Genomic DNA, 72,089 nt, shown 5'->3' on the forward strand with positions numbered 1-72,089 from the left:
GAGGAATAGCTCTTATTCTTGTAAAATGAAATCAGTTCCTTATATATCTTGAAAATGAGACCTTTATCAAAGAGACTTGCTGCAAAATTTTTCCCCAGTTGTTTCCTTTTTAGTCTTAGATTTATTGGAGTTGTTTGCACAAAATCTCTTAAATTTTATACAATCAAAATTATCCATTTTGTCTCCTGTGATTTGCCTGTATGCCTTGTTTTATCAACTTCTCTTCTATCCATAGATCTGATATTTTTTCTCCATGTTCCTCTAATTTGTTTATGATGTAACCTTTTATAACTAGGTCATCTACCCACTTTTGAGCTTATCTTGGTATAAAGTGTGAGTTGTTGATCTAAATCTAATTTCTTCCATACTACTGTCCAATTTTCTCATCAGTTTTGTCAAATAATGAAACCCTATCCCAGTATTTTGGGCCTTGTCTATCAAATAGTAGATTACTAGATACATTCGCTTCTGTATATTGTATGCCTATTCTGTTCTACTGATTGACCTATTTTTTTTTTTTAATTAGTGCTAAACTGTTTGGAGAAATAGTGTTTTGTAGTATAAGGTCTGGTATTGCTTGGCCCTCTTCCTTCCCATTTCTTTTCATAATTTACCTTGAGTTTTTTTTTTTTTAACATTTTTTGCTTCAGTATGAATTTAGTTACTATTTTTCATTAGTTTCTAAAAAGGAATTCTTTGGTAGTTTAAGATGACACTGGAAAAAGTAAATTATTTTAGGTACCATTGTCATCTTTATTATATTGACTCATCCTACCCATGAGTAACTAATATTTTTTTTAGTTATTTAGTTCTGTCTTTTTCTATAAACAGTGGTTTGTAGTTTTATCTATGTGCTTGTTGTAAGTATCTTGGTAGGTAGACTTCCAAGTATTTTGTACATTTTATTATTATTTTAACTGGGATTTCTCTTTCTGTTTCTTTCTGATGGGATTAATTAACATTTTAGAGAAAAGCTAATGATTTATTTTATATTCTAGTTTATAGGCTGTAGATGTATTTTATGTTCTGCAAGTTTACTGAGGTTATTGTTTCCATTAATCTTTAGTTAAGTAAGGTTCTATAAGTGCATGATCATATCATTTGCAAAAGTTCTAACTTTGCTTCTTTTTACCTACATTTATTCCCTTAATTTTATTTTTTTCTTCCAGCATTGCTATATCCAGTATTTTTGGCACTATGTCAAGTAGAAATGGTGATGATGGACATATTTATTTCACCAGTGGTTTTTTTTTTTTTTGGTAAAAGCTTCTAGTTTATTTCTATTACATATAATGATAGTTCTTGGTTTGATACACACACAAACACACACACTATTTATCATTCAATGAAAGGTTCATTGATTCTTTTATCTTTTTTTTTAACAAAAATTAATTTTGTATTTTTAAAAAGTATATTGCTATAACATGATTTTTGTTCATTTAGCTTTTAATATGATTGTTTATAGTTTTCCTTATATGAAATTAACCATGTATCCCTCATATAAATTCAACCTAGTCACTGTATATAATCTTTGTGATATACTATTTTAGCCTCTTTATTAATATTTTATTTAAAATTTTTGCATAAATCTTCACTAGGGACCATACATACACATATATATACATATATATATATATATATGTATTTCTATTTTAAATATCTCTGTGTATCAAGAGATGGAATTTGGTAAAATTTCTTGTTTTGTTATTTTTGCACACTCTTTATGTAATATTAAAATTAATTGTTCTTTCAACATTTTATAGAACTGACTTGCAAATCCATCTGGTCCTGTGGTTTTTTAATTTGAAATTTATTGTTTGTTCCACTTTTTTCCTCTGAAATTTGATTGTTAAAATTCTCTATTTCTTATTCTGTTAATTTGAGTATTTTATGTTCCTGTAAATATTCATTTTTTAATTTAAGTTGTCAGTTTTATTGAAATATAGTTGGACAAAATGTTTCTAATGACATCTTTCATTAATTCTTCATTTGTTGTGAATTCTCCTTTTCATTTGTGATACTTACCAGTATTGTTTTTTTCTTTTTTATTGTAAATCAAATTAGCTAATGGTTTATCTATTTTTATTTTCCAGTTGCTTTAAAGTTAATTTATTAATAATTGTTTTAAAAAACCTTGTTAATCTCTTTTTTGATTATCAAGATATTTATTATAGTAATTTAAAAATAAATTTTAAATTTATTGGCCTTCTAGTATTTTAGGTGCATTTTCAATTTATTGAATTTTCTTTTCTGAGTAAAATAAAAATAAAAGTGTAAAGACTGGTTTATTTGCATCTCTAAATTTTGAATAGGTTATATCATTGTTTTCACAATTTTAATGAAATTATCTATTATTTCTATGGTTTATTCTCTGAACCACCAATTCTTTAGTATTTAGTTATTTAGTTTCAAGTTAATTTTTAAAAATATGTATTTTGTTGTATTTTAAAATATATTTTAATGCATTATGGTCAGCATAGTATGTGTATAATATTTCTGCTTTTCTACATTTCTGCATTTCTTTGTCGGTTTTTATGTCCTAATATGTACTAAACTTTTGTAAAGGTGCCATAACAGCTGAGAAATATGTATATTTCTTTCTATTTCTGTTCAATAATGCTAGAGGTCTATCATGTGTACTTTTTTCTAAAAGTCCATTTAGGATCTCAGCTTCTTTCTTGTTTATTACTTCATTAGGTTCATCTAGGGCAAATGGGGTAAATTGAGATCCATCTTATATTTATGTAGTTTTATTGTCTATATCTCCACATAGTTTCTTTAGTTTTTCTTTAAGTATTTAAAAACTATATCATTCAGTACATATTGTTAAGCATTAAAAATCAGTTCATTATCTGTTACTTTTCAGCAAAATGCAGTTTCCCTCTTTTCTTTTAATTATATTTATTTTTTTCTGTTGTCTGAAATCACAATTACTATCTCTGCTTTGTTGCTGTTGTTGTTTAGCTAAGGCATAATAGATACTATTCTAATCCCTTATTTTAACTCTGCTTGAGTCTTTATGTTTCAAGTATATCTCCTGTAAGCAACATATAGTGAGATTTTGTTTCTTAATCCATTCTGCTAAATTTGATCACTTAATTTTATATATGCAGAAAATGAAGTCTAGAGTCATGAACTGATCTCTCCATGGTCTCACAGATGTAATACTTGGGATTAGAATCAATGCATTGTGACTCTTAGTTTACTGCTCCTTTCTACCATGTTTACTTGTCTTGGTTTAAACAATATTTTGCATTTCCGCTGAAAATGATACCAAATAGGGACAGATGGTGCCTCTGGTATTCAGAATGTGCATACTTTCTCCCATTTCTGTTGTACTTCAGTGTGACACTGCATGGGGAGAGGGGTTGGGTTAAGGAGGGTAAGTTCATCCAACACCCTGAAATTAGATTTAGTAAACTCTTCTTGAGAGGTAAGAATATAGCTGATTTTTAAAAGACCTCTTAAAATGGAGATTTTGACATTTGACAGAAACTGATCATATGTTTAAAATTTACACTCATATGCATTAAGTTGCATGTCAAAATAGAAGTCATAATAAATTCATGATGATTCACCCAAAGAAAATTTTATTTCTCAGAGTCCATGCAATATTCACCTGAAGTCAAAACATAATACTATCATTCAGTAGATCATTTTATGCCTGCTACAAGTCTTTGCTAGAATCTTAGTACCTTCTGCCCCCTTGTCTATCACTTAACCACTGTTTTGCGGAAGAGAAGAGGTTCATGGCACATGGCATCATTTTGTATTTCTCCTAGTTTCATAGGTTATCGTTGCCAAAGATTTTCTCACCTAGTGGTCAGCTTCCAAAATCTCTCACTTGGAAATCTTACCATAAGATCCCAAATAAGGCATTTTGAATCATGAAACATAGCATTTGAAACATAAAATATTGTTATTTTACTTTAACAATTTTCCCACAGCGGATTATTGCCTTCAGATCTTTGGAAGGACCCCTTTCCTAAAACAGCTCTACAGGAGTGTTTTCAAAGTTGGCTAAATAAGAGTAAAAATCTTCTCTGCACGCATTGACCTTAAAACATAAAATAAAGATGATGTTATGCTCATTCTGTCAATTTACCCAGAAATAAAGTGCACTGTCTACATAGTTTGAGATGGAAAGCTACAAACAAATGACTAAAATGAATGTACTGACATGTGGTAGATTCCTTTAAAATGCTTGTCCATTGATTAGCTGGCCTTTCTGTGTTCAAATATAAAACCAATCAATGTGTAAGCATTTTTAAAAGTATCTACCAGATGCCAGACACTGTGTTAGGCAATGGGGTTCAGAGACAGAAGTGAAATGTCCTCTACCATTAAAGAGCTTACATCTAACCAGGGAAGACAACATGCACATAAATGAACACTTATATGATATATGAAAATACATATGAAAATGTGTGGGTGAAAAAGCCCTAACAGGTAGAAGAAATAGGAAAGGTTTTATGTTGAAATGGCTCTAGAATTGAGCTTTGAAAGAAACCAAAAATTCTAAGAGATAGGGTGAAGGAGGAGTGCATTCCATCCATGACCTGATTTATGTCACCAGTTGGACATAGGACTATATTTATTTTTTGACATTTTCAGTAAGGTTGTAGTTTTGGAATGCCATTGGCAATGTTAAAGTAAGTACCAAAGCTTTTTATAAGTAAGATATAATATTTTAATTTTATCTATCAATCTATCTATCTATCTATCAATCTATCTATGTACCTATGTATCTATCCATTCACTCATTCATTTTCTTTGTGATGAGAGGTGCTACAACATAATGTAGAGAAAGCTTACTTTTTAGCTAGGAAGACCTGGATTCAAGTGCTGCCTCGGACATATCCTGGAATATGGCCAGGTCATCTATCCTCTCAGTGCTCTAGGCAATTCTTTAAGACTATAAGTTGCAGAAAGAATGCTATCATGTATTGGTAGAGGGAATTTTCTTGCCAGGAATTCCTCACACAAATAAAATCCCTAGGACAGTCCCAATCTCACTTTTGTTGTACCACTTTGTGTCCATTCATTCATCCATGAATTCACTGATTAAATCAATATTTTCTGAGACCTTTGGCCAGGCACATGCCCAAATGTGCCAGGGACCATGTGAGGTACTGGAGAAAAAAAATTTTAAATGAAACCATTCCTGCTCTACCCTTTTGACTCTAGATAAATAATAAAAGTGAAACCATTCTTTCCTTCTAGGAACTTACCTTCTATTAGGGAGAAATGAGGTTTTGTTCAGTCATTTCAGACTCTTTGTGACCTCATTTTGGGTTTTCTTGGCAAAGATATTGGAGTGGTTGACCATTTCCTTCTCCAGCTCATTTTGTAGATGAGGAACTGAGGTAAACAGGATTAAGTGACTTGCTCAGGGTCACACAGCTAGTAAGTGTCTGAGGCCAGAAAAGAACTCAGGAAGATGAGTTTTCCTGACTTCAGACCTGGAACTCAATCCACCATACCACCTAGCTGCCCAGAAACAATAAGTAAGTTAATACAAAATAGGTTCAAAATAAAGATATTTTTCCTCAGGAATAACACCGGCAATAGGGAGGGAGGATGAAGAATAAGTCCCTTGTAAGAGGTGGTATGAGAGTTGAACCCTAAATTCTGTTAGGAGTTCCAACGGTTAGAAGAGAGTCTTGAAGCAGGGAGACCAATAAGGAAGTGTTGAAATAGTCTGGGTGAAGAGTGATTGGGGTCTAAAGTAGGCTGTGTGAGTGAGTTGAATGGGACAGACACATGAGGTGTTTTGAAGGTAGAATCAAGGGTTCAGCAACTTCCAGGACAGGAAGGTTGAGGAAGAGGGGAAAGTGTGAGCGTAGCTCTGACTGTGTGTACCTGATAAAGAGAAGGATAGTAGTAATCAGTAGAAACATGGAAGTTAGGAAAAGGGGATGGTTGAGTAGGTGGTTGGGAAGAAAATGAGTTCTGTTTCGAATTTGTTGAGTTTGAGATGCACATGAGATTTACATTCTGTAATGTCCCATAGGTAGTTAGTAATTTGGAACTGGTGTACAGGAGAGAGAGAATTGACTGAATATGTACCTCTAAGAATTTTCTGTGTAGAGATGATTACTATAGCTCTAATATACATGGAAATAGTTAATAATCATTTATTATTAGTAATTAGGAATATAAATTTTGCTTGTGAATTGAATTCTTCTTTTATTAGACAGATAGGAGGTGCAGTAAATAAAGGAACATTCCATTTAAAGTCAGGAAGACCTGAGTTCAAATCTGGTCTCAGGTATTTACTAGCTGAGTGACCTTGGGAAAGTCACTTAATCTCTTTTTGTCTTAGTTTCCCCAACTGTAAAATGGGATGATAATAGGATCGAATGAGATAATATTTGTAAACCACATAACATAGTACCTGGTATATAGTAAATGCTATATAAAAGTTAACTGTTAGCTATTATTAGATCCCAAGGAAACCCCTGGATTTGTATAATTAGGAAATATGTTCAAATACTTCCCATACTACTCATTACTTTATGTGACTCTTGTCAGGTCACTTTGCCTATATGGAGCTCAGTTTCCTCATTTGTATAATTTTGGGAGTTGAACTAGATGATTTCTGAAGTCCATCTTAGCTCAATCAATCAATAAATCAAAAAGCATTTATTAGTGCCTACTATGCAATGGGCTCTGTGCTAGGTTTTGGAACTACATGTACAGAAGTTAAATAGTCCCTGCTTTCAAGGAGTTTATATTCCCCCAGTTCCTATGATACTAGAATCTTAGAACTGGAATGTCTTAGAGATCAACTAATCCAATATCCTTATTTTGTGCTTGAGGAAACTAAAGCCCAGAGAGGTAGAATCACAAGGTCATGAAGTTGGAAGCAGAATTAGATCTAAATCCCTAGTCTTTTGATTCTCAGTTCAATTGTTTTTGCTCTTCTGATTTTGTATCATCTAAAAAGCCTTAATTTTACTTATTTGTTAGTTTAATGCATTCATTATAATCTTTTTTAGTGTATTTTCCTCAATTTGATATAATAAACATAATTTTCCATGATAATATTTTGCTTTATCTCATCACAAAGCAAGCAAACATTTTTTTAAAAATCCTTATACTTCTTTTCCTCTGCATTGAGTTTTAAACCTAAATTTAGGATCAAAGAAGCATATATTTTTCCTTTGTGCATTTTTCCTATAATAGTGAAAAGTGACTGTATCTGAAAGGATTTGCTATTTTAGTATAGAATCCTGATTATCTTACCAGAGTGGTAACATTTCTAAATGAACATGGTAAGATTACATAATATAAAGTCATGGGGTTCTTCAACTAGAATTGCCAATACTGTATTTACTATTGGAAAATCTTGATATTTTTGCTCTTCATTTAAATTATGGATCTTAACCAAAGGTCCTCTTGAGGTTAATATTTTTAATCAGCAATAGCATGTTTTTCCCAGTTCTATAAGAAGACGACATTGACATTTGGAACACACCTAACCACACAATTTCCTCCTAATAAGATTTGCAATGTTGACAGAAGCAAAACAAAACAAAACAAAACAAAAAAAAAAACCTAACCAACTTTTGTAATTAAAAGCCAACTTCAACTTTAATAGATTTTACTTATATCTTTTGCTTTTACATTGCCTAGATTTCTCCCTGTAATACCTTCTGCTTTCTTCTCTTGCAGAACCAATTGTTTTATAACAAAAAGCTTTTTTTTTTTAAAAGAAGAGGGGAAAAAATCAGCAAAACCAATCAGTACAAAAAGAAAAATAAAAACTGATGTTTTTATGTGATCCTCCATACCCATGGATCCCTACCTCTGCAGTGGCACAGCAGAAACTGACTCATACCCTTTCTTGGATCCAAATTCTGTCTTCAGTAACATTCATTTTCAATTGTTTTGCCAATTTAAATTTAAAACAGCATCTAGACTTACTATCAAGCCTCTGTATGACCAAAAATCTTTTGTGGAAAGGAGAAGACCAGGAGAAAAGTGGAGGAAGAAGGCAACTCAATACACTGTTTAAGAAATAACCTTCCTGAGTGCTCTCAGTTTGGTGGGAAGTTGATGGCTTAAAGGGGTCTAAATAATGGGCCAGACTGAGTTTCTTTGTCTCCAGGGGCCTGTCCTGTTTCGACATCTGTTCCTGTAATCCTTAGGCAAAATCAAGTCTTTTGGAGTTGGGTCTATCAAATGACTTTCCACATGCTGTATTTATATGCCAGCCATTATTTGTCCCTGCATGATTTATGTGATGGAATATGTCTGCTGCATTTCTATTTTCTCTTCAGTCTATGGCATGATTGGCATTTTCATCTTTATAGAAAAAAAAAGATTTTAGTATAACTCATTCGTGAAGGCTTCCTATGGACTTTTCTGTCAGTGTCTTTCAACTCAGTAAAATTCCGAGTGTATCCAAGTAAGATTTTTTTTTTCCAAGGGAGGAAAAAAAGCAACAACAACATGACATTCTGTAAAACTGTGTAAGGCAGTTTGGTTTTTTCGCTGCCACTCGTACTGGATTCAGCTGCTGCAAAACATTTGAATATAAGGCCTGCTTTAAACATTTGAGGGGTTTTCAGTGCATGTGACATCAGGGTTTATGCAATGCCTACAGTGATGTCAGATCATCAGAAGGCCCAGAGGAATCCAAGCAGGTTCAGATGAAGTTCAATTTTTTTTTAAAAAAATACACCCACATCTGCTTTTTGCAAGTTTTTCCTCTCTCCGGTCCTCACTTTTCTCTTATCATATCACCCCCTTTAACTTCTACATCATATTTAGAGAAAATAAATAACCCCTGACTTGCTCCTACCAATTTGGGGAATGTGAAATGGATCAAGAATTCAAAGTCAGTCTTTAAAGGTGGTTTTACATGAAGCTGACATACTTGCTTGTGTGAATTCCCTAGTTTGCATGGATTTCATGCTTTGAGTCCCACACATTGAGGGGTTGGTGTTTTAAGTCAAGGGGGTATTGGAATAACAATTAAAATATAACTGAGTATGCAAAATAGCAGGTTTAACCCACAGCAAACATGTCCTCCTAATTTTTGGCACCACAACAACTGCATTTACTTTATTGCCTCATCTTGAACTAGACCCGTGTGGCTCTTATAGATGAGTGCATCTGTTTAACATCATCTGAAAACAAACAGAAGTGTTGTCAACTCTTCCAGTTTCAAATAGATAAAGACAGTCAATCTGGAAATGGCAAGCAATGGAGTGCTTTCTTGTGGGGAGAAGTCCTGGAGGGGTCGATTTCTCAAGGGTAATGGAGATCTGACTTTGAAAAAGGAATGATGGTTTTCTTCCTTCCCTTCTCACCCTGTTTATTTTGGATCAGCTACAGTAAGTCAACTCAGAGACTTGCCCTGCGCATTTTTTAGCATGGAGCAAACACAGCTTCTGTTTGTTTGGTGATATTGTTTGTGGCCCTTGAACCCTGGATTTTCACCGACTTCACAAAAAGAAAGGCCGTGAGTGCTTTGTTTGTGTTTACCAGCATGCCGTCTGCTTGAAGAGATGTTTGTTTATGATCACATGCCCATTATGTTTAGAGAGAGGATTCTGATTGAATAAACAGGACCACAGGAAGAGAAGAGAAGTAGGTAGGTAAGGATGGACAGCTTCTGTGAACTTGGTGATGAATGAAGCCTTGATAGAGAACTACCTATTCTGGGACAATATGAGGAGCCTGTGATTGTTTCTATAGCTCCTCTGATTTACCTTGGCCATTTGGGAATGCCTGAAATTCAGAGGAAGATTGTCTTTATGTAAAATATTTCAGATATTAAGTAAGAAATGGACATGACATCCAGATACCAACGTCCATCTTGTAGATTATATAACCCAACCTCCTCATTCCATGGATGAGGCAAGCCCAAAGAGGATGAATGATCTACTTTAGGTCAAGGAGAGAATAGCAGTCAGAATTTAGAGTCATTTTCTCTGACTCCAAATCCTGTGCTAATGCATGAGAGTAGAAAAAGGGATTTTATGAGGGGAAGGAAGGGAAGGAAATGTTTAAGGATCTGATTCCTCTTCTAAGGAATACTTAGTTGGCTTCATGCTTTGGAGAGCTCAATAGAATTGTTCATACTCTACAAATAATTCTGTTCACAGTTTTTTTTACTCAAAGTAAATGAACTCTTTTCTGAGTACTGTGGGTACATCTAATAAATGGCACCTCTTTTCCCCTCCCACCCACATGCCCTGGCTTGCTTAAGAATCAACAGCCAACAACAATGCTATTTATAATTGCTCTACTTGCTAATTTATGCCTTTCAGCATAAATTTGTTTGGGAGTGGGATGATGGCCCTAAAGAAAATAGCAGTGGAGAGAAGAAATGGAAAAATTAGTTATTTCCCAGTTATACTAAAAAAAAGAAATAGAAAATTGCTGATTAAGTATTGAATGGATGCCAATTCTGGCTCCTAGGTTGTTGGCATGTAAAAGTTTAGCGCCTGAAAAATACACAGGGGAACTAGTTTTACAGTACTTAATCAGTCAAACCCATATTGTGTGGAAGGTGGGTTAACTCAGTGACCAGAAATCAGTTAAAGGAAACCCAAAAAGGAGAATGGAATGCAAACTTGAATTAAATCACAGTGGATATGGAGGCCCTTTTATTCACACCTCTACATTTATGTATTATATGCCAGAAAAACACACTATGGGGAATTTCATACATTTTTCACAATTGTTCAGCATTGTTGTTTCTTGAGCTCCACCTGAAGCCAAAGAGTGAAACGTTTTAATTCCACATTTTACAGGTCAAATTTGGTACTTAATCCCCAGAGTCCTGAGCAGGAAGATGGATCTATATTTAAAGTACACCTGTGCATTTCTTGCCAAACACACTGGCCTTCTGTTGACGTAAATGCTAGCTTTGTCTGATAACACAGAGATCAAAGACAAATAGTGGAAAAGCAACCCAAAAACGCGGAAGTATAGCTTCACAGTTTTCTACTATTTCATTATGGTATTAAGTTGTATTAATTGCTTCATTACTGTATGGGTGTAAGAGTTATATTCACTGAATTAAGTTGATAATTTCTTTTTTCTCTCTCTCCTTCTCTTTCCTTCTTCTAAAAGTGGTTAGGAAAAAAAGCACTTCAAGTGTACTTCTAATGATCTCATAAGTACTATTATTTTTTCCTTCTGATTGCTAGGTAGTTCCCTTTCTTTTCTCTTCTAATTTTCATCTTCCACTTCCTTTTCATATTTCCAAACTGCTGAAGTAAAGCTCTAAAGATTTATGTTATTCATCAGCATAGAATGTGATGGCTCACTCTGTCACTGGTGATAGATAGGATCACTGTTTTGTTTTGCTTATTTCTGGTCAATAAGCAAGGTTAGGCTTGGCTGAAAAAGAAAATGATCTGGATTTCAACTGAAAAGAAGAGACCATCTAATTAAGGTGCTGAGAAAAAAAAAACCTTCCTAATAATCACAATCAAGTGGTTGATGCCCAGTTCCTTGTAAGAAGACCAGAAGAACAAAATCTCTTAGACAAGCCTCAAGACTTTGACATCATGGGGTATCTTTTGTGAGTAAAAGGATGGCCACCAGAAGGAAAATGTAAAAGTTGGTTAGGGACTGGAGAAGATGATGCTAGAAGAAGACTACTGGGGTCTGTAGACTTGTTTTTAAAAAAAAAAAGCAAATATTTTGTCAACTGTACTTCAATATAGTAGGCTTTCTATTTAATTCTATGCATTATATTTCATACATTTAAAAATAATTGTTCTGAGGAGGGGTCCCTAGGCTTCTTCAAACTTGCAAAAGGTTCCATAATAGTATGCAATAGCTAGCATTTAAATAATGCTTTAAGGCTTGCAAAACACTTGACATTTGTAATCTCATTTGATTTGATCCTCTCAACAACCCTGTGGTAGATGCTATTATTATCTACATTTTACAGATGAGGAAACTGAAGCTTAGAAAGGTTAATGACTTGCCCAGGGTTACATAGCTAACAAGTATATGAGAGAAGACTGGAAGTCAGGTCATCTTTATTCCAAATCCAGTTCTCTATCCCTGAGTTAGGTCCATGCTGCAGAGAAGGCTTAGAATCCCTACTCTATAGGATAGAAAATGCTGGTAAATATGGCACTTCCATTGCCGTAACGGCCAAACAAGATTGACTATACAGATGATCTGATTGATTATGCAGAAAGTAGTTATTAGGATAGCCTTAAAAGAGGCTATCTCAAAAGGAAGTTGATTCTATGTCCTCTCTGGAACAAGGCCTAAGCACACTGCTGGACTCTTTATCATTCACTTGTCTACTAAAAGGTGTGAATACACAAAAGATGGCACACAGTATAACAGAGGCTCTTGTGTTTTGAATCATTCACGATCAGGAGAATATCTTCAATTCTCAGGGTGCCTGACAATTCCCTACCAGTACCTAGGGGAGAGCAAGCTAAAAACACTTGGCTAGGGTAAGATTTTTCATTTTAGATCCTCAGTGCTGACATAAAGTCACCCCAACAAGAGATGTGGATGCTAAACATAAAACCAGTGAAGAAAGGTAAAGCAACTATCCAAAAAAAATTGTGTTTGCTTGTATATTTTTAAAAGATTATCCCTCTAAAAATGTTCCCTTTTTGCCAGCTTTCTATGGTATTTACACAGAATCTACCGAGGTTCATGCGTTTTCAAAGAAGTTGCAATTTCCTGTCAGAGTTCTAGCAAATCCCTCTAAACAGCTGTAGACGGAAATCTAGCTACTTCTGTAATGAATGACCTCCAGTGTTTGGAACCCAAAGAGTAAACAAACATTTGCTCTCCTGAGAAACCCTGTCCTGGACATAACATTAACATTTCTGTATTTTACCTCCCCTTGACAGTTGGCTGGAACCAAATGTGGTGACTGCCCAACAATCAGTTCTTAGTGAAAATGAAAGTGAATTGAATATCCCAGAAGTTCTTCTCCACACTTAAGAGGTACAAATGCTAATGGTGTAATCTCAAACGCCCCTTCCAATTTAACAGTCTGTAACTCTCAGAGTCTGAGGGTGGTGGTAATATAGGGGACATCAAGTTAAAATTGAAAAGACATGCCCCACATTTTTCCCCCCTCTGTGTTTGTTTTACCTTTCAGGTCACTAGTTTCCATAAATTCTCTGTGTCTTAGCAGCATAGAGGATATTTTTAAACACAGCTCTTAAGCTAGAGTGTACATTAAATATTTGTTCAGCTGATTAAAACAGTTCTACATTTATTTAATGTTTGAACAGTAAACAGTTTATTGAAAACTGAAATGTCTTTTTATACACACACACACACACAGACACACACACACCTCATTAGATAGACCTCTGTTATTAGGTTTCTCAACCTGTATTATCAAGTATAAGCAGAACTCAGATAAACATACTTTTCATAGGTGCTTAACTCCCATAGAGGGATAGGGCTCTGGCTAGGCCTACTCTTGGTCTACAGGCAGGAATCCATGATAGGGCGCAGAAACCAGGACAATATACAGGAATCAATGAATAAATGACCAAGATGGTATGTGGTTTCAAATCAGAATCACAATTTTCCCTTAAATATTTATTTTAGCAGAAAATAAAAATAAAAACAAAACAAGCTAGTCTCAGTGTTAGTGATAGTGTAGACATGATCTCAGTAGTAGTAGTAGTAGTCATTGTTCTTGACTCTTTATTCATGAAAAAATCAATCAGTAAGCCTCTATTGATTTCTGCCAGGTACTGTTCTAAGTCCTAGGGGGTATGGTACAAAGGCAAATGTGGAACAATCTTTGACTTAAAAGAATCTAACTGGAGAGATAACACATAGAGGAAAATATACATATGTAGGTGTATGCAAAATATTTTTTGGGGAAAAGAAGTGAGCAATTGGTAGAATCAGAAAAGTCTTTATGTAGAAAGTTGTTGCTTGATGTCAATCTTAAAGGAAATGGATTCTAAGATCCCTCTTAAAGGAGGGTTCTAAGAGATGGAGGTGAGAAGAATGTGTTCTAGGCATGAGGGTCCAATGAACAATCATAGAGATGAGAGATGGAGGGCTTTGTATGAAAATAAGGCCAGTTCAGTTATAGAATATAACCTGAGATGGGGATGAGAAAGAGGGAGAGATTATTTTGAAGAATGACAAAGCATATGGAAGACAACACCTTTCAATAAACTTTTATTTTGTCATGCATGGAACCTTATAAAGCAGAAGAAAGAAGTGTCTCTTTACATGAAGGTTAATTTCTTAAATCTGTAATCTCAAAGAGTTTTGTACATATGACCTTAAGAATGTTCCCAACATCTCCTTCATACTATCTCAAGCAAGTTCATATATGGGTATCCAGCAAACTCTCTCATGTGACAAGTTTCAACAATCTTATTACTTTCAATATCACATTTGGACTGCTCATCACCTCATGCCTGGACTATTACAATAATGTGCTGATTGGCCTCCTTGCTCCAGATTTTTCCAAATCAAATGTTCAAATGAGATATTTGCAAAGTGTACAATGTCTGACACATAGTAGGTAATTTAAAATGTTTATTCACTGTCTTCTTCTTTTCCTCTTTCCACTCTAGTTCATCCTCCATGTGGCTATCTTCCTAAAATTCAATACTACCACTACTTCCATTTGATAAACTTCAGGAGCTTTCATATCCTCCAGGATCAAATATAAACTCTTCATAGATTTTATATTTTATTATGAATAAAATATTTTAAAATCCATTATTTATTTTAACACATTTTTAAGATTTTCAGTTCCAAATTCTCTGTCTCTCCCTTCTAGCCCTTTCCCATCTACTTAGAAGGCAAGCAAAACAGTGTCAATTATACATGTAAAATCATGCAAATCATTTCCGTATTAGCTATATTGCAAAAAAATGAAGTGAGAAATTAATATTTCAATTTGCACTCAGAGTTCATCTTTTCTCTCTCTGGAGGTGAATAGCATTTTTTTCAGCATGACTCCTTTGGAATTATCTTGGATCATTTTATTGATTGGAATAGTCATTTTTCTTTTTTCTTTTTCTTTTTTTAAAAATTTTTTTTTTGGCAACTGGGGTTAAGTGACTTGCCCAGGATCACACAGCTAGTAAGTGTCAAGTGTTTGGTCTGAGGCCGGATTTGAACTCAGGTCCTCCTGACTTCAGGGCCGGTGCTTTATCCACTGCCCCACCTAGCTGCCTCAGAATAATCATTTTTCACAGTTGATCATCATTATATTATTACTGCATACAGTCCTTCTCACTTCACTTTGCTTCAGTTCATATAGATCTTTCCATGTTTTCCTGAAACCATTACTCTGGTCATTTCTTCAGCACAATCATATACCACAATTGTTACATTCTCCTATTGACAAGCATCCCCTCAATTTCCAATTCTTTGCTACCTCAAAAAGAGCTGCTTAAATATTTTTGTACAAATATGCCCTTTTCCTTTTTGTTTGATCTTTTTGGACAAAAGGGTATGCACAGTTTTATAGCCCTTTGGCATAATTCCAAATTGTTCTCCAGAATGGTAGACCAGTTCACAACTTCACCAACATTACATTAGTGTCCCTATTTTCCCTCATTCCCTTCAGCATTTTTCTTTTCTGATAGATATGAGGTGGTACCTCAGAGTTGTTTTAATTCGTATTTCTCTAATTAATAGTGATGTAGAGCATTTTTTTCATATGCCTATAGATAGCTTTGATTTCTTCTTCTGAAAACTACCTGTTCATATCCTTTGGCCACTTATCAATTGGGGAATGGCTCTTGTTTTTATAAATTTTACTCAGTTCTCTCTATATTTGAGAAATGAAGCTTTTATTAGAAAAACTTGTGATAATTTTTTATATTGCTTCATTATCTATGCTATCTTTTAGCAAAATGTAGTTTCCCTGATTATCTCTTTTAATTGGGTTTATTTTTGGTTTTGCTTTGTCTGAGATGATGATTGTTATCTCTGCTTTTTTTTTTTACTTCAACTGAAGCATAATAGATTCTGCTCCAGGTGCAACTAGGTGGCACAGTAGATAGAGCACTGGGCCTGGAGTCAAGAAGACCTGAGTTCAAATCTGGCCTCAGATATTTACTAGCTGTGTGACCCTGGGCAAGTCCCTTAACCATGTTTGTCTCAATTTCTTAATCTATAAAATGATCTGGAGAAGGAAATAGCAAACCACTCCAGTATCTTTGACAAGAAAACCCTAAATGGAGTAATAAAAAGTTGGATAAGTCTCAGCAACAATATAATCTCTGCCTTTTTGCTATGGCTAGAGCATAATAGATTCTGCTCCAGCCCCTTATTTTAACTCTTTGTGTGCCTTTCTGTTTGAAGTATCTCTTGTAAACAACATATTTTTGGATTCTGGTTTCTAATCCATTCTGCTATTCACTTGTTTTATGTGTGAAGTCACCCCATTCACATGCATAGTTATGATGACTTAACTTTAAATTTCATTCCATCCCAATTTCTTTTGTTTATTCTTTTTTTTCTCTTTTTATCCTGTCACTCCTCAAAAATATGCTTTGTTTCTGACCACTACCTCCCTTATTCCACCTCCCCTTTAATCACCCTCCTCCCCTTCTTTTTTCCTTTTACCTCCTATTTCCCTTTTGGGTAATAGAGATTTGTATACCCAACTGAGTGTGTGTGTGTGTGTACATACGTACATATATATATATATTTACATATATATATTTACATATATATTTACATATATATATATATATTCTTACTTCCCTTTCTGATGAGAATGAGGTTCAGGTATTATCCTCCATTTTTTCCTCCCCTGTAAAAGCTCTTTTTTGTGTGACTCTTTTACATGAGAAAAATTTCCCCATTCTGCCTCTTGGTTACTACTTCTTCCAGTACTCAACTTTTCAAACTCTTTATTTTTTTTTAGTGTGTGCAAAGAATCCCAAAATAATGAAATCGTACCCATGCCCTCTATGTAGACTCCTTCTAAGTGCCCTAATAATGAGAAAGTTCTTAGGAGTTATAGGTATCATCTTTCCATATAGGAATGTAAGTAGTTTAACTTTATTGAGTCCCTTATGATTACTCTTTCATGTTTACATTTTTATGCTTCTCTTGAGTCTTGTGTTTGGAGGTCAAATTTTCTATTTAGTTCTGGTCTTTTCATAAAAAATGCTCGAAAATCTTCAGTTTCAGTAAATTTCCATTTTCCCCCTGAAGGATTCAGTTTTGCTGGGTAGGTTATTCTTGGTTGTAATCCTAGCCCCTTTGCCTTCTAGAATATCATATTCTAAGCCCTGCATTCCTTTAATGTGGAAGCTGCTAAATCGTGTGTGATCCTGACTATGGCTCTGTGATATTTGAATTATTTCTTTCTGGAAGCTAGCAATATATTCTCCTTGAACTGGGAGCTCTGAAATTTGGCAATAATATTCCTGGGAGTTTTCGTTTTGGTATCTCTTTCAGGAGGTCATCAGTAGATTCTTTCATTTTTTATTTTACCCTTGTGATCTAAGTATCAGGACAATTTTCCTATACAATTTCTTAAAATATGATGACTAGGCTCTTTTTATCATAGTTTTTGGGGAGTGCAATAATTCTAAAATTATCTCTTCTTGATCTATTTTCCAGGTCACTTGTTTTGCCATTGAGATCTTTCACATTTTATTATATATTTTTTTTCATTCTTTGACTTGGTTTTATTGCTTCTTGATGCCTTGTGGACATTACCTCCCACCGACCCAATTTTAATTTTTGAGGAATTATTTTCTTTAGTGAACTTTTATACCTTTTCTCCCCACCCCCAGTCCCTATTTTGGCCTATTCTGCTTTTTAAAGAGTTCTTTTTTTTTAGTGAATTTTTCTGCCTCTTTTTCCATTAGGCCAATTCTGTTTTTTAAAGTATTTTCTTTAGTATTTTTGGGCCTCTTTTACCAAGCTGTCATTTCTTTTTTTCACATTTTGTTTGCATTGCTCATATTTCTTTCCTCCAATTTTTCCTCTACCACTCAATCTCTTTCTTTAACTCTTCCTGGAATTCTCGTTGGGCTTGGGTCCTATCAGCATTTTTCTTTCAGGTTTTTCTTGTAGTTGCTTTCATGTTATTGTCTTCTTCTGAGATTGCGTTAACCTTCTTTGCCATTGCTTTTTGTGGTTAAATTTTGTTTGTGTACTCATTTTTCTAGCTTATTTCTTGACTTTGAACTTTATGTAAAAGTTGTGTTCTGCTCACTTGGTGGTGGAGAAGCCCTATCTCATGCTTCAGAATATTTTGTGCTGATGTTTCCAAAGCTAGTTCTGGGAGTCTGCAAGTTTTCAGTGCTTCCAAGGTGGTGGGAACCAGGGCGAGGTGTGGTCATTTTTCTCCTGGACTACACTCTGGTCTTTACCCAGGAAAGGCCCCTACTCCCCTGCAGCACCAAGAGCTAGTTCTTCTCTTTGCCTTGGAACTGTGGCTAGGGCCCTTGTTCCCTTGTGACCAACCATTACTGTTCCTCTTTGCTCTAGAACTGTGACTCAGAAGACATATGGACAATAGAGTTGCCAATCAGTGTCAACTTACCCAGTGCCAGCAAAACATCTCTCCTGCAATCTCTTCTTGGCCAGTGTTCTACCCCCCCTTACTGTTTCCGGGCTGAGAGCTGCTGAAGTTGCTGCTGCTACTGTTGTGACATTCACCAAGGCCTGCTACTGGTGCTAAGCAGCATGAGCTCTGGATTGGCTTCCACCTGTGTCACAGACCTTTCCTGCTAATCTAAATTTTCTTAGGCTGGAAAAATGTTTCACTCTGACCTTTTAATGGCTCTGCCACTCCAAAATTTGAGTTGAGGGACAATTTAAAAGTTGCTTGGTGGGGAATATTGAGGGAGTTTAGCTAAATTACTGCCTCTAACCTGTCATTTTGGCTCTGCTGATCCACATATAAGATCTTCTGTTTGGCTTTTAAAGCCCTTCAAAACTGAATTCCTCCTACTTTTCTAGTCTTCCTATACTTTACTTCCTTCGCTCTGCTATCCAGTGAACCTGACCTCATTTTGATTCTTCAAATAGGACACCCCATTTCTCAGCTCTGTGCTGGCTCTTCTCAATGCCTAGAATTTTCTTCCTCCTGGCTCCCTTGACTTTTTCAAATCTCAGCTAAAATCTCCCCAAATTCCTCAGTGCTTTCTTTCTGAGATTAGCTCCAGTTTATATCATATAAATCTTGTTCCTATATAATTTTTTGTTTGTTGTCAGTCCTCATTAGAAGGTGGGCTCCTTGATTGCCTTCTTGTAGTCCCAGCACTTAGCTAGGTGGCTAACAAATGCTTCTTGACTTGCTATTTTTTTTTCAATGGTTCTGGGATTCCTGAGTTCATTAATGTGGGTCTTCCTGCTCATATTTCAGATCTCAACCCCTTTAGAACCTTGTAACACATGGTTCATTCTTATAGCCTATTTGCCATTACATATGCTAACAAATGCAATAGAAACACTCATTAGGCTTTTCTCAATGCATGCAATCAAACTTTATTAGCAAAAACATGCAAACAATATCCTCCTCAAAGAATAAACTTCCAGTCTGAGTCTTAGAGTTCCCAATAAGCTTATTCCATTCAAGATTTGCAATCACGTTTCCTCTTAGTATAGTGAGAGACCATGTTTCTTCTTCAAGGTGATCACTTGACAAGTCTCCTATTCAGTCAATCAGCATTGCTCTAAAGCTAGAGTCTTACATATGGGGAAAGCAGGAGTCAGTCCCAGTCAGCACCTAGGAGCAGAGTGATGACTAGGGCCTTTGGTATGAGTATTCCTAAGTTTTTTTTTAACCACATATTTTGATTAATACTTCACTACATCAATTACTGATAAAGTTGTTTATATTATTTTTTCATTGGTGGTCTGCCTTATCAGAAGGTCCACATACTTTTTTTTTTTATCAGTTCTTTGAGAAGACATGTTGTTTACCACCCAAGTGCTCATCTTATTATTGAAAAAAACAACTCATAGAAAAACAATTGCCCAAATTAAAAATCAAATACAAAATGGACACAAAATAAAACAAAGTTAGTTATACTGACTTGACAAATTTATTCCCATTTTCTTATCAAAGTAATAAAACTTGTTCTCACTACAAATCTTAAAGACAATAGTCTTTAAGAATGGTCCTGTCCAAAAAAATAAATCATATCAGCCATGAGCTAACCTAATGGTGAGCCTCTCTGAACTAAGCTAAGTTGGTTCTGGGCTAACATATTCATAATCTGTCACTGAGCCCACACCCAAAGTCCTTCTCAGCTTGGTAAATTCTACCATAACTTACAATCTTTCCACACAACCTTTGGCAGCAAAAGGAAAGTTCCATATCTTGATGAGATATTGGAAGAAGAATTGGTTGGGAGAATTTTTAGAGAATTCAGATATAATATAGAATGTGGCTTTGTAGCTATGTTGAGTATGATTTAATCATTCTCTGATGATCCAGTACCTCACAGTTGGCCTTACAAACAGTAATGATTAGCTACACTGAAGTTCTAGCTATAGAGTTCTGGGACACCCTACAATCCTTCCCTCACCCCAACTTTTATAGCCCCAAGTACTGACTTCCCTTGTAGTCCTGTGAAGATGACACTCCATACCTCCACTCTGGGCTTTTTCTCTGGCTGTCTCCCATGCTTGGAATGCTTTCCCTCTTCATCTCTGCCTCTTGGCTTCTTCATGTTCCTTCAAGTCCCAGTTAAAATCCCATCTTTTATAGGAAACCTTTCCTTAATTTAGAGCTCACTATTATTTCCTATTTACTCTGTACAAGATTTGTTTGTACATATTGTTTATATTTTGTCTCCCACTTTAGAGTGTGAGACCCTTGAGAGCAGGGATTATCTTTTGCCTCTTTTTGTATTCCCAGAGCTCAGCACAGTGCCCAAGCATAGCAGATACTTACTGACTCACTGACTATGAAGATACAATGGGTACAGTGTTAGTCTTGGAGTCAAAAGGACCTGCAGTTAATTCTGACTTATATACTTAGTTAGCTGTGTTACCCTGGGCAAATCACTTAACCTTTCTTACCTTCAGAATCTGTACCTATAAAATGGACATAATAATAGCATCTACTTCACAGGTGCTGTGAAGATCAAATGAGCCTATATATATGTGTGTATACATATATATATATCATATGAATGCTAGCTATTATTATTATTATTATCATTATCACCACCCCCACCCCCACCACCGAAAATTCATTCTGTGTGTGTAATTGTGATTCTGGAATTGGAGAAGTATGAGTTAACCCCTCATGTCCTTCCAACACCAGCCTACATTCTTGGGAGCAAGGAAGCTGTGGTGTAGAACTGGGGCATCTTGGGTTAATTTTGGATTAATCTGGGATTCACCTGTGGGCCCTGGTGAGCAAGGATATAAAATGAGTTCTTAAACTCTTGCCAGGAGAGTCTGAGACCTAAGAATCACCCTGTCTGTGGCTTTTAACCTGCTTGTAGGTGACTTACTTTTATCTTCCTGAACTTCCTGGGGAATTGTTTTAACCTAGGGCATTTGAATGTATATTTTCTTAAAGGAACTATCTGTTTTAGCCCTTGGGCTCTGAGTGATGCATTCCAATCCAAGAGGAATTGTGACCAGGTAAGTGTGTTTATTTATACAACTATTTACTGATTGCATAATTTTACAAACCACTGAACTGGTCCACAGAAGTCAGGGCAAGAGATGGATTCAGTAAACATTTATTAAGTACACAATATGTGCAAAGGCACTGTGCTAGATTCTTAGGATATAAAGGAAAAACAAACAAACAATTCCTGTCCTCTAGGAGTGACCATCACGTGCACAGAAGATGCCTACAGAGCAATGTCAAGAGATAGAGAGGACTAGGAGAATTAGGAAAGGCCTTGTGTAGGAATTGTAGCTTGAATTATGCTTTGAAGGTAGTTAGGGATTCTGTGAGTTAGAAGTTAGGAAACTGTGCATTTGAGATATGGGGCACCACCTGTGTAAATGCACACAGGTGGGAGATAGGACTGTCATGTGGGGAACCACCTGCAGACCTGTTTGATTGGAATAAAGAATACAGAAGGGGAGTTGTAAGAAACAAGACTGGAAAAATAGGTGGGAGCTGTATTATAGAGGGTGTTAAATGTCAGGTTTTGCTTTTTATTTTATTTTATTTTTTTAAGCCCAGAGGCAGTAGGGAGCCACTGAAGTTTTATGAGTCAGGAATCGAAATGGGCAGATCTATGTTTTAGAAATAACAATTTGTCAGCTATGTGGAGGATGGCTTAGGAAGAGAAAAGACTAGAATCAGGAAGATCAAAGAGTAGTTTAGGCAAGAGGGAGTGAAAGCCTCTGTTAGGGCAGAAGCTCTCCAAATGGAGAGAAAGGAACGCATGCAGGGGATGCTTTGGAGATAGGCCAATAGCTTCATACTGATGATGCAGGATGGAGTACTAAAGGATTAGGAAAGGGAAGAGTCAAAGATGACTCCCAGGTGGTGAACTTGAGTGAAATAACAGAATGATGGTACCTTCACAGCAATAAGGAGCTTTGGAGGACCAGTGGAATTGGGGTAAAATGAGTTCTGTTTTGGATATGTTGAGTTTGTGATACCTATGAGATATTCAGATGGAGATGTTTAATAAGCAGTTAAATTTAGACTGTTCTGTTTTTCTGGAGAAATTAGGATATGCTCTCTGGACTTGAAAAAAAGTGTTTTTATGTGTGATATGTTTAGAAATGTGTATATGGCTTCCTATAGCTGACATTTCCAGAGTTTATTACATATGTTATTATATTTGATTCTCACAAAAGCCCTGTTAGGTACTAAAGGAATTATTATCCCTATTTTAAAGATGAGGGCATTGAGGCTCAAGTAAATTATGTGACTTGCCCATGGTCATACATCTAGTAAGTGTTGGAGATGGGTTTTGAACTCATCTTACTGACACCGAGTGCATTTTGTAACATATCCTACTGACTCTAGTTGAAGACAGGTACTATAAACCATGAACTGATTTCAAAATGACACAAAACAATATATCTTTAACATAGAATAAAAAAATTGAGTTTGTAGGAGCTCGACTAATTAGTTCTGGTGAAGTTAATTCTGGAAAGGCTTCTTAGAGAAGATGATTTTTGACTTGGATTTTGAGGAAGGCAAGAGGGCTTTGGAGGCAGGGAAGAGGAAATATATAAAAGGCAGGTTAGCTTGGCTCTGAGTAGAAACAACAGCTTGGGAAATAATCAGGTATGATTGTAGGGATAGGGTCACCCAGACAGTCAGGGAGGCAGTCTGGAGCAGAGAGCAAGATACTGAGTTTGGAATTGGGAAGACCTCGGAGACTTGCTAGCGATGTAAGCAAAGAAAGAATCCATGACTTGGAATCTGAGAGACCTGAATTTAAATTCTGCCTCACACATTTACTACCTATACCACCCTGGACAAGTCAATTAACCTCTGCCTCTATTTCTCCATAGATAAGATAGGGATAATAATAGCAACTTCCTCCCAGGTTTTTTTGGTGAAGGTAAAATAAGATAATATTTATAAAGTGATTTGCAAATCCTAAAACACAACATAAATGCAAGTTGTTGTGATTACTTAAAAGTTTTCTAGATTCTTTATATACATTATATCTCATTTGATGCTGATGATGATCTTGTGTGGTAGGAGCTATTATTATCCTTGTTTTACATATGAGGAAACTGAGGCAAGAGAAGTTAAGTGACTAGCCCAGTGTGATATAGCTAGTAAGTATCTAAGACAGTATTTGGACTTGGATCTTCCTGCCTCCAGGTTGATGCTTTAGCCATTTTACCATCTATCTGCTAGTATATAAAACAAACTGGAAAACAACTGTGAAAGATGCTATATCCCACTCATTATATTTGAGTGAAAAAGAATATAGGCTGATCACATAGCAGTAGTAAAAGATAATTTCAGGAAGCTGTATTTGTTCCATTTGTTGACCCATTATGTCAAGAAAAAAATGAGGAAGGCCCCTAGAATTATGGATGGAGTCCTCTGGAAAGAACTTGGGAAAATATAGACCTGAGTCACACCGGGCAAGCAGGCATGGCTTGTTTGAGTCCTATATTAATTGACCTATAATTGACTAATCTGTATTGACCCCTATCAATCTCTGTTGGCTTCCTTTGATGAGAGTCATTTAAATTGAGTATTTGTGAGTGGAAATGACTGAGGAAATAGATACATGATGTCTCTGTTGCCATGCCTAGTTAATAATATACTGCATTTCATGTCTAGTTAAAAATACGGTGTATTTCATAGACAAAAATGATACCAACTTCTTAGCATTGGTGTGACATCCACCTTCTAGCACTTAGAATAGTGCCAGTCATATAGTAAGCCCTTAATAAACATTGATTGGTTAATCTTGAGTTGTTTCTGTAGAAGGAACAATTGATACTCATCCACCTATGAACTCATACCATGTTGCCTGTGCACTGGTAAAAGATCTGGTCAGACTTAGAGGTATATTCCATGACCACAAAACAGTTTGCTAAGTTACTGGCTTGTAGAAAGAATGAACCTTCAGCCTTGGCCTCATCAGTCTGGAACTCAAAGTACCTGAACTAACCAGCCACAAACAGCAACTAAGAACCACGACCCCTACCTGGTAAGGGTTCCTGCTGTGTGTAGCTCTGACTCTTAATCTCCCCTATTAAAACAGAGGCTGGTGGTTGAATTGGGAATTGAACCAGGACTCCCAACCTGCTGATTAGGCTCATTTCTCTTGAGCACAGTCCCTTACCAGAGGGAATCTCTGTAGTCAGCAAACTCTGTGATACTGTCTTTGAGAAAGGGTTTCCTTTGCTTCCTGGCTCCCTTGTCTTGTCTCTGAGATCAAGGACTCATTCCTGCTTTCTGAAACTTCTATCCCTAGACATGCTTAGAAGGTAGGGGTTGGCGGTAGCCTCAAGAAAGAAGGAGGCCTTTTCAGGCTATAACCAAAATGAGCTGCTTAAAGTATCAACACGGGGAAGCATTCAGTAACATGTGGATAAGAGTTTAAGAGAAACCTTGCAGCATCTCTCTGATAATGATGCTGGAAGCTGCAGGGGGCCACAAGCAACACCACAGGGAGCTAGCTGACACTTTCTAGCAGATGGTAATGTGTGCACTCCTTTCATCTGCTGCAATGCTTCTCTAAATTAAAGATTTTTTTTCTTTCCTCAAAACAATTCACCACTAAAAGTGGTGGAAAAAAAAACCCACCCTGTTGTAGAAAGCCTGAAATTGAGCTATGCCAGGAAAAGGTAAAAAGTCTGGGTGCTCAGGTGGTTTTCTTTGTAATTTTGTGACTTCTAAATGCCCAGAGAAATTCAAGCTATGAAAAACCAGCTCGGGAGAACTATGGCCTTCTTCTTATCTTATAATAGAGCTAAGAAAAAGCATGAACTGCCAGCTCTGCACACCATATGTGTTTACCATCATCATCATCATCATCATCATCATCGAAGTATTAATTTTTTAAAATTACAGTTCAAATCATACAACATAAATAAAATGAAACTATAAAATTGTAGTTCAAGTCAACAAACATGGACTAAGCACCTACTATGTGTCACTTACCCATATGGGTACCAGGGATAAAAAGACAAAAATGGAAAATCATCCCTGAACTCAAGTTAAATTTTGCTGGAAGAGAGAGTAGGGCGGATGGGGAAGGGGGCACACATATCATACAAAGGTGAATAAATACAAAGTATAAACACAATAGGATCCTGAATCTAGATTGGGATAGAATCTCATAGTTCCTCCTGTCTGACTCCCTCATTTTATAGATGAGGGAATGGAGGCCGAAGAAAGTTGAGTGATTTGCTGAGGGATCACAGAGGTAAGTGTCAGAAGTGGGATCTGAAACCAGGTCCTGATTCCAAAATAAATAAGAGCGTATTAAGGGAGAGAGTATTAACAATGGTAAGGATCTGGAAAAGCATCATGGAGGAGATGGTACCTGAGCTATGAATTTTTTTCATTTGTATTTATTTTATTTTTAATTTTATGGAATAAAACAAGCATTTCCATAATATGGAACATGGGTTAGGGAGAGGAGATACTATCTAGGTAAAAGCAAAGGTCTAAAGTTAGGCATTGTGCTCTAGAAAAAAAGGTCAGATTCAAAAGTTATTTCATTTTATTAGGTATTATAGGCAACAATAGGGCAGCTATGTGACCTGGTGCACTGGGCTTGGAACTAGGAAGACTCATCTTTCTGAGTTCAAATCTGAAAAAGCATCATGGAGGAGATAGTACCAGAGCTATGACTTTTGTTTTTCATTTTATTTTTAGTTTATGGAATAAAACAAGCATGTCCATAATGTAGTTTAATTAAAAAAAACCAAAAATGCCTTTTAAGAGAAGCTAAAGATTTCCATCAATCAATCAGTAAGGTACTACGCTAGGCATGGGGATTGCAAATATATAATTAAAACAGACCTGAGTTATTAGAAGCTTAAAAGAAGAGGTGATGAGAGTATATTCCAAGCATAGGGTCCCACTGGTTCAAAGGCATGGAGTTTGAAAGTTAAATGTAATGTAATGGGGAGTAGGGCACTGCTAGGACCCTAGGTTTCATTGAATTTGAACAGAGCGTATATGATAGAGGTTATTATTGAGCTCTGGAGTTAGAGGATCTGGATTCAAGTCCCAACTTTGATGCTTGTGTGACCTTGAACCTAAGATTCCTCATCTATAAAATGAGGAGGTTAGATTAGATGGTCTTTGAGGACCTTTCCAGATTTATATCCATTATCCTTTGAATAATGAATCAAGACTGGAAAAGCAGGTAGAAAGCATATTGCAGAGGGTTTAAAATTAAATGTTAGGTTAAGTATTGTCTATTTTATGCCAAGAGTCAGTAGACAGTCACTGAAGAGTTTTGGTACATGTCTGGGGGTAATGTATATGTGGGAGGCTTAGAAAGTGAAAATGGTCCTCTCTGTTTAAGGTTATCAGTTTAGTAATAGCAAAGCTTTGGTTTGAAACTCAGATAGAAATGGGACTACTAAACAATACATAAGGATCACTGCAGGCTACATATAAACTTAAAAAATCATATACTAATGTGTTCTTTGTTCTACTGTATTTTTATTTATTTTGTTAACTATTTCCCCAATTAACATTTTAATTGGTCCAGGCTGCACTTGGGAGTGTTGCAGGCCACAATGGATCTCTCCTGTTTGATACCTCCAGCATGGAACATGGATTAGAGAGGGAGAAAATGTATCTAGGTAAAAGCAGAGGTCTCAAATTGACCATAGTGGTCTAGAAAGAGGTCAAATTCAAAAGTTAGTTCACTTTACTAGGTAGTATAGGTGATAATGGGGCAGCTAGGTGGCACAATGGATAGAGCACTGGGCATGGAACCAGTAAAAGTCATCTTCCTAAGTTCAAATCAGGCCTCAAATACATACTAGCAAGTCACTTAACCCTGTTTGACTCAGTTTCTTCATCTGTAAAATGAACTGGAGAAGGAAATGACAAACCACTCCAGTATCTTTGCAAAGAAAAATACCCAAATGGGATCACAAAGAGTCAGACACAGATGAACAATAGCTCGACAATAATCAGTTGATCCTGATAAACAATTGGTTAGACTATTTCCCCACCCTCCTCAAGTTGACTGAATGAACAGACAGTTTTGGTATTGTGAAGCATTAGCCATAGACAATAGCATCAGGCTATAATGACCTTAGAGAACAACAAATAGAAGGGTTGTTATATAAGTTAAGATGGAGAAACATAAAACGATATGAAGAAATCAAAACCACATCAGCATAAATATTGACAATTATCATATGAAAGGCAATATTTGCACAAATAGAAGTTTCTATTAAAAAAAGACAATGGGAAGGAACACAAAGAAAATGACTGTTACTATACCTATTCATTGAAGGTTTTTTTTTTTTAAGTTGAATGGGTTGAAAATACATGTTAAATTGGTTTTGTTATTGTTTAAAGTCACATTCATATGAAATGAAGAAAGGTAGCATATCACAAGATTTGGAATTAGAGGAACTGAATTCAAGGAATATTCTGTCTAATAATGAATATGTGTTGTTGTTAGTGTTTGGGCCACTTGATTTGATTGTCCAGCATTATCTTGCCAGACATGCCTCCTACAAGATGAATTAGCAGAAATGAGAACCATTTCCTTTTCAATTTCTATTTTAAAAATGAAAACATCATGTTTAAGCTCTGCTACTTACTTCATGTGTGCCCTATGCCCTCTTTGGGCCTCAATTTCTTCATTCTGTATTTTATGGGAGAGAAGGTACCATTAGGAGATCCTGTTTTAAGTGGTCATAATTGATAAAAAGCTTGTTGCTGCTTTCCCTGGAATTTGCTTCTTTAGTTGTTATTGTTTGCAATCCCATCATTTTCCAAAGTGGGGTAGTCACTTAATATCTCTGCAATTAAGTTTCCCGTCTTCAAATTGGCACTTACTGCCTCTTTGTTAACTGCTTCAATATGATAATGAGAAGACATGAAATCATTTTTCATATGTATTTACAGATGAGTCAGTACACATGGTGGTATTTTAAAATTATAATAAAAAAGGAAATGGCTCTCACCTCTTCTAACTCATCTTGGAGCATGCTGGTGTGACAGGCTAATGACGGACGGGCACCTCAATCACTCAATTAACATTGATAACTGCATATATTTGTGTTTTCATAGATTATTATTCCTGTAAAGAAACCCAGAGATTGTTGTGAAGAATGTTGCTATCAGTGTTCCTTGTATACTTTGCTGTCATGGGAAGTTCATATGTAACCTACCTAAAATTGCCCAGAGAAACAACACATACAAGCCAAAAAAAAAAAAATGAGGAAAGAGTGGTGTTGAAGAAAAATGTAAAACCCAGAAAGCAAAGTTAGAATATTAGCTTCCCTTTGGAACTACTTGCGAATCAAATTTATGCTTTGCTTTGGTCTACCCTGGTATAATGTCTTTTACATCAGACTCACTCAAGACCTCATTTTCCTTAGCATCATTCACCATTAGTACTAGGGTATGCTATTTCATACTTGACTGTGAATGTAAAAAATGTTATTTCCATATTTATAAATGGTTTAGTGGATGCATGATTTGCAGCATGACCATCTGATATGTTTTCAAAATGCAACAAGTAATTCCATTAGGTTCTTGCCTTTCTTTAAAAAAAAAATTCAGTTAGACTTTGAAAGGACCTACTCCTGATGATAAACTGTCACTTATTACCCTTTGACTTCTTTGTGATCGTTGCTGTTTTCCAGGTTTTTGTATGTTGTGGAGGGAATTCTTTTTTGTTTGTTTTGTTTTTTTGGGGGGAGGCTGGAGGGAAGGAAGGACTGTGGGTTCAACTGTATGACCCCCTGAGATTCCTTCCAACTCTGAGATTCTGTGATTTGTGAACTGTGTTTCCATTTAGTGATCTCAGGTATATGAGGTAGCTCTTCAAGCATGCTCATAGTGAAGTGAAATGAAAATGAGCACTGGAATCAAAAGACCTGGGTTCAAATCCAGCTTCTGACACTTCCTTGTGACCTCCAGCAGGTATCTTAAAACCTCTGTTGGGTTCAATACTCTCATCAATAAAATGCAGAATTGTATTATATGACCTCCTTTACTGTCTGGATTTCATAATTTTATGAGTGTATGATCAAGTCACTGAGATGCATTTGAAACCCCTATATAGTGGTAACCTTAGGCAAGAAACCCTTTCAACAAAGGTTTAAAACTGAAAGCTAAAGTTTCTATTCGTGGCTCCCTAAGTGGTTTCTTGGCATTGCATGACTCCATTCTTTTCCTTATCTAAAGAAAATTCAATTTAAGAATTACTTCCCAGCAGGAATGCACAAATGCTACTGCCTTCCATGAATGGGATTGCCTCTACACTTTTTATTCTTGGTGTATGCAGGTGAGAAATTATTAGGGAGCTGTGGATAGAACTGGCACACTATGCCATCTGCTAAATTTGACAGAATTTGCTGTCCCCCCCCTTTCTTTAGGAGGAAATAAATTAGAAAAAACAAAAAAAACTGAGATGTAAGCAGGGGAGGTGAGTAGATCCATCACATGACTCACAATGCTGAAGTGTTCCATTTTGGATATCTAAGGGAACCATGAAGCCAGAGATAAGACCTCAGACAACCTTGATTTCTAATATAGAAGATTCTGAGAACCAGAACCTGTCGAAGGTATAAAGTACATTGAATCCTGCTGCAATATGAAAGTAACCAGTACTTACTACATGTACTGAAATACTTTTTGTGGTTACCCTCTGTCTGTTTGGGCCCTATTTTCTATTCATCTCTTAGAAGTGACCATACATATTGCTATTCCTTTCCAAGATCCCTAATGTAATTTAAAGTAACCATGTACTCATTAAAAGAAAGGGATACCTGTCTGCACTGTTGTGACTCCCATGGATTCTCTCAGTTGCACTGGCCATCCAAATATCCTCTCAAGAGTCTGAGGAAATTGATCATGGCACAGGCTAGGGACTAACATAGTTAAAGGGTCCCCCATAGGGGTTCATGGGAAGGTGGAAATGCTTCATGACTCTAGCTATAGTGGATGACTGTAAAGTCAAATATTGGTTGGCTATATTTATAGGCATATCTTTACTGGTAACCCATAGCTTACAAACATATAGTCATTTGGTCATTGGGTACTTTTTGATAAAGTACTATTTTCTATGCTATCCCTTAATGTGTCACAAATAAATCCTTGTATTGAGGTTTAAGGGTGCTAGGACCTGAAATAGCAAAAGCAAGAGACGAGGGTCCTGCCAAATGAATTAGACCCAAGTCTTCTTTCAGCCAAAGACAAGGTTTATTAGAACACTAGGATGAGCAAGATTCCTAGTGAATCTGTGCTGTTGTCTAGATTTTAAGCATCTGAGCCCCTAGGCAGCCAACATGGATCTTGTATACAGAAGACTGTGGGAGGGAGCTAGGAGTGGCCAAGTGGTCTGAGGTGACTGTGAGGAGGGGTCTAGGGAGGATCTGGGTAGGAGTAGCCAGTAAGCTGGGGTGACTGGGAGGGAAAATGCCAGGGACCTGGACCCCCTGGCCAAGGGAGATAGGATTTGGGAGTGGAGGTTTAGGTTGGGGCCAGGTGCAGACAATGAAAGGGCAATTAATTAACTGGGAAGGGCCCCATTGCCCCAGGTGAACACCAAGGACTTGGGCCATGTGGGAAGGTCCAGGACTTTTCCTTGGGTCCAGATCTCAAATACATGGTCTTTTTCCTTTTAGGAGTTCAGATCCCATCGCCATCACTTGACATTTCAAAGTATCTTTGTATTTTATTTTTTCCCATTCTTTTTTATTTTATTTTTACTTCAACATTTTTTATTTAAAGTTTTGATTCTCCAATTCCATCCCTCTCTCCTTCCCTCCCCCTGCCCTGAGACGGTAAGCAATCATATATTGGTTGATGGGGTCTGGATCTGGGCCCCAGAAAGGAAAAACCCTGGACTTTCCTACATGGCCAAATCTCTGGCTTTCCACTGAGGCTATAATCCTCCCCTCCATTGTCTTGCCTCCCTATCGCCCCAGGTTACTTCCCACCCTACCTCATGGACTACTTGGCCACTCCTGGATCTCTCTCACAGTCTTTCTGTATATAAAGTCCATCTTGTCTGCATTAAGATGCTCTGATTCTTATAATCTAGCCACTGCCTTCCTAATGTTCAGACTCCTTAAGAGTCTGCCCAATATGATGGATGTTCTAATAAACCTTGTCTTTGGCTGAAAGCAGGCTTGAGTTGAATTCTTTCAGGCAGGGCCTGTGTGTTGTGATTTTGGGGTCCCAGGACCCCTGAACCCCTAAACTGCATCATTGGTTATATAAGTGTAATTATATAAAACATTTCCATATTAGTAATTTTGTACAAGAAGACTAGAATAAAACAAAAAATGAAAGAAAGAGAAAAAAGCATGCTTCGATCTGTAATTCAAACAATATCAATTTTTCTCTGCAGGTGGATAGTATGTTTCATCATTAATCCTTCAGGATTGTCATGGATCATTGTATTGCTGAGGATAGCTAAGCCATTCACAATTCTTCATTGAACAATATCACTGTTACTGTGTACAATGCCTGGTTCTGTTCTCCTTACTATGCATCAGCTCATATATGTCTTTCCAAGTTTTCCTGAAATCATTCTGCTTGTCACTTTTTATAGCACAAAAATATTCCATTACAATCATATACCACAGCTTGTTTAGCCATCCCCCAATTGATGGGCATCTCTTTGAGTTCTAATTCTTAGCTAATTTTGGTATTTTCTACCCCAGACTCCTCTAGTCTGAATCTGTGACTTCAAACATGTAGAAAATTTTCAGTGTGAAAAAAGCCAACCTGATGCAGATCAACACTTTATTTGAAACTTATAGCCTTTGAAATTTGCCTTAGGGCACTAAGAAGTTAAATGATTTGCCTAGGATCACTAGCCAGTATGTCATAGGCAGGAATAAAGCACAGGTCTTCCTGACTCCAAGGCTGGCCTCCATTACACAATGCTTTATTCTTCTTTATTAATTTTTAATTTGGAGGATTGAAGTCATGGCAACCACAGTGGAAGGAGGAAAAATGAAGACTGTAGTTTATATTTACTTGTGTTTTGAAATTGTTCAAACAGACAAGTGCATGGCTAATCTTAGTTTAAGGGGAAAGCAATGGGGGAACTGGCACCATATTCAAGTTCTGTTCTCATACATAATGGCAAGTTCAGAGATATGCCTTACACTGAAAAAGAACAGGGAAATATTCCCATAGACTATGCTAGAATATCTTCAAGACCTGAAGAAAGTAAAGTAGTAGGAGTTCATCCAGACTTTCCATTCTCCTTCTTGGCTATTCTATGTATTACACCCTGATTTACTTACATAACCTTTTGCCTGAGGGGGAAGCACTTGACAGAGAATAGACAAAAATGTCACATTCAAAGACTGTCTGGCAGGAGTCTGATATACATAAAAAGTCCCTAAAAAGCAGAGCAGGTCTTTGAGATACTAGGCCAATATTGGAAATTGATTAACTCTTAAAAGAGTTGGTTTGTTGTTGCCTTTCTTTCTCCCAGGGGAAGGTAGAGGAAGGAGAGAAAACAAGTACTTGCTAATTGAGGAAAAAAAAAACCTTAAAAAGATCAAGAAAAGATTTGGATATGAAGCTTTAAAACTACAATCAGGCCTGATTTGGTGTGGAAGAGAATTGGTTGACAAGAAAGATTCCTGAGATTGGAGGTTTTCATCACTGAAAATCTCTTCCAAGTGGAACTTGAATTCCAAACCCCTTAATTTTCCTCTACCACAAGTTTTATATCACTTAGGAGATTGTTGGTCATTATTCTATTCTTTGTATATTATTGTCAGGATCATTTGAGGTTCCTGGTCTACAGAAGGATGATATGTTTGATGCTTTCCAAGTTTCCATTCTCACTTAATGTTTCACAAACTGAAAAATTTTAAAATACCCTTCAAGGATTTAAGCAAGTTTTACTCAGCTTTTAAATGTCCTAGAGGAGGGAGGAGGGAAAGGGCCCATAAACATACATGGGTTAAGGAATATTCTTCCAAAAGAAAACAAGATTATCACCAGAGAATAACAAAAAGTTTAGAAAGAACTCTTGGTACAAGCTAGCTCAAAAGATACACATCAGACTTAAGGCTACAGGGGGGTAAGTAGTGTGTTATAGAAGATAGTGCTGGACTGGGAGCCAGAAAGTCTTATTTTCAAATGCTGCTGATGGTGCTTAACTAGCTTTGTGCCCACAGACGAGTCATTTAATGGCTCTGAATCTCAGTTTTCTCATGAATAAAACAGTAAGAATATTACCTATTGTACTCACCTCAAATGGTTCTGGTGGGGCCCAAATGGGGAAAAGTAGGTAGAATGCAAACATTTCTAGTTATTAATCCCATTCTTATTTTTTGATGGAATTCAAATAGAATGGGCCTAGGAGATCTTACCATCCTGCTATTATTATTATTATTTTTAATATTCTGCAGCCTTACTGTTGTTGTTTAGTTGTTTTCAGTCAGTGTCTGACTCTTTGTGATCCCTTTAAGGATTTTCTTGGAAAAGATACTGGAGTAGTTTGTCATTTCCTTCTCCAGTTCATTTTACAGATGAAGAAACTGAGGCAAAAAAAGGTCTAATGACTTCTTCAGTGTTACACAGCTAGTAAGTATCTGAATCTGGATTTGAACTCAGGAAGAGAAGTCTTCCTAACTGCAGACCCAGCACTCTGTCTACTGCACCACTTAGCTGCCCTTACCAAAGTGGATAAAATAATGACTTTTTGTAATTTCATAAGAATATTTGGATGTAAGTATGCCTTCCTAAGTCCAATTGAAAGTCTTATCAGGACAATTCCAGTAGCAGACAGGATAGCATGGATGTGTGGCATGTACCTCATCTCATTGCAATGTGATTTCAATTTCTTTTACTAGATTTCTTTACTCTAAAAGTTTTTTTTTTTTTTTTTTTGCCATTTCATGTCATTTGGAAATTATGAGTATCTGGTATCACAACACCCATTAAAAATGCTGTTCTCAAATTTTTATAGATCAATATTATGTCAGGGCAATATGGGCAACATTTCTATCTCGAATAATGCTCCAGTTTCAGCACAGTTTGTTTGCTGAATCTTCAAGGATATTTTGTAGTTTGTATTTGTACTACCGGTATTTGTCATCTGTTAGTTTATAAAGGATAGTGAGTGAGCTTCAGGTGTATAATTCTCCCCTTTGATTATATCTTTCCAGATATCTAGTAGATGCTAAAAGTTTTTGTTTTTTCAGTCTTTATTTATTATCTATATTGAGAGGGGACGCTGGGCCTTCTCATTGCTGGAATCATCCTTTTAGCAGCTAGTATCCTGCAAACCAAGTTTTTTACTTTGAATTTATTTCCTCTATATTTAATTATGTACATGTTATCTTTCCCAGTAGAAAGCAGCCTCCTTGACAGCAGGGACCATTTCATTTTTGTCTTTGTATAGGCTTATAGCACCATGCCTGGCACATAGAAGTTGCTTGGTAAATGATTATTGACTGCTGAATTGGAAATAAATATGCAAGACTGTTAAGAAAAATTGAATCAGGCTTGTATCAGAGAGGAAGCTAGTGAAGTACTTAATTAGAAATTCAGGAACCACTGTGAAGCATTTTCTGATAAACTTTTGTTTTCCAGGTTCAATTCCTTAGGTTTCTTTTGTATTGCTTTTACTAAGGCAATTAGGTTCTCAAGTGTTGTACTTCATATTTGTTGTTGTTGTTCAGTTATTTCAGTCATGTCCGACTATTTGTGACCCCATTTTGGGTTTTCTTGGTAAAGATACTGTAGTGGTTTGCTGCTTCCTCCTTCAACTCATTTTACAGATTATTGAGGCAAACAGGGTTAAGTGACTTGCCCAAGATCACACAGCTAATAAATATCTGAGGACAAATTTGAACTTGCAAAGATGAGTCTTCCTAATTCTAAGCCTGGCACTTTATCCAATGTGCCACCTAACTGCATGTATTAGCTAGATATTGATATAATCAATCAGCATTTATTAAGCATCTATTAAATTGTTTTCCAATGTCTTATTGAAAGTCTTCAATATTTTTCTGTAGATGCTTCTACTATGATGGTTTTTCATGTCTATCCTTAGTAGTATTCCTAAATAATGCCACCTTTCTTCCTTCTAGTCATTACTGTGATGGCAACAACCACAGCATATGTTATGAAAGTTCTGACATGGTTTCATATTCTCTACCAGATATCATAGAAGAAAATATGTGTTCATTGTAGTTATGGCAAATACTAGTGTTTTTCTTTTTTTGTTACAAAAATTATTTTAATAAAATTCAAGCTTAACAAACACCAAAGAAAATGAGCATTTAATTTTTTCAAATTTATTATTCATTTTAAAGTTTTTTTAATTGAGTTCCAAATTCTCTTCCTCCCTACTTACTCTCCCCTACTCATTGAGAAGGCAAGAGATGTGATATCAATTATACATGTGAAATCATTCAAAGCATATTTCCATATTAGCCGTGTTGCAAAAACAAAAAAGAAAGAAAATGGAAAAAAAAACAAACTATGCTTCAATCTGCACTCAGATGCTGTCAGTTCTTTCTTTGGAAGTGGATAGCATTTTTTATCATAAGTCCTTTAGAATTGTCTTAAATCATTGTATTGATCAAAATAGCCAAGTCATTCATAGTTAAACATCATACAATATTGCTGTTGCTGCGTAAAATACTCTCCTGGTTCTGTTCCCTTTACTTTGTGTCAGTTCATATAAGTCTCTGAGTTTTTTTGAAACTATCCCACTTGTCATTTTGTATAGCACAATAGCATTCCATCACAATGATATAGTACAACTTGTTCAGTCATTCCACAATTGATGGGTGTCCCGCAAGTTTCCAAATCTTTGCCAGTCCAAAAGTTTTGCTGTAAGTATTTTTGTACACATAGGTCCTTGTCTTTTTTCTCTGATGTCTTTAGGATACAGACCTACTAGTGGTATTGCTGGATCTGGTATAAACAATTTTATAGCCCTTTGGGCATAGTTCCAAATTGCTCTTCAGAATGGTTGAATCAGTTCACAACTCCACCAACAGTGTATTAGTGTCCCGTTATTTCCCCTTCCAACATTTGTCATTTTCCTTTTCTGTCATGACAGACAGTATGATTGGAAAGCTGTGATACCTCAGAGTTGTTTTCATTTGAATTTTTCTAATCAATAGTGATTTAGAGCATTTTTCATAAAACTATAGATAGTTTTGATTTCTTCTAAAAACTGTTTGTTCATATCTTCTAACCATTTATTAATTGGGAAATGACTCATTTTTATACATTTGACCCAGTTCCCTAAATTGGGGAAATGAAGACTTTAGCAGAGAAACTTGCTGTAAAAACTTTATTCACAGGTTTGTTTTCTTTCTAATCTTGGCTGCATTGGTTTTGTTTGTGGCAAAAAAACACAACTTTTTAATTTAATGTACTCAAAATTGTTCATTTTACTGCCTAGGATCCTCTCTATCTCTTAGTTGGTTATACATTCTTTCTTTATCTACAGATTTGACAGGCACATTTTTTCAGGCTCCCCTGATTTTCTTATGACTCCATCCTTTATGTCTAAATCATGCACCCATTTTGACCTTATCTTGGTATACACTGTGAGATGTTTGTCTATACTTAGTTTCTGCCAAACTGCTTTCCAGTTTTCCCAGCAATTTTTGCCAAATAGTGAGTTCTTGTCCCAAAAGTTTGGACCTATCAAATACTAGATTACTATCTTCATTTACTACTGTGTAATGTGTACCTAATCTATTTCAGTGATCCATCAGTCTATTTCTTAGCCGGTACCAGATTGTTTTCATGATTGCCACTTTCTAGTATGGCTAGGCTACCTTCCTTCACATTTTTTTTTCATTCATTCACTTGACATTCTTGATCTTTTGCTCTTCTAGGAGAATTTGGTTCTAAATTTTTCCAACTTTCTGTGTCTGTGTCTCTCTCAGTATGGCACTGAATAAGTAAATTGATTTAGGTTGAACTCTCATTTTTATTATATTGGCTCAGCCTATCCATGGGCAATCGATATATTTTCCAGTTGTTTAGATCTGTCTGTATTCGTGTGAAAAATGTTTTATCATTGTGTTCATATGGTTCCAGAGTTTGTCTTGTTAAGTAGACTCCCAAGTATTTTATAATGTGTGGTTATTTTAAAGGGGATTTCTCTGTCTCTTCCTACTGCACTTTGTGGATAACATATAGAAATGTTGATGATTTGTGTAAGTTTATTTTATATCCTGCAATTTGACTATAAGTTGTTAATTGTTTCAAGTAGTTTTTTTAGTTGATTATCTAGGTTTCTTTAGGTATACCAGAACATTGTCTACAAAGAGTGGTAGTTTTGTTTTATTATAGCCTATTCTAATGCCTTCAATTTCTTTTTCTTGTCTTATTGCTCTAGCTAGCATTTCTAGTACAGCATTGAATAATAGTGTTGATAAAGGGCATCTTTGCTTTACTGTTGATCTCATTGGGAAGGCTTCTAGTTCCATTTATTCCTGTGCTTCTAGTGTTTTCAATAAGTATGAATGTTATATTTTGTTAAACACTCTTTTTGCATCTATTGAGATAATCATATGACTTTTGTTGGTTTTGTTATTGATATAGTCAATATGCCGACAGTTTTGCTAATATTGAACCAGCCCTGTGTTCCTGGTATAAATCCACCTAGTTATAGTATATGATATTTGTGATATATTACCAGATACTGTTTTTTTTTTAATTCTGCCTATTAGTTGGATTCATGATATCAATCTGAAAGAAGACTTTTGAAATTCCAATGTAAGCCTACCCATCTTCTTTTGAAAATCATTCCAGACAATGGCACTATTTTTTTTTTTTTTTTACTAAACAACAAATTTCATTGTTAGGTAGCAGTTCTGGAGTTTCTGTTGAGTCCAAATTTTCAAAGTCTTCATGTCTTTTAGCTTTTTTCTCTTCTGATTTAAATATCATCTTAATTTTTATCCTTATTTAATTTTATTTGGTTTTAGGAATAAAGTTATTCCTTCCAATTGCCCCACAACATTTTGTGTAACTTGGATCTGAGGATCTCATTGACCAAAGGCAGTTTGAAGTTCTTGCCTACAATTGGTAAGTTCTGTTTTCAATTTTATTATACTGTTGTCTTTGTGCATCTTAAAAATGTTACTATCTTTAGTGCATTTTGCCCATACTCATGGCTTGCTTGCTTTTATAAACAGTACTACTGGCACTGGAATAAATTTTACAGAAGGTATTTCTGATTTCTGGTGATGTAGCTAGCTTTCCTGTGGTATTCAGATACCAAGGAGTTGCTGTTCTCCTTATCAGACTGATCATCATGATGGCTACAAGTAAGGTCAACTTACAAACATAGGTCACCCCAATTATTTTTTAAGTTCATAGAATTTTTTATACCATTCTGCACAGAGTGATAATTCAATCAGAGGTATCAACAGAATGCAATGATTGGTTTTTCAGGATTCATTCCAGGCCTTCACAGCTACCAGAATAGTCTTAAGCCACACAGCATCCATTCATCCATCCTATTCACATTCCTGGCTGGAATTCTTTTACTTTGCTGTGGTGCACCTCCCCCTCCCCCAACTCCTGTCCCCACCATCTTGGTTGATGGTTGGATTTTGAGGGGATTACTTTTATTGTTGTTGTTGTTACCGTTATCATTAATTCTTATTATGGAGATGTTTTCTTTTTGTTAGATGTTATTTAGATAGATATGGTCCTGGAACAAGATGATATCCTGTTTTTATTCTTTTGTCTTTACTCTTTTGCAGGCTACTGAACATGTGGATAAAATACCTGCATTTTTAGTTAAACAGAAACAACAGGAAATAAATTCATGGTCCATAGACTCACTTAAAGAAGTCTAATAGGATGACGAGAATGATATTTATCTCATTCTATTGCCACAGGATTTTGATTTTCTCTTCTAGGTCTCTATATTTTAAAATGTTTATTTTTTGTTTCACCTAACTTGGAGATTGAATATTTGGAATGGTAAAATCTATAAAACAAGTTGTTCTTAAATTTTTATAGATCGATCTTATGTCTTTAGTGATTGTGGGCAACAGTTCAGTCTGTGAATATGTACGGTCCAGTTCAAGTACAGTTTACTGGTTGATTCCTTCAGAATATTTTGATGTCTGTATTTGTTAGTTGTCAGTCCATGTGACCTGGTGAGCTTCTGATATATAATTCTAGCTACCACATCACACCTCACTAGGTATTTGGTAGATGCTAATCTTTCCAACCAAAAGTGATGTGATGCATTGTTTTCTCTATTTCCTTGCATAATCTATGATGATGACTAAATGCAGTTTCCTTAAGGATAACCCTTCTGTAATTTCTTGTGGCAATGACCTGATCCAGAATTCCTACCATAAGGTATTCCATAAACACATATAAATGCTCGTCACTCTGCAACTTGTTAGAATTTTTTGTTGTTGTTGTTTCCACATCGTTAGTTGCATTCTTGTGGATATCACCTATGTAGCACCTTTGTCTTGGATCTTTGCTATTTTATAAGCTCCATCTGGTGGTAAACCACTTTGATTTACATTTGACAAATCTGGTGGCATGTGGCTGTTGTAGGCCTTTTTTATTTATTGCTTGGGGGCGTGATGTTAACTTGTTCTAAAAAGTACATGTGTAGTATTTTTTTTTACCTGCTTGTCATGTATTCTTTCAATGTTTATCAGTCTTCTTTCTCCTTTTTTGGTGATGAAGTATTCATCTATCTATTGCTTTCTCAGGATTATATTTATTATATCTATTTAACATTGTACCTGTTTTTGTTGGGGTACTTCACACATTTGTTATTATCCATTTTGAAATTCCAAAAGGGTACCTTGAGACAAATTGTGTAGGTATTAATCCCTTTAAATGTGTTCTCTTCATTCAGGATTCTTTGATGTTAGGATGCCAGTAAGTTGCTTAACATGCTGTATCTTGCCTGGAGGAGATAAAGGTATTCTTAGGTGTTGCTTTGTTCCATTTGTTTATTGTGACCTCCAGATTCAATTTCAAAGCTTTCAGTCTCTTTCTTTCCTTGGCATACAGTAGATTAAGAATTTTATACTTACTGAGTCCAATTTACTACCGAGATAATTTCTCATGAAGAAAGCTTCTACTTGATGAAGGAACTATTTAATTTTTTTGATAGAATTGTACAAAGTCACATCATTTATGATTATTATCTTATATATATATATTATTATTATCATTATGCACATGAAAGTACACAAGGAGTCAAAGATCACAGATTTAGGGTTTTATGGGTCTTCATATGCCATCAAGTTTAGCCCCCTCATTTTACAGACGAAGAAACTGAAGCATAGATAAGTGACTTGCCTAAGGTCATACAGCTACCAAGTGTCTGAGGTGGGATTTGAACCTGCGTCTTCCTGACTCCAAGTCCAGTGCCCTATCCATGTATAATTCTTGTGGGAAATAATTATCAATGCCATCAATTTCCCTACTATTCCCCAGCCCACAAAAGAAAAAGACCAGATTTTAATGAGTTATAACATCAGATTCTAAGTCCAGGCTGATTCAGGCAAAATCTGAGGCCCCAGTGAGGTTTCTGGTTTGCCATGTAGGATGAATCTGAGAAAACAGGAGCTCATAATGAAAACACTCACAGACTCTTAACTATAGCACCGCTAGCAAGCTTTGCTGTAATAGCAAGACAATTTAGCGATAATGGGTGAGTAGGAAGAAAATTAAGTATTTTGCCGAGATACAAAAAAACTATAAGCCTGAACATATTTGGCGTCATGTTCATCTTCAAATGCATAGTCAGTTCATTAGGGTAATTTAACCTTTCCATAAGCCATTGAGTGATAAATTCTATTAATACATTTGAAATGCTAGCTTTGAGAGTAACTGCCTGGCTGGTGAGGGGAATTGAAAAAGATGGGGTAAAGTGTTATCTCCCACTTCATCCTCTAGCTCAGCAAAATGAGTAGATGACAGGTTTTTACCTTGCCATTTGATGGTAAATGTTCTCATTCCTCTCCATTCAGCCTCAGCCTTAGGGCAAGCCAGTGTTTGCTGCAATTTACTACAATAATAGCAAGACAATTTAGCAGTAATGGATAAGTAGGGAGAAAATTAAGCAGTTTGCTGAGATACAGAAATGAAGCCAGAAAATATTTGGCCTCATGTTAGGCTTCAACTTCACAGTCAATTCATTAGTGTAATTTGGTCCTTTGCATAAGCCTTTGAGTGATAAATTCTCCTAATACATTTGAAATGCCAGCTGTAAGAATAACTCATTGAGTGTTGAGTAAAATTAAAAGATGGGCTAGCATAAATCCTTCATTTTCATCTCATATGGGAAGATTTATTGTGGCCTGTGAGAAGAAGCATCTGTCAGCCTGTAGAAAATTGATAGTATTAAAGGAAAAACATTGTCATGTTTTGGTGAGGTGACTTTAGTGGAAGAAGTGTTTTTACTCAGAAATCTTTACAAGGGTTGTCCCTCTGGGATACTCTTATCAACAGCATGTGAAGCTTTTAGAGTTTGCTAGGGTAGGGGCGGAGGAGGGGGAAGAAAGGACACAGTGTAAAGGCGATGAAGTGCTTGGAATGGTGAGTTCACTGGGTTTTTTCTAAAGAAAAAAAAACAGTATACATGGATGGTTGGCCCCACTTTCCTGCCTTTGGGGCAGCTGATTACATGACTTCTCAGGAAGCCTTCACACCCCAGTAAGATACTGTAGTAGCAATGACTGAAACATGCAAATGGAAAGTATAAGCTGTGGTTGCATTATGATAAAAAAGCTTGGCCCTGGAGGAGTAAGAAAGCCATTCCAATTTGGTGGAAACCATTAGGACCTGTACTCTGCCTTTAAGTATCTAGGCTTTTACTGCTGAATTTTGTGGGAGAAATTTGAGGGAGAAGGAGGAATAGACAAGAGAAGTACTTGACTAAGATAAGAGGTAGAAGGAAATTGTAAGGTGACTTGAAGAATTTGGATCTAATAAAGTAAGTTGGAAGATGATAGAAGGGGGAAGATTTGGCTGAATTTGGGAAAAATTGAGGGAATAATATCTAGGCCTAGATCCTATTTTAGATTGTATTTCTGGGTTAAAAGAGGAGAAGGATAAAGTACAATTAAGGAGTCTAAAAGATTTAAGGAGAGTTCTTTTTTTGATCATGTAACTCAAATAGTAAAAGAGGGGAATATTATAGGAATATCTGATAATGTACTTTATCATGCTGTATTTTGTGAAGATGGAGGAGCCATGTACTTGATAGTAATAGAATTCAATACTTGTAGAATTGTTTGGACAACTGAACTCAAAGAGTGGTTGTTAATGACTCAATGTCAACATGACGAGTGGTCTTTAGTAGAGTGCCCTAGGGTTCTTTACTCTGTAATAGTCAATGTTTTTATCAGTAACTTGGATAAAGGCATAGAGGGCTCATGGACCACTAGGTGGTGCAGTGTATAGGGTGCCAGGCCTAGAATCATGAAGACTTCTGTTCTGAATTCAAATGTAGCTTCAGATACTTTTTAGCTGTGTGACCGTGGGAAGTCACTTACGCATTTTTGCCTCACTTTCCTCATCTGTAAAATGTGCTGGAGAAGGAAGTGGCAAATCGCTCTGTTATCTTTGCCAAGAAAACCTCCGAGTGGGTGAAAAAGAGTCAGTAATGACTGAAAAACAACTAAACAACAACAGTAGAGGGCACGCTCACAGATTTGGAGACAATGCAGAGGATACAAAGTTAGGAGGGAGAGCAAACACACTGGATTAAAGAATCAGGTTCCAAAAATATTTTAGCAGGCTAGAGCACTTGAGCATAAAAAAATAATTTCACAAGTAAAAGGTTGAGGAGGCATGACTTGACAGGAGTTCTTGGGGGAAAAAAAGGTGTGGGGGTTTCAGTGGCTCTATATGTGTCTGCAGTGTTATGTGGTAGCCAAAAATGCTAAAGTAATTGTCAAAGTCTTTACCCTGGCCCCCAGTGCCTGAAAGTAAGGTGTGTTACATTTCACCCTCCCTTCTCTCCTTCCTCTCACTCAGTCATTTCGTAGCACCCATATTGTGGGTGAATAGGATCTTCATCCCCTAAGATACTGCAAAAATGAGAGAGGTGCTATCCTGGCCTGATAGTTTTTAAAATGGAGCCTATTTTAGCTACCCAGTCAATGGGACAGAGGCTGTTGTCACCCATATTTTAGGAAAACATAGGAGATTTCCTTTCAGAAGCAGGTACTTGATTTCTGCTAAGTAGCTGCCTCCATGTTAGATGATCTGGGCATACTCCAAAACTCTTTTATATAATCTTAGGCTGTGCTATAAGAAAGGCATAGTTTTTTTCAGGAAATACTGAGGTGATGGAGTCTTTGTCTCTTACCCTTATACAAGACTTCATAAAGAGTATGGTGTTTAATTCCAGGCATCACAGTCTAAGAAGGGCATTGAAAGCTTGAGAATGCTCAAGGATGGCACCCAGGATGGCAAAGGATCTTGCTGGAATCAATGCCATATGTTAATTAGTTGAAGAAACTTGGAATGTTTAACCTGGGGAAGACTTGGGGTTGACATGACATTTATTTTCAAGTATTTTAAGGGCCATTTTGTGGAAGAATGATTAAATTTGTTATATTTATCCTTAGAGGAGGAGTAAAACCAGGAGTGATTGGTAAAAGTTGCAAAGAAGTTGTGCTTCAGTCTGTTGTCAGGAATAATTACCTAACAATTAGAACTGTCCCAAAGTAGAATAAGATACCTCAAAAGGTAAGAAGATTGTCACTTCCTGGAGGTTTTCAAAGCAACATCTAGATGATCAGTATATTATAGTGGTGATTTCTTTTGTGTCTAGGTTAGATGAATACTGAGGTCTCTTCCAACTATCACCACTCTACCACAAGGGAGCATTGAAGCAGACTTTCAGTAGAGGAAGCAACCTCGACCTATTTGTTATTTGGGGACTGCCTGTATAGGCAGAATTTACTTGGGTAGGCTGTATGTCCATCATTGTGAGTGATAGCAATACCTATCTCCATGTGAAAGAATTAAGACTGGAAAAAAAATAATAGAGTTGCCTGTATCCTTTCTACCAGTCATTTATTATTCATTCACTCATCTTGCCCTTCTTTCAGTGGTTAAAAAAATGACCCAGCCGAATAGTTCCAAGGTATCAGAATTATGCTGTTGAATGTCTCTATTTGAGCATAACACTATATTCACGCTTAATTAGAGGAACTGAAAAACTAGCTAAAATTTGAGGTGGTACGTAGATAGACGGCTGGGCATGGAGTAATAAAGATTTTATTTCAATTTTGGCCTCAAACAATTCATAATTGTATGACCCTGACCAAGAAAAGTAACTTGGCCTCAAATATTAGAGGGGGATAATACCAGTACCTATTTTGCATGATTGTTGTGAGGATCAAATGGAATAATACGCATATAGACTTTACAATAGTTTCTGGCCACATAGTAGGTGCTCTATGAATTTAAATGTGTATTCCCTTCTCCTTTTCTTCCCCTAAAAATTTCCCCCTTCTACCATAGCTGAGCAAGCTACCTATGACTACATAAGTATAGTGGAAGAGGCGTATGTGTGCAAAGCTTTGTCTTGTTTTCCCTAGGCTGAGAAAAGGGGCTGCTAGTGATCACTTGAGTAGAACAGTAGACTGGGACAATATTTTTGGAATCTGACTCTATAAAATGACAATATAAGAAGGACAATGCCAGCATTAAAAAAAAATAGATGCTTTAAGCCTAGATTGAAATTTCTCCATAGCTACACAACACTGAAGGGACTATTAACCCCAAGAATTCACAGCGCTTATTCCTAACTCCATGTCTTTGCCCATGCTGTCCCTTCTCCCATTAACCTATCTAGAGCCTATCCATATTTCACTCAACTCAAACTTTCCCTGACTACTCAAGTTTTCATTGATTCCTTCCTTCATCATTCTCCTCTGGCCTCGTATAGTACAGGATTCTAAGAAGTAATTAGCCCCTAGCTATGTTCTGTCATATGGAATTTGTTGTTTCATGTGTATTATTCATAGCTCAAATGAGATAATTATATAAAGTGCTTTGCAAATCTTAGAGGGCTATATAAATGTCAAGGTATTTTTGTGGTTTCTCAATTCAGCCATGATCTCCCTGAGGGCAAGAATAATGCCATACAATTCTGCATATACTTAGTGTTTATGCACACCCATGAAAATACAGGAAATTCTCAGTAGGTAACTGACGGATCAATTTTCTGTGCCAGAGCAGAGTGATACAGAGAAACTGGCTTTTAAGTAAGAAAACCTTACTTCAAATTCCACATTTGATGCTGGCAACTTTGGGGAATCTTAAACAAATCACTTCAAGTTTCTAAGTCTTAATTTTTCGTATATATAAAACAAGATGTTTGATCTAGAGGATCTCAAAGTTTACTTCTAACTGCAGATGTATGATCTCATGATCTAATAAACCTGAACAAATCAATGCCAATGACTGTTAGGTATGATAATAATAATAGCTAGAATTTATATAATGCTTTAAGGTTTCCAAAGCATTTCACATGTATCATCTTATTTGATTCTCACAATCCTGTGAGGATGGTGCTATTATTAGGAAACTGAATCAGAGAGTCAATTGACTCGTCCAGGTTCACATAGTGAACAAATATCTAGGGCAGAATTTGAACTCATGTCTTCTTGAATCCAGGTCCGGTACTTTAGCTACTGCATCAACTAGCTTCCGTTTTCAAAAAACAAATCCTGGATATTATGACTGAAAATTATATGAAAAATGATAAGGTTTCCTCTTTTTTCTAAGGCCCTTTCTCACTGACATTCTATGATTCTCTGAGAAAGTTAATTCATTAGCCTCCCATTTCTGACATTTCTCAATTCAGAATAGCCAACACTAATTAAAAACAAACAAACAAAAACCCCACCAAATATTAGAGCCAGCCATAACTGATTTGTATTAGAATTTTTACCAGTACTGTTGATGTTTGCCTAGCTACTAATTACCTCATAATTATAACTTGTCCAGAGTAAATGGTTGCAAGGATATTACTGTACTTTCAAAATATTTCCATTTTGATCCTCCTTTTCCTTACTGCTTTATTTTCTTTTATTCCTTTCCTCTCAGTGATTGAAGATCTAATTGATGCCTTCTGTATTTTTCCTCCTTGCTCGGTTCTATAGAATCTCACAAAACTAAATGGACCCAGAAAGATGATTAGCAAATTTTAAAATATTTATAATGTAAAACTTTATAATGACTCAATCTCCTTAAAATGCCTTGATGATAGTTTTTAGCAGGGTTTCCTTAATATGTTTTAAAAATAATCTTTGGGAATATGATGCAGACATCCTTATATTCAAGCTGCTAAAGACAAAAAGAAATGATGGGAACAGTCACAGGTCCTGGCAACATTACCCTCTATGTTTTTAGGAAGTCAAATTTCATTGTAGAGTGAAAGGCAAAGATCTAACACTGTCCATGTTAACAAGGCACCCAACTGGGCAGAGAACAATATGAACTATTTAAACTTTCAGTGTATGGGGTCAGAGGAGAATGCAGAAGTTTTTGTTATTGTTGTTAGAAGAATATTTTTTCTGTACTGTCTGACCTCCAGGCTGGGCAAAATGAGACTGAAAATCTTACAGATAACAGATTTTCATCAATAATTCTTCCCATTTTTAATCATATCATTTCAGAATCTGAGAATTAGAAAGACCTTCAAAGGTCATCTAGAACAAGAATCTTCCCTATAACATCCCAACAAATAGGAATACAGCTTATGTTTGAAGCTAAACAATGAGGCAAAACCTACATTTCTAAGTTAGCTTTATTCCATTTTTGGTTAGCTGTAGTTGTTGGGAAATTTTTCCTTATGTTGAGTGTTTATCTGCTTACCTCTTCCTCTCCTTGTCCCTAGTTTTATCTCTTTGAACCAAACAGGAAAAATAGAGTACTTTCACATGACCTACCTTGAAGTACTTGAAGATGTTATCATGTCCCAAGTCCTCTTTTTCAAGAGAAATAATCCTACTTTTTTCCTCTACTGATTCTCATGATATAGTAGTCTTCAATTTCTTCACTGTCCTGACTACCTTCCTCTACACTAATTTGTTATTTCCTAAAATGTGAAACCTAGAACTGAACAGAATACTTCCCCAGTGGGCTGACCAAAATCAGTTAACTATCATCTGTGGCATTCATTTATTTTAATGCAATTTAAGATCACGTTACCTTTCTTGAGACTGCCTTGACACACTGCTATTACATATTGAGTTACCATTCAGTCAACCAATCAAGCAAGCATTTAAGTGTCTATATTGCTCTAAGCACTGTGCTAGGTACCAGGGATACAAAGAGAGAAGCTAATTACCCCTTTCTAATTTTCTAATTGGAGAGACAAAATGTACATTTCTATGAAGATATAGAACACTTACAGAGAAGGTTGAAGGTAACTTTGGAGGTGATGCCTCTAGTAACTGAAGGGATTCAGAAAGGCTTCATATAGAAGATAATACTCAAGCTAATTCTTGAAGGAAAGTGAGGATTCCAAGACACAGAGGTAAAGAGGGAGACCATTTAAGTCCACTAAAATCTATGAATATTTTTCATACGGCTACATAGCCATACCTATTCCAATTTGTGCTTCTAAAAGTCAATTTCTGAATCCAAGTGTAAGATGCTATACTTGAACAACTGGACCCAAAGTATATTGATTAATGAATTAGTGATAATTCAGAGAGATTTATATTGATATGGCATAGACCTTATCTAATTCATAATCTTCCCCCCCGCAATGATTTGGGTGAAAATATAAATGGCATAATTATCAAGTGGGAAGATGACACAAAGGCAGAAGGTATAGTTAATATAATAAGTGACAGAATCCAAAAACACTTGTAGGAACTGCAATGATGGGCTAACAAGTTGAAATTTAATAGGAATAAATATAAAGTTCTACACTTTAATTCACAATATTAAATTCGTAAGTAACAAAGATATTAGGAAAACCTAACTTAATACTACTTCATGCGAAATGATCTTGAGTTGTAGATGACTGCCTAAAACCTAAATCACTACTTTGATGTGTTTCCAAAAGTATGTATGCAATCAGCCTGCTTTTGTGAAGAGTAATTGATATCATATGTAAAGGGCAGACAAAGGGAACACCTCCAAGCTATTATCTCAGACAAGAGCTGTTTGAAGTAAGATTTCAACAGTTGTAGTTACCAATCATTATTATAATTCTGTTGGGCCAGCTCCTCCACCTCTATTTCCCAATTTCCTCTTAATTCCAACAGGCAGAAACAGATCACCCCATATTCTTCTAAGGAGTTTATCTGGCCCCAGAAATATACAGAAAGGCCCAGTTACTTGGACTCAGATTCAAATAGTTTCTAAGGAGAAAAATAAACTCAAAAAACTAAATAGGCTGATGCTTTAGTGACAACTTGAAGGGACACCTATAGAACAGTGCCCTAGGTATCTGTCCTTGACCCTATCAAAAAGAGACATAGATACGTTTATAAAACTAGTTATAATTTCTGATAAGCATATTATTAGCTAAGCCACATTTTTCCATGTTGGCTAAAAGGATATCATGAGCAACTCTATGTGTTGATAGATATTTCAGTATCATGCCCCTGTTCTACTAGTCAGTATTGATATAGCGAGGCATAGGAACTGGATCTGTACTTCAGTGATACAGAGAACTCTGGATGAAGAAATTCCCTCTACCAAAGTAGGTTGGAATTTTCTATATAATTTATAGACTTAGAAAGTTTGTCTAGAGCAGTGGTATCAAATTCAAATAGAAATGGAGGCGACTAAACCATACATAAGGATCCACAAGGGCTACATATTGACTTAGAAAACCACATATTAACATTATAGATGTTCTACTGTATTTTGTTCTACTGTATTTATATATTTTGTTAATTATTTACTGATTACATTTTAGTTTGTTTTCAGTCACACTTGGAAGGCTTCATGTAGGTGTTAGATACCTCTGATCTATATAATACTAAAGTATCATTACCCAAGGTTCCACAGCCATGTGTCAGAGGTAGGTCATAAACAAAGGTTTTCCATATATCCTTCTGCTCTCTGTAAATCTATATATAGAAAAGAAAGTAATAGATTAATATAACTTATTCTTAGTAAAAGCATGTTGACTGATGGTGATCACTGTTTACCTAAGTGCTCATTGACTATTCTTTCTAGAAAAACAACCTAACTTTTTTTGGAGGTTGAATACATTTTTATTTAATGAACAGTGTTTGTTTTAGCTTTTTTTTCCTGAAAAGAAAGCAATATTAATGCTTCATAAGTTTAACTATAGAATGGTTACAGAAATAAAATATAATAATGCTTATTTTTAAGACCACTGACACAAACCAGTATGGTTTTGTTTTTCTCATTTGCTTCTCAAACCTTTTCAAAAATGAAGATGTATTTTTCTCTCCAGTCCTCTAGCTCCTTGGTATAAAGTTCTAATTTAGCAAGGAAGGCCCGAAAAAATGAGTAAAGCAAAGAAAACAATGATGTTGAAGAAATATTATGGAGCTAGGTTTGTATAGATACAAACCCAACATCACAGATTTTCTACAAATTTTGTTAGAATTCCTGGAAGAATGAAGATTGAAAAATATAAATGGGGAAAAAAAGCTCTAGAGAAAAGAATGGAAAAAAGAAGGAAAATTCTAGTTAAAAGAATTAGGAGAATAAATAGCTTAATGGAAAGGAGGTAAAACCTTACTTAAGTAACAGAATCCTTAAGAATTGAATCAGGGGCAGCTAGGGGGTACAGAGGATAGAGCACCTGCCCTGAAGTCAGGAGGACCTGAGTTCAAATCTGGCCTCAGACCAGACACTTGACACTTACTAGCTGTGTGACCCTGGGCAAATCACTTAACACCAATTGCCTGAAAAAAGAAAAAAAAAGTTTCAAGAAAAGCAAAAAAAAAAAAAAAAATGAATCAGACCAAATAAGTAATTACTCCATGAGATAAGAAATACTAGAACAGAATTTTTTAAAAAAACCCACAAATAGAAATATTAGAAAATTCCTATTTAAAAAAAATTCACCTGGAAAACAGGTCAAGAGAGAATCTAAGAATTATCTGAATATTGGAAAATTATGATTATGTGAAAACCTAGATCTGTTGTTTCAAGATATCATGACTTAAAACTGCCCAGAACCAGAATGATAAAGTAAAAATAGAATCCATGAATCACTTCCTGGGAAAAAACAATCCTGAAAGGAAAACTCCAAATAATAGCATGCTCTAAATTCAAAGCTTCCAGGTCATAGGGAGAAATGTTATAAGGAGACAGAAAGGAAAAGGTGAAGTACCAATGGAGCAAGATTGAGTTCACACAAGACCTGATAGCTACCAGCATAAAGGAGAGAAAAGCTTTATTTTTTGTTTAAATTCTTAATCAATTGTTTTTAGTTTTCAACATTATCTTCCCTAAGCTTTTGAGTTTTCAATTTTCTCACCTTCCCTCCTCTCTCCCCTCCCCAAGACAGCATGCAATCTGATATAGGCTCTACATATGTGTTCATGTTAAACATTTTCACATTAATCATGTTGTAAAGAAGAATTAAAACCAATAGGAAGATCCACAAGAAAGAAGAAACAAAACAAAACAACAAAAGGAAAAAGATCAAATAGTATGCTTCAATCTGCATTCAGACGCTATAGTTCTTTCTCTGGATGTGGATAGCATTTTCCATCATGACTCTTTCGCATTGCTGAGATTCTTGCATTGCTGAGAAGAACCAAGCCTATGAATGTTAGTCATAGCTCAGTATAGCTGTTACTGTATACGACATTCTTTTTTTTTTTTTTTTTTTTTTTGCTTTTTGGTGAAGCAATCGGGGTTAACTGACTTGCCCAGGGTCACATAGCTTAGTAAGTGTCAAGTGTCTGGAGCCAGATTTGAACTTAGGTCCTCCTGACTCCAAGGCCAGAGCTCTATCCACTGTGCTACTTATCTGCCCCGTATACAACATTCTTCTGATTCTGCTCACTTCACTTAGCATCAGTTCATGCAAGTCTTTCCAGATTTTTCTGAAGTCTGCCTGCTCATCATTTCTTATAGCACAATAGTGTTCCATTACATTCATATACCACAACTTGTTCAGCCATTCCCCAATTAATGGGCATCCCCTTAATTTCCAATTCTTGGCCATCACAAAAAGAGTGGCTATAAACATTTTTGTACATGTGGGTTCTTTTCCCATTTTTATCATCTCTTTGGTAAACAGACCTAGAAGTGGTATTTCTGGGTTAAAGGTTATGTACATTTTTATAGCCCTTTAGGCATAGTTCCAGATTGTTCTCCAAAATGGTTGGATCAGTTCACAATTCCACCAACAATGCATTAGTGTTCCAATTTCCTCACATCTTCTCCAATATTTGTCATTTTCCTGTTTTTTCATGTTAACCAATCTGATAGGTGTGATGCAGCACCTCAGAGTCATTTTGATTTGCATTTCTCTAATATGATTTAGAGCATTTTTTTCATATGTCTATAGATGACTTTAATTTCTTCATCTGAAAACTGCCTGTTTGTACCCTTTGACCATTTATAAATTGGGGAATGACTCATATTCTCATAAATTTGACTCAGTTCTCTATATATTTTAGAAATGAGGTCTTTTTCAGAGATACTGGATGTAAAAATTGTTTCTCAGCTTTCTGCTTCCCATCTAATCTTGGTTGCATTGGCTTTGTTTGTGCAAAAACTTTTCAATTTAATGTAATCTAAATCATCCATTTTGCATTTCATAATGTTCTCTATCTCTTGTTTGGTCATAAATTCTTCCCTTCTCCATAAATCTGACACATAAATTATTCCTTGCTCTCCTAGTTTGCTCATAGTATCAGCCTTTATATCTAAATTGTGAACCCATTTTTACTTTATCTTGGTGTAGGGTGTAAGATGTTGGTCTATGCCTAGTTTCTGTCATACTATTTTCCAGTTTTCCCAGCAGTTTTTGTTAAATAGTGAGTTCTTATCCCAGAAACTGGAGTCTTTGGGTTTATCAAACAGTAGCTTACTATAGTTCAGTGACTATTGTGTCTTGCATGCCTAACCTATTCCACAGATCTACCACTCTATTTCTTGGTCAGTGCCAAGTAGTTTTGATGATTGCAGTTTTATAATACAATTTAAGGTCTGGTTCAGTTAGGCTACCTTCCCTTGCATTTATTTTCATCAATTCCCTTGATATTCTGGACCTTTCATTCTTCTAGATGAATTTTATTATTGTTTTATTCTAGCTCTACAAAATAATTGTTTGGTAGTTTGGTATGGGACTGAATAAGTAAATTAATTTAGGTAAAATTGTCATTTTTATTATATTAGCTCAGCCTACCCATGAGCAACTGATATTTTTCCAGTTATTTAGATCTGACTTTATTTGTGTGAAAAGTGTTCTGTAATTGTGTTCATTTAGTTCCTGGGTTTATTTTGGCAGGTACACTCCCAAATATTTTGTAATGTCTACAGTAACTTTAAATGGAATTTCTCTTTCTATCTCTTACTGTTGGGCTTTGTTAGTAATATATAGGCATGCTGTTGATTTATGTGAATTTATTTTATATCCTGTAACTTTGCTAAAGTTGTTTATTATTTCAAATAGTTTTTTACTTGATTGTCTGGGATTCTCTAAGTATATCATCATATCATCTGCAAAGAGTGATAGCTTTGTTTCTTCTTTCCCTATTCTAATTACTTCAATTTTTTTTCTTTTCTTATTGTTAAAGCTAACATTTCTAGTACAATATCGAATAGCAGTGGTGATAATGGACATCCTTGTTTCATTCCCAATCTTACTGGAAATGCTTCTAGCTTATCCCCATCACATACAATGCTTGCTGATGGTTTTAGATAGATGCTACTTATCATTTTAAGGAAGTCTTTATTCATATGCTCTCTAGTATTTTTTAAAAATTTTTTAAAATACTTATTTTTTTAACATTTGTTTTTAAAACTTTGGGTTCCAAATTTTCTCCCTTCCTCCCTCCCCACCCACCCTCATTGAGAAGGCAAGCAACTTAATAAAGGTTATACATGTGTAGTCATGCAAAACACTTCCATAGTAGTCATACTGTGAAAAATTAAGTATATTTCCCTTAATCCTATCCCACCCTTCCCCATTTATAATATTCTCTCTTTTGACCCTGTCCCTCCTTAGAAGTGTTTGCTTCTATTACCTCCTCCCCCAATCTACCCTCCCCTCTATCATCCTCGTGCTCTCTCATCCCCTTCCCCTCCCCCCATTTTCCTGTAAGGTAAGATAGATTTCCATACCCAATCTGATGAGAATAAGATTCACTCATTCCCTCTCACCTTCCCCCACTTCCCCTCCACTGTAAAAGCCTTTTCTTGTCTGTTTTATGTGAGATAATTTACCCCATTCTACCTATCCCTTTCTCCTTCTCCCTGTATAATCTTCTCTCACCCCTTAATTTTATTCTCCAGATATCACCCCTTAATCTGCAACTCACCCTGTGCCCTCTATTTATCTGTTTATCTATCTATATACATACATATATTTTTTCCCTCCAATTATTGTAATACTGACAAAGGCCTCATGATTTACAAATATCATCTTTCCATGCAGGAATGTAAACAGTTCAACCTTAATAAGTCTCTTATGGTTTTCTCTTTCCTGTTTACCTCTTCATGTTCCACTCGAGTCTTGTATCTGAAAGTCAAATTTTCTGTTCAGCTCTGGTCTTTTCATCAAGAAAGCTTGAAAGTCGTCTATTTCACTGAGTGTCCAATTTTTCCCTGAAGGATTATACTCAGTATTGCTGGGTAGGTGATTCTTGGTTGTAATCCTATCTCCTTTGCCCTTTGGAATGTTCTATTCTAAGCCCTCTGGTCTCTTAATGTAGAAGCTGCTAAATCTTGTGTTATCCTGATTGTGTTTCCACAATACTTGAATTGTTTCTTTATGGCTGCTTGCAATATTTTCTCCTTGACCTGGGAACTCTGGAATTTGGCTACAATATTCCTAGGAGTTTTCCTTTGGTGATCTATTTAAGGAGGTGATTGGTGGATTCTTTCAGTTTCTGTTTTGCCCTCTGGTTCTAAAATATCAGGGCAATTTTTTCTTGATAATTTCTTGAAAGATGATGTCTAGGCTCCTTTTTTGATCATGGCTTTCAGAGAGTCCAATAATTTTTAAATTATCTCTCCTGGATCTGTTTTTCAGGTCAGTTGTTTTTCCAGTGATATATTTCACATTGTTTTCTATTTTTTCATTCTTTTGGATTTGTTTTACAGGGTCTTGATTTCTCATAAAGTCACTAGCTTCTAATTGCTCTATTCTAATTTTTAAGGAAGTATTTTCTTCAGTAAGCTTTTGGACTTCCTCTTTCATCTGGTCAATTTTGCTTTTGAAGGCATTCTTCTCCTCATTGTCTTTTTGGACCTCTTTTGCCATTTGGGTTAGGCTATTCTTTAAGATGTTATTTTCTTCAGTGTTTTTTTGGGTCTCCTTTAGCAAGCTGTTGACTTGTTTTTCATGATTTTCTTGCATCACTCTCATTTCTCTTCCCAGTTTTTCCTCTACTTCTCTTACTTGCTTCTCAAAATCTTTTTTGAGTTCTTCCATGGCCTGGGACCAATTTGTATTTTTCTTGGAAGCTTTGGATGTAGGAGCTTTGACTTTGTTGTCTTCTTCTGGTTGTACGTTTTGATCTTCTTTGTCACCAAAGTAAGATTTTATGGTCTGACTCTTTTTGCACTGCTTGCTCATGATCTCAACCAATTACTTGAGTTATTAACTCTTTGTTAAGGTAGTGGTCTGCTTCCAGTGTGGAGAATGTACTGTCTCAAACTTTGGGGTTTTGTGCAGCTATTTTCAGAGATACTTCTAAGGACTTGTAAATTTTTAGTTCTTCCAAGGTGGTATGATCAAAGATGAGGTGTTTATTCCTTTCCTGGCCTGTGCTCTGGTCTATGAGTGACCACAAGCACTGTTTTCTGCCTTGGAACTGTGAGGAGGATTTCCTCTCCATCATCACTACAAGCTCCACCATACCAGTGCTCCTCCTTGCCCCAGGACCACCACCCAGAACTGTGACCCAGATCCAAGTGCGGGCAAAGCAAGAGAATCCTGCCTCAGCACCAGCCAAGAGATTCCTGCAATCCCCCTCTGATCAGTCACTTGATTACCCCTCAGTCTGTAGGCAGAAAGCTCAGGAAGCAGCTGCAGAGCCACCCTCGGGGACTGGGGCTGGGACCAATCTTAGAGCTTCTCTCTCTCACCATAGTCACAGACTTTTCCCACTGACCTTCTAATTTGTCTTTGGATTTTATGGGTTGAGAAGTCTTGAAACCACCACACCTGCCCATGATTTAGTCCTCTGAGGACTGCTCCAGGTTCTCTGAGGCCTGTTTTGCCTGCATGCCCATGCCAAACTACGCTCCTCTCCCTGCCTGATGTGATATACCTTTCTAATCAACCATCCAGGTTGTCTTGGTCTGGAAATTTGTTTCACTATGTCTTTTTTTGGGTTCTGCTGCTTTAAGATTTGTTTAGAGCCGTTTTTTACACGTATTTGGAGGAGTTTGGGGAAGAGTTCAAGCAAGTCTCTGCTTTTACTCCATCAACTTCTCTCTAGTGTTTTTAATAGGAATGGGTATTGTATCTTGTCAAAAACTTTTTCTGCATCTGTTGAGATAACCATATGATTTCTGTTAGTTTTGTTGTTGATATGGTCAATTACGCTGGTAGTATTCCTAATATTGAACCAGCCCTACATTCCTGGTATAAATCCTACCTCGTCATAGTTATTATCCTCAAGATAAGTTGCTGTAATCTCTTTGCTAATATTTCATTTAAAACTTTGCATCTATATTTATTAGGGAAATTGATCTATAATTTTCTTTCTCTGTTTTGACTCTTCCTGGTTTGGCTATCAGCATCATATTTGTATCATAAAAAGTGTTTGGTAGGTATACCTTGTTCATTTCTTTCCTCAAATAGTTTCTATAGCTTTGGAATTAATTGTTCTTTAAATATTTTATAGAATTCATTTGTAAATCCATCTGGCCCTGGAGATTTTTTCCTAGAGAGTTCATTGATGGCTTGTTCACTTTCTTTTTCTGAAATGGGGTTACTTAAGTAATTTACTTCCTCTTCTGTTAATCTGGAAAATTTATATTTTTGTAAATATTCATCCATTTTACTAAGATTGTCAAATTTATTGGCATACAGTTGGGCAAAACAGCTCTTAATTTTTGTTTAATTTCATCATCATTGGCAGTAATTTTACCCTTTTCATTGTTGATAGTAGTAATTTAGTTTTCTTCTTTCTTTTTTTCAAATCAGATTAACCAAGGGTTTATCTATTTTATTGTTTTTTTAATAAAATCAGCTCTTAGTTTTATTCATTAGTTCAATAGATTTCTTAATTTCAATTTTATTAATCTCTCCTTTGATTTTCAGAATTTCTAATATGGTAGTCAATTGGGGATTTTTAACTTGTTTTTCTTCTAGCATTTTGAGTTGCTTGCTCAATTCATTGATCTCCTCTTTCTCTATTTTGTTCATGTGAGCACTGAGAGACATAAAACTTTCCCTACAAACCTCTTTCACTGCATGCCATAAGTTTTGGTATGTTGTCTTGTTATTGTCATTCTCTTGAAGTTATTGATTGTTTCTGTGATTTGTTATTTGACCCACTCATTCTTTAGGATTAGATTATTTAGTTTCCATTCCATGGCCTTTTATTACATGTAATTTTCATTGTGTCATGATGTGAAAAGGATACATTTAATTTTTCTGCCTTTCTGCATTGGATTGTGAGGTTTCTATACTCTAACACATGGTCAGTTTTTGTGTAGGTACCATGTACCACCGAGAAAAAGGTATGCTCCTTTCTCTCTCCATTTAGTTTTCTCATGAGGTCTACCATATCTAACTTTTCTAAAATTCTATTCATCTCCTTTACTTCTTTCTTGTTTATTTTATAGTTAGATTTATCTAGTTCAGAGAGGGGGAGGTTGAAGTCCCCCACTAGTATAGTTTTGTTGTCTATTTCTCTCTGTAACTCCCTTAACTTGTATAAGAATTTGGATGCTATACCACTTGGTGCATAAATATTTAGTAATGATGTTACTTCATTGTACCTTTTTAGCAGGATGTGGTTGCCCTTCTTTGTCTCTTTTAATTACATCTATTTTTGCTTTTGCTTTGTCTGATATCAGGATTGCTTCCCCTGCTTTTTTTTTTATTTCAGCTGAAGCATAATATATTCTGCTCCACCTTTTTACCTTTAGTCTGTGTGTATCTCTCTTCTTCAGATGTGTTTCTTGTAAACAACATATTGTAGGATTATGCTTCTTAATCTACTCTGCTATCCACTTCTGTTTTATCAGAGAGTTCATCTTATTCATGTTCATAGTTTTGATTACTACCTGTGTCTTTCTCTCCATCCTATTTCTCCTCTGTTTATGTTTTTCTCTTTCTTTTCTTCCTTTCTAACCTCCATAGAGTTTTGCTTTCGACCACTGCCTCCCTCAATCTGCCCTTCCTTCTATAAGTCCCTTCCCTTTTCTTCCCCTTTTTCCTTACTACTTCTTCCCTCCCTTCTGTCTACCCCCTTCCTTTTCTTTCCCCTTTCCCCTCCTACTTCCTATAGGGTAAGTTAGATTTCTATGCCTGATTGATTATGTTATTCCCTTTTTGAGCCAAATCTGATGAAAGTATAGTTCAAACAGTGCTCATCTCCCTCCCTTCTTTCCCTCTACTGTAGTAGGTCATTGTGCCTCTTCATGTGATATAATTTACCCTTTTCTGCCTCCTCCTTTTCTCTTCTCCCAATACAATTCCTTTCCACCACTTAATTGGATTTTTTCTTATCTCATCAAAGTCAACTTACACCCATGCCCTCTATGTATAAACTTTTAAATGTTATAATAAAGATATAGTTCTTAAGCATTACAAGTATCATCTTCCCTTGTAGGGATGTAAACAGTTTGCCCTTATTGAATAACATGTTTTCTTTTTCTTTCTTGTTTACCTTTTTATGCCTCTCTTGAGTCTTTTATTTGAAGATTCAACTTTCTGTTGAGTTCTGGTCTTTTCATCAGGAAGGTTTGGAAGTCCCCTATTTCATTGAATGTTCACCTCCTCCCCTGAAAGTTTATGCTCAATTTCACTGGGTAGTTGATCCTTGGTTGTAGTCCAAGCTCCTTTGCCTTACAGAATATCATATTCCAAGTTCTCTGATCTTGTAATGTAGGAACTGCAAGGTCCAGTGTAATCCTGACTGTGGTTCCACGATATTTAATTTTTTTTCTGGCTACTTGCAGTATTTTCTCTATGACCTGGAAATTTTGGAATTTGGCTACAATATTCCTTGGCATTTTCAATTTGGGGTCCTTCTAGGAGGTGATAGGTAGATTCTTTCGATGATTATTTTACCCACTAATTTTAGGACCTCAGAGAAGTTTTCCTTGATTTTTTAGAAGATGCTGTCCAGCTTTTTTTCATCATGGCTTTCAGGTAGACCAATAATTTTTAAATTATCTCTCCTGGATCTATTTTCTAGGTCAGTTGTTTTACCAATAAGGTGTTTTACATTTTCATCTATTTTTTCATTCTTTTGATTTTGTTTGACTGATTCTTGCTGTCTCATAGAATCCTTAGCTTCCACTTGCCCAATTCTCAATTTTAAGAAATTGTTTTTTTCAATTAGATTTTGTACCTCCTTTTCCATTTGGCCCATTTTCTTTTTAAGGAGTTCTTCTCTTCAGTGAGTTTTTGTGCTTCCTTTTACATTTGGCCAATTCTACTTTTTAAAGAGTTGTTTTTTTACAGTCAATTTTTGTCCTTCCTTTTCCAAGCTCTTGTCTCTTTCTTGCATATTTCCCATTTCTTTTCCCAAATTTTTTCTACCTCTCTTATTTGATTTTTAAAATCCTTCTTGAGCTCTTCCAAGAAGGCTTTTTGATCTTGAGACCAGTTCATATTCCTCTTTGAGCTTTCAGATATGGGTATATTGACAATGTTGTCCTCTTTTGAATTTGTGCCTAGGTCTTCCCTGTCACCATATTAAGAATCTATTGTCGTTGTCTGTTTCTGCTTTTTGCTCATGGTGTGCCTATTTCTTGGCTTGTGGAGCTCTTGTGCTGGAGTGCAGGGAGCACTGACCCAAGCTTCTTGTGCTGGGAGCCCCCAGTTCTGGTGACTGGCTTTGTGTATTGGGGCCTCAGGTGCTGGCAGCTGGAGGTGGTAGTGGTCTGACAGCTTTCCTGGTGCTGAGTTGGGTTCAGGAGCATTAAAGTTCTTGGAGTAGGGGGTCTGGCCCCTAGAGGATGCCTGCTCACCTGGGCTGCTTTGAAGCACTGGAATGTTTCGCTGCTGGAGGATGCCTGCTTGCCTGGAGTTGTGCCTGCTGGAGTTGTGTTGAAGGACCAGGTGGATGCCCACTAGTGGTGCTTTTTTAAGCTGGAGTCTACCAGTTCCCCTGCCTGTGCTGAGGCACTTGGGGTGGGAGGGGCATCCTGGTGTCGCCACTTCCCTGCTTCACCAGATTGGGTCTCAGGATCTTCCCCTGATTTGCTTGGGTGGGGCTTTCCACTGACTTGCTGGGATGCCTCCTAACCTGAACTACTCCCCTTCCACCAGGGCAAGAGGGACTTTTCCCGTTAATCCCCCAAACTTGCTGGGCTATGAGACTGCTGCACCCTGTCTTTCTGCTGGCTCAGCTGTTGCAGGGTTTTTCCTGGGGTGATATTTTCTGGGTTTTTAGAGGTCAGTAAGGGAGAATGGGAGTGACTTACTTCTTAGTCCTTCAGAAGAGCTTTAAATCCATTGTTCCAGATGACAAAAGATGAAGGCTTAAAACTGAAAATTACTTACCTAGAAAAAAATCAACATAATCTTATTGGAGAGGGGAAATAGAAATTTAATGAAATAGAAGGCTTCTAAGAAATCCTGATTAAAAAGTCCATAGTTGAGTAGATACTTTGAAATACAAATACAGGAGTTTGGAGAAACAATCATAAATATATGTGAGCAATGGGAAGAGACTGTCTGTTGATGAAGATGTTATATTCTGACAAGTAGAAGAAAAAGTGCCCCTTGACAGTCCTAATGATGTATAGGGAACTAGAAGAAGTAAACAAGACAGAAAGCCTGGAAATAGTTTTGTTGTGTTTTGATGACTTTAAGAGAAGGAAAATAATAATCTATGTAAGTATCAGGGAGAAAAGGGATAGAACATAATACTCACATAATCTGAACTTGTCAGAAGAAGTATGTACAAACATAGAAGAAGGAGTAGGAGAAGTGGGCCACTACACAATAGCCTTACTTTCAAGTGAACTAAACAAAGGAGAGTTGATCTGAAAAACAGAATAAAAGGAAATAAAGGGCAAAACCCACAAAAATCATATGATCATCTCAACAGAAGCTGAGGAATGCTAAGGCATTGAAAATTTGCATTTAATGAACTCCGAAAATGCTACCTAACAATGAAATATATAGTAAAAAGCAGTGCCAATGCCTGGGATGATTTTCAAAAGAAGATGGGTATACTTGGATTGGAATTTCAAGAAGTCTTATTTAAATTTCATGTCATGAATCCGACTTATGGACCAATAATAACAAAACAAAAGATTAAAAAAAATCAATATTATATGGCAATATAATCACATACTGTGACCAGATGAGGAACTATACCAGGAATGCAGGAACAGGTTCAATATCAGGAAAACTATTAGCATAATTGACTATCTGAATAACAAAAATAACAGAAATCATACGATAATCTCAATAGATGCAGAAAAGCCTTTGACAAAGTACAACATTCTTTTATGTGAATAACCCTACAAAGCATAGACATAGGGGGGCCTTTTCTTAAATAATATAAAAGCATCTATCTAAAATCAAAACTTAACATCATAAGCAGCAGGGATATACTGGAACCATTTCCAATAAATATGAGAGAAGCAAGGATGCCAAATCTCCTTACTATCACTTGATATAGTTCTGGAAATGTTAGCAACAATGAGAAAATTCATTGGTTGGTGTTGTTCATTCTTGAAGAACACCAAAATGAAATCATTAGATTGTCTGACTGTGGCTGATCAAACCAATATCAGTTCAGAAGACTCTACCACATGTTGCTAGGTGACATGAAGCACTAACCAGGAAATCGGGAAGGCTCCTTTTCAGGAGTTCAGATTTGGTCTCAGACACTTTCTAACTGTGTGACCCTGGGCAAGTAAGTTCACTCTATTTGCTTCAATGAGAAAATACAAAGGAATCAGAGGTAAAAATATAGGTAAGGAGAAGATACAACTATAGATATTTGCTAATGTTACGATGATTTATTTGGAAAATTCTAGAGAATCAGGAAAGATACTTGTTGAGACAATTTGTAGCCTCACCAAAATTGTAGGTTGTAAATTCCTTAGAAATCAACAGTGTTACTACATAATAATAAAACAAAAGGAAAAATAATAGAATTGGAAATCCCATGCTAAATAACTATAAAATACATAAAATACCTGAATATTACATCTCAAAGCATGCAAAAAGTCTTATATAGATTCCATTACAAAGTGCTCCTTAAAGAAATAAGGAACAATTTACATAGCTAGAGGAATATTCAGTGCTCATGGCTATGCCATGCCAATATAATAAAAATTACAATATCACTTAAATTAGTTCAAACTTTTAATGCCATACTAATCCAATTAACAAGGAGATACTTGATAGAGCTTGATAAAATAATAACAAATTTGGAAAAAAAAACAGAATATCTAGAATATCAAGGGAAATAATGAAATAAGGACAAAGGAGGAATAGCACTTCCAGACCTCAAACTACATTATAGAACAGCAGTCATCAAAATCATTTAGTATTGGGAGAGAGAGAAAGGAAGAGAGGAGAAGAGAGACAGACAGAGAATATGAACAAATATCAATATAGACGAAATGGACTAGACAAAGGAAAATCAGAAAGAATACAACTCAACTCAGCATTTGACATAGTTGAAAATATAAATTACCTATGTAAGAAACAACTAATCTGAAAAAAATTATTGGGAAAACTGAAAAACAGTCTGGATGAAATTATGCTTAGAGTAACACCTTACACTACATTGTACAATGCATTCTAAATGGATACATGACCATGATATTAAAGGTTAAGATATAAAACAATTAGGAGACAAATCATATGTCTCTCACAGCTATTTGAAGATGTATTCTTAATCAAACATGAGATAGAGGCAATTACAAAAGATAAAATAGATAACTTCAATTACTTTAAAATGAAAAGTTTCTGCACAAACAACATTAATACGTCTAGGATAAAAAGGGAAGTGGTCTAATGGGGAAAAAATCTTTGTTTCATTTTTTTCTGATAAGGTTTTAGAATCTTATATAAATAATAAACATTTATAAGACTAATAACCATTTTCCAATAGGTGAGTGGTCAAGTGATATGAACAAACAGTTCTCAAAAGAAGAACTACAAAGTATTCACAACCACATGAAAGAATGTTCTAAATCACTAATAATAAGAGAAATGCAAATCAAAACAACTCTGAGGTTTCACCTTACGTGCTCCCAATTGGCAAAAATGGCAATAGTGCAGTAGGGGTTATGGGATTCTAGGCACACTAAAACATTATTGGTGGAGTTGTGAAACGGTATGATCATTTTAGAGAGCAGTTTGAAATTTTATGAATAAAGTGACTAAAGTTTCCTTTGAATCAGAGACTCCATTATTGGGATTATAATCCAAAGAAGCCATGGATAAGAAAAAAGTCCCACATAATCCAAAATGTTTGTAGCAGCACTTTGTGATAGCTAGGAATTGGAAACAAAGCAGATGCCCATTAACTGACGGCTAGACAAATGGTTATTTGTCTTTTAATTCTAAAATACAGTAAAATATTAATGTGTTGTAAGAAATTACATGTGTGATGAATACAAAGAAGAATGGAAAGATCTACATGAATTGATAAGGAGTAAAGTAAGAAGAACCAAGAAAATAATATACACAACAACTACAACAGTGCAAATGGAAATAGCAACCTTGTATCAAAGAAATCAAAAGTGAATATAACAAAATTGTAAAGATTAAACAGGACTTGAATGAAGAGATATGAAAGGATACCCCGCAAAGGACACCCCCAATGTATGTCTTCTTACAGGTGAGAGGTCCACAGCCACTAGAGTTTGCAGATATTTTCAGAATTTTTCAATGTATTGAATAGTCATGCTGATTTTTTTCCTCCATACAAAAAAATACTATTTATTATATGGGATGGCTCTGAGAAGGAAAGGGTGAGGGATACTTGGGATAACTATGATGATGTAGAGAAACAGAAGATACAGATACAAGCTTATTAAAAATGTTGATGGGCTATATACCTTGAACACTTATGCCACAATTTTCCCAGTCTGCAATTACTTTTTACTAAAAATATTTTTTCCCTTTTCTCCTCAACCTTTACCTTGCCCCCAAGTCCTATGTGCCACCTATAAACTTGGTCATATTTATAAAGGAAGTATTCTTTACTCCTAGCATTGGTGGATAGAAGAGAAATCCAGAACTGTGATTTCATTGATGTCATGCCATATGATGCAAGAATAGCCTATTTTATTCATATACCAGAAATGGTTCAGGCATTCCCAAATCTATAGGAACTTGTTTTCTTTACAAATTTATTGGTGTATACTTTGTGGGTCAAATGGTACGAACAATTTAATACCTCTTATTGTCATCCATTTTTCATGTGGCATATATGTGTGAATTAGTTTCTCCTGGGCAGGCCCTTTGGTATAGCAAATTGAACACTGCCCTTGGAGTAAAAAAAAAATCTTATATTAGTGTCTTGACTCTGATACCTCCTGTTTGTGTGGCCTCGGACAAGTCATTGCACTTCTCCTAGTCTCAGCTTTCTTTTCTGTACAAAAGGGTTAATATTGCGCTACCTACATCATCGTGAGGTTTATTGTGAAGAAAGTGCTATGTAAATGTGGCTATTATTATCACCAGGCAAGGCTGCTTTCCACTTTTGCACACTACAAGCTTAATATTTTATCTGAAAGATTACCAAACACATGAAAGCTGATATCTACTCTGCCATACATCTTCATGAGTGAGAAGGGGAAAGATAACTCACTGGAAGCAGTGGTTTCTAGGCATCTCATGAATTATCCCACTTCTTATGCAGATAAATGCCATGACAGATTAGTTATTAAATGTAAAATACACTGTACAATATAAATCTTTCCTCATGTTGCTCTCTGCACGACAGAAAATGCTCCAGAGACAGGACTGGAAAATTAAGTGTTAGGAAAGAAGGAGGTGAAGAGGAAGCTGGCAAATAACATGAATCCTTAGGAGAATTTTAAGCAATAAATAGTGGGTTGAACTAGAGGGACTATTGAATGGTGATTGGGTGACATGGTTGCAGTGGTAATGTAACTTGTTGTAAAGGGAGAATGTACCTAGCGATAGGGAGAAAGCTAGATTGTTTTAGAAAAAAATAAACACTCTTGGTCAAAGAGATCTTTACAAAGGAAAACTTTCTAACAATTAGAGCTATCAAAAATGGAATGAGGCAGGGAGTTCTCCTCCCTGGAGATCTCCAGGCAAAGGTTGGATGATGACTTTGGGGGGATCATTGGAAAGAAGATTCTTAGTCAAGTACTGTTCAGACAAGACAGACCTTCAACTCTCTTCCAGTTCTTAGTTTTCATGATTCTATATTTTGATCAGTTATGACAAGAAGGTAAAGACAGTCTGGATAGGAAACCTCTAAAGGTGCCATGCAGTATTGCATTTCATTGTCAACAGCAGAGCTGAACTTACTAGTGTAACGGGAATGAGTCCTGAGAATGCACATTCTCCATTCAGAGCCTATAAATCTTGCTTGTGTATAGCTGTATCAGAGTTTGGAGATGTTATTCATGTTTGCACTAATGTAGAGGGAAATCGAGTGTCCTATGGTGTAAACTGTGAGTGCTAATTTTCATTTTACACTTTCCCTGGAATAATGAAGGGGTTACTGTGGCCCCCATGTTCTTTGAAATCTGCATCACGGAATTTTGCTAGCCTTCTTTGTAAAGACTGTTTAATACTGGTTCTACTACTTTCTTTATCTTTTTCTAAAGTTCTTAACCATTTAGGGAAGACTTTATTTACATCAATCCTCTGTGTAGGTAATAGCGTATATCCACAGCATCTCAGAGGTCAGTTCAATCTTTTAATTTTACAGATAAGGCCCAGGGAAATTAAGTGGCTTGCTTAAGTCACAGAGGTAGTAGGGATCAGAGGCAAGTTTTGAATTCAGGTCTTCTGATTTTAGTGTTACTGCTCTTTTCACTGTACCCAATGCAATAGTCATGATCTCCATCATACTAATGGAGCAACTGTGGCTTAGACAAATGTAACAACTTCATCTGTGTCACAAAGTAGACTCAACCCAGAGCTCTGGACTATAGGTCCACCACCTTTTCTGTTAGGTCTCTATGATTGTGGAAACTAGTCTTAACTAGGTAATGAAAATCAGTCCTGCCAAGGACAAATTAGCTAGAGTAGTTACCATGCTGGTCAATTCAGGATAGAAAGGGTGAGTTCCCACCCATCTTCTCTCTCCCCCAAGTGTTATGATAGACATTGTGCAAATAAGGGGTGCCATTCTTTTTCTAAGAGTCTAATGGGACAGATAACAATGGTACAGGCTGACCTCTGAGGAGCATGCAAACCTATACAAACACTGGAATTGCTTGTGTAAGTGAATAATGTATTTACATTCCGAGTGCAAACAGAGGGGTAAGTGCGGCTAGTGAGATGAGTGAAGTCAGGGTGTTGTGAATATCGTAACTAGGCATGGTAGTTCTGGGGGAAAGTACCACCTCACTTTCTTTAAAAAAAAATTACACTTTATTTTAGCATTCATTTAAAAAATTAAATTCCAAATTCTTTCCCTCCCTCTACTCTTTCCTCCACTCCTTAATAAGGCAAGCAATACGATATCAAATATACATGTGAAATCATGCAAAATATAAGTTTCCATATTAGTCATGTAGCAAAAAAAAGGAAAAAAAGTGAAAAATGTATACTCAGTCTGCACTCAGAGTTCATCAATTCTCTCTCTGGAGAATAACATTTTTTGTCATGAGTCCTTCAACATTGTCTTAGATAGTTGCATTGATTAGAGTAGCTAAGTCTTTCATATTTTGTCATCATACAATATTGCTGTTACTGTGTCTACTCACTTCATTTGGTATCAGTTCATATGTCTTCCCAGGCTTTTCTGAAAACATCCTCCTTGGCATTTCTTATAGCACAATAATAATAATAATGATATTCCACCTCACTTTTAATAAAGAAAGCAACAACTGACTTTTAAAGTGTCCCAGAAGTCTTAGTGCAGTTTTAAGTTTTAGTAGCTTAAAATTGCATTAAGACTTTTGAGACATCTTGTATAACCCGTTAGGGTTTGTAAATTTTTTCCTGTGTATTACCTCATTTGATCTCCACAGCAATATTTGGGATATAATCATGGTACATACTATTAATCCCAAATTATAGATGAGTAAACTGAGGCATGGTGAGGTTTAAATGGCTTTTCCACAGTCACATAGAGAAATGTCCAAGGCAAGATTTGAACCCACCTCTCTCCTGACTATGAGTCTGGCATACTTCTCAATGCTTCCAGAAGGAAATAAAATTGATTCTTAATCAAACCTGACCTTAATTGAACCAATTTTTCTACCATTTACTACTTGAATTTTTAGTGATTAACTGATCCCCTCATCTGTACTCTTCTCCCATTTTTATTTGATTGGCAATCAGCTAGACAAAATTATCACTTTTAACAGCTTGGGAATGGGAAGAGCACTGCCCTGGGAGTCTGGAAGACCCTGGGCTCTAGTCCTGGTTCTACAATTAACTAGCTATGGGTGTCAACCTTTCAATTCCCCCACCAATAAATTTAAGAGTTTGAATTATAAGATGACTAATGTTCTTTGGAGCCCCAATAACCCGTGATTCTATGTAGGGCTAGCCTGTATATGAACTCTATTTATCTCTGGGTTTTTCTGTGTCCCCAATCATTCAAAGTATCAAAATCCAGATTGTGTTTCAAATACTAGAGTTTGCCTTTGCCCCTCTGATTCAGTGGAAAGATAATAAAAGCCACAGGTAAACAGAAAAACCCCTGGGAGAATGAACAACATCTTTGTAGGGTTCTTACTATTTATGAAATTCCAACAGATAGAATATATTATGTTCATGAGACACACTCCGAGATGCCAGGTTAAGACAACAACAGATTAAGACATAAGCAGTTCATTAGAAATCATCCTCCTTCTCTTAACTAGAATAGGTCTTGGTTTGGGCCTCTTTTTGCCTAGGATGGAGGAACATATGATCTTCATCAATGGGTTTTTAAGACCATGACTGCACTGATCAAAATTGAGGATGTTGGCCCTAAACAAACCCTTATACCAAACTTAACCACTCTTTGATTCTCTAGAGGTGTCCTTATTCTATTATTCATTTGAGTGGATGTTGATTTGATTTTTAAAAAGCTACTATTTGCTCCATTCCTCTGTCTTTGTTGAGAGTATAGGTATAAGCAGAATCCATGGGAGAAAGGCAAGACTTAAAATTAAAGCATTTCCCTCCATCCTGGCAGATTGGTATAGCTGTGGAAAGGGACCCCTCACTAGCAACTGTAGTGAAGCGGCTTTATTAAAAATAATAATAATAAAAAAGGGATCCAGGTTAATTCCAGCTATTGACCCTGCGGGCAACGCTTATATGGGCAAAGGGGGATGTTTTCCAGTGCTGGTATCGATTTCCATGTATAAATCCCTTCTTGCAGAAACTGCTCCCTCACCCTTGCCTGGGTAAAAGTAATCATTTTCTTTATGAATCACTCATTCGAGCCATACCCCAAGCCACTTGTAAAATAAAGAAAGGTGGGAGAAAAAAAAAACACCTCCAGTAGCAAAGCAACCTGGCCTCATATCAAGGTATTTTCTTTTATGGGTATTGCCTTAGGATATCACGCTGCCTAAACGGCTAAGTGCCCAAAGACCTGGCAACCGGAGCACCATCCCACACCTGTGGCAAAATCAATTCCTCTACTTGGGCCACTGTGATTTTGTTTTACTAAGAGCTGGCAAGGGCCTGGCCTTCTACCCTAATACTCCCTGAACTCCCCCCTCCCACACATTCCAGAGGTACAGAGCCCTTGGGTCCAACAGGGGCCCCTTTCCTTCACTCGCTTGAGGTAGTTCAGCGGTGGGTACAATGAGATGTATTTATTCAAGGGGTTCAGCCATCATGCTAAATAAAATCACCCATTTAGGTTGGCAAATATTGACTCAAGCTGTTACATGCTTTTATGTATTTTTGCAGCTCACAATGTTCGAGGGCTCAGCAGGCAAACAAGAACAGGTACAGCAAGTCATTGTGGTGTTTTGGACCTATGTTTGTTTTTTGCCCGCTGCTGATGTATGTTTCCCATTGTATGTGGCTAGTTACTAATGACCTTGTTATGGAGTGCACTGCAGTTGATAAGACCAAAGGCTTTAATAGAATCAAAATACATTTTACATTTCCACTTGAAGAGTTTATTTTAATTGTGTTTTGAAATATACTGTACCCTAAAGGCCTCTCTCTTCCTTGTAATGTACATTTTCAAAATAAAATCCTGCAAGGAACAGAATGCATAATGGGGTGAAGTGTAATGGGCAGTTCAGTATTCAATTTGAAGAGGAGAGGCTGATAGTATCTATTCTGCATAAATCTGTATAAGTCTATGAGCTAGGCAGAAGAAAGAAACAGGGAAGAAAGATATGCCACTTGGGAAGGGACATTGTATTCATCCACATTTTTAAAGAAATGTATGTTAAATGATAGAAACCCCCTTCCAGGTTTCTGGACATTTTCTTCTGCTTTTACCTTAGCTTATTTCAGTACTGTGGACTGGTACAAGTATAGCCAGAGAGATTCTTACCAAACCTTACTTAATCTTACCTTTATAACATCTCTTGCAAATGCCCTCTTCTCTACCTATACCTAGACTGTTAAAATGACTTTCAAGCTGGTCTCCCTAATTTAAATCTTGCCCCACTTGACCCCATCTTTCATGTCACTGCCAAAGTGAACTTTCTTAAAGCACAAACCTAACCACCTCATTCCCTTCTCAATAATCTCAAGTGACTCTCTTTTATCTCTAGAAGCGAATATAAACTCCTCTGTGTGACATTTAAAACCTTTACCAATTTGGCCCAACTCTGACTTGCAAGCCTGGCCACTCATGCCTTCTTAATAGTTAATCTTCATGCTTTTACATTAGGGATCCCTCATGCCTAGAATACATCTTCCCTAACCCCTCTTGTCTCCATCTTTCAGAATCTCTTTTTTTCTTTTAAACTCAACTCAGGTTCTATAGTCTACATGAAATCTTTCATGATTCCCTACTCCCCTAACCAAGTCACCATGTATCTATCTTGTACATACAGAATATAACTGCATGTCATTTCTCCTGATAGAATATGAGCTGCTTAAAGTAAGACATTATTTCACTTTTGTCTTTGTTTTCCCAACTCCTAGTAGAGAGTCTCATCTACTGGATGTGTAACAAATGGTTATTAATTGTTTAATGCAAAAACATATTTAGGGATAATACACATATGCATTTGTGTATGTATATATATACACACACACATCTAAACATACATATATACGCACTTCAAAACTTTAAGAATTCATGACTTTACTCCTATGGGCATTCTGTGTTTTGGTAAACATTATAACCCTTCTATGCTTTAGTATATAGCCTGCTGGAGTGAATGCAGCCAAAAAGCATTCATCTTTACTTGATGACATTGTTCTTGGTGATAAGGCATAGAGAGGCTCAAGTATTTTCTTTTAAGATTCAGCTCACTCACCATCTTCTGCATGAGGCTTTTCCTGACCCCACAACTGCTACTGCCTTCTCTCTCATAGTGTCTTTTATTTAACCGTTTTGTAGTTAGATGCTACCAGCTTCCTCAAACATGAAGTGTATAAAGCATGTTTGTGGAAGGAGGAAGACTTAGGTTTAAATCTGTCCTTAGATACTTCCTAGTTGTGGCACCCAGGCAAGTCACTTAGTCTCCATTTGCTGCAGTTTCCTCAAATGTAAAATTGGGATAATAATAGCACCTATCTCATATGGTTACTGTGAGGTTCAAGTGAGGCAGTATTTGTAAAAGCATTTAGCACAGTGCCTGGCACATAGTAGTAACCATATAAATGCTTATTCCTTTCCCTCCTTCCTCCCATTCATACTTTATACTATATACATGTATATGTGTATATATATATATATACATATATACACACACAAATACATACACATGTTATATATAGATAAATATAGATATATACACATACAATGTATATGAATGTATTTGTTGTTTCCATTAGAATGTGAACTTCTAGTAGGTGCTTAATAAATATTTGCTGGTTGATCAAAATCCTGCCTATGCCACATGCAAGCTCCATGACTTCAGTCAAGTCACTTAACCTTTCAAATAATCAGAAAACATTTAGTAATCAGCGTCTCAAGGAATATTCCAAATCTAAATATTTCAGATGAGATTGTGATTTGTATGTGCATAGGAAGTTTCTACACCAAGATTTGCCAAAACTTATAAAAGTATTGGTCTACATAAATTTACAAAAAAGATACAGGATAAACACATGTAAGTATATATATATATAATATATATATGTGTGTGTGTGTATTTATATGCACACTTAATAAATACTTGTTGATTAATATACAAATACTAATCTTTTTATAGATAGGATTGCATTTGGGAAACATCTTAATATTTTCAAAAAAATCAAAGTGTTTGCAAATTCAAATCTGTCTAACACCAATATTCTCTGGGTGATCTAGAATAATTGCAAGTGAACTAGAGGGCATTGGAAAGATTAAGAATGGGTGGAAGTAGGCTGTAGAATATAATTAGCATTGTGTTGTGGCATAAAAAGAAGCACCAAACACATGTATGACCTTAAAAAGAGATTAGGTAGCCATGTATTGGGAGTGAGGGATAAATATTGAACACCCTTAGTTCTGTATTGACACCCTGAAATATTTAAAAGACATAAAAAAGAAAATAGTATGTTGGGGAGATCTTTTATGGAGAAATTATATGTATATATGTACATATGTGTATATACATATATATGTATGTATGTATTCACATTGTGTTATATTTTTTATTTTGTTAAACATTTCCCAATTACATTTTAATCTGCTATAGGCAGCACTGAGGAGTTTTTGTGAGTCCATTGCTGGGTCATGAGTTGACACCTCTGATCTCGTCCATCTATAGTATGGTACAGATGAATCAACTGAGACCCAAAATTGTTTAGCAATTTGTCCAATGTCATATAGCAAATAAAATTTTTAATTATGTCATAAGAGTATAAATAGCGAACATATAGTTCAAAGATCATCTCATCTAAGTCCCTCTTACAAATTTGCAAACA

This window comes from Vombatus ursinus, unplaced genomic scaffold (assembly GCF_900497805.2).
Source record: "Vombatus ursinus unplaced genomic scaffold, bare-nosed wombat genome assembly UNPS02014832.1, whole genome shotgun sequence".
Lineage (NCBI taxonomy): Eukaryota > Metazoa > Chordata > Mammalia > Diprotodontia > Vombatidae > Vombatus > Vombatus ursinus.